Source organism: Nansenia antarctica (assembly GCF_963989245.1).
Source record: "Nansenia antarctica genome assembly, chromosome: 8".
NCBI lineage: Eukaryota > Metazoa > Chordata > Actinopteri > Argentiniformes > Microstomatidae > Nansenia > Nansenia antarctica.
Window position 1 is genome coordinate 4,329,717 of NC_137678.1, and position 63,164 is coordinate 4,392,880.

At 46.2% G+C, this 63,164-nt stretch overlaps 1 pseudogene across 1 annotated transcript; it reads right to left on the minus strand.

Moving 5' to 3' along the window:
- Positions 1-17,964: 17,964 nt before the first annotated feature.
- LOC308163769 (rho-associated protein kinase 2-like) lies at positions 17,965-59,756 on the minus strand (annotated as a pseudogene). The gene is made up of 20 exons: positions 59,685-59,756; positions 59,313-59,322; positions 58,692-58,798; positions 55,822-55,989; positions 54,700-54,858; positions 53,494-53,678; positions 53,081-53,150; positions 51,780-51,883; positions 51,260-51,446; positions 49,135-49,228; positions 48,730-48,824; positions 48,186-48,377; positions 47,408-47,576; positions 43,291-43,361; positions 40,715-40,803; positions 39,771-39,849; positions 38,686-38,953; positions 36,252-36,488; positions 18,618-18,781; positions 17,965-18,108 (listed from the first exon to the last, which is right to left on the minus strand). The product of its transcript is annotated as a rho-associated protein kinase 2-like (transcript).
- Positions 59,757-63,164: the final 3,408 nt, after the last annotated feature.

The window sequence follows — 63,164 nt, forward strand, 5'->3', positions numbered from 1 at the left end:
AAAAAAAATATATAGAGAAATTAAATATCAACATTTGTTAATCTATCTAAGTATGTCTCAGAGAGACAAACCTCTGCACCTCCTACAAGCATCGTACCACCATACAGGATTACGGTCAGATTATCACGGGGAGTGGCTGCACATATGATGCAGAAGAGGTTGATTGTCATTATTAAAAAATAATAGTAATAAATATGCTAATATTTTTAAATTGATATACATTATATACTGTATCATAAATACACTTTATACACATTATATACTGTATCATAAATACAATTGTATTTGTTCCATGTTCCATGAAAATCCGTTGAGGATTACAGACATAATCAAATGTAGGCTACTGCAAGTACTTTGCTGCGATAGCTATAGCGAGACCTACTGTTAAGTTTATCATTCATAACTGTCTGTACATAGACATATAATATCCTATCACTACTGCGTATGTAACTGGGGTAAAACCTGTTATAGAAATAGCTTTATACGAGGTAGATTTAGAACATGTCAGGATACTGGGTGGTAGAACGCACTTATCTCGGAAAAGTCATGAAAGGAGGGTCCTGAAATTTGATCGACTTCAAAGGTAGAATGTATTTTTACTCACTAGGTCAAATGACCCCACCCATGGCTGTTCTAGTGTTAATGACCCCACCCATGGCCGTTCTAGTGTTAATGACCCCACCCATGGCTGTTCTAGTGTTAATGACCCCACCCATGGCTGTTCTAGTGTTAATGACCCCACCCATGGCTGTTCTAGTGTTAATGACCACACCCATGGCTGTTCTAGTGTTAATGACCACACCCATGGCTGTTCTAGTGTTAATGACCCCACCCATGCCTGTTCTAGTGTTAATGACCCCATCTGTGACTTCTAGTGTTAATGACCCCACCCATGGCTGTTCTAGTGTTAATGACAACACCCACGGCTGTTCTAGTGTTAATGACCCCATCCGTGACTTCTAGTGTTAATGACCCCACCCGTGGCTGTTCTAGTGTTAATGACCCCACCCATGGCTGTTCTAGTGTTAATGACCCCACCCATGGCTGTTCTAGTGTTAATGACCCCACCCATGGCTGTTCTAGTGTTAATGACCCCACCCATGGCTGTTCTAGTGTTATTGACCCCACCCATGGCTGTTATAGTGTTAACAACCCCACCCATGGCTGTTCTAGTGTTAATGACCCCACCCATGGCTGTTCTAGTGTTAATGACCCAACCCATGGCTGTTCTAGTGTTAATGACCCAACCCATGGCTGTTCTAGTGTTAATGACCCCACCCGTGGCTGTTCTAGTGTTAATGACCCCACCCCTGGCTGTTCTAGTGTTAATGACCCCACCCATGGCTGTTCGGGTGTTAATAATCTCGTTCAAAGCTCTGAATAATTGTGTGACAGTAGAGAGCAGTAGAGGGAAGTAGAGAGCAGTAGAGAGCAGTAGAGGAGAGAGCCGTGGAGGACAGTAGAGGGCAGTAGAGGGCAGTAGAGGGCAGTAGAGAGCAGTAGAGAGCAGCAGAGGGCAGCAGGGGGCAGTAGAGAGCAGTAGGGGGCAGTAGAGGACAGTAGAGAGCAGTAGAGGGCAGTAGAGAGCAGTAGAGGGCAGTAGAGAGCAGTAGAGGGCAGTAGAGGGCAGTAGAGGGCAGTAGAGTGCAGTAGAGTGCAGTAGAGGGCAGTAGAGGGCAGTAGAGTGCAGTAGAGTGCAGTAGAGAGCAGTAGAGAACAGCAGGGGGCAGTAGAGAGCAGTAGAGAGCAGCAGGGGGCAGTAGAGAGCAGTAGAGAGCAGCAGGGGGCAGTAGAGAGCAGTAGAGAGCAGTAGGGGGCAGTAGAGAGCAGTAGAGGGCAGTAGAGAGCAGTAGAGTGCAGTTGCTATTCCTAAAATGGATTTTCTATCACATTTCTCTCGTCTGTTTTTATTATGTTTTATTCCCCAATTTTGTAAACTGATTCACTTACTTTAGACAAATGTAGTAAGTCACTTTGGATAAAAGTGTTTACATGTGGCTGTCCTGTAGTCCAGGACTGGGTTAGATTGGGGATAAAGTGTTTACATGTGGCTGTCCTGTAGTCCAGGACTGGGTTAGATTGGGGAACTAGCCCTGATATATCAACCCCACACAGCGGGAGAGAGCAGGACTGTCAGACGATGCAGGTACTGACTGACTTACACTGCACTGGCAGCATTGGTTTTACAACAGTGCAATGACACTCACCAATAACAAAGACTTACCATCCATCTCACTGTCTTTCATCTCCACTCTTCCTCTGTCTTCTTGATTCACCATCACTCCCTCCTCCCTCCTTTGGTCTCCTCCATCCTCTTCTTTCACCATCACACCATTCTCCTCTCCATCCTCTTCCTCCAGCTTCACTGCCACCATCTCTGGACCCCACTGTGGGCTTTTCACCATCACTCCCTCCTCCCTCCTTTGGCCTCCTCCATCCTCTTCTTTCACCATCACACCATTCTCCTCTCCATCGGCTTCCTCCAGCTTCACTGCCACCATCTCTGGACCCCACTGTGGGCTTTTCAGGGCTGGAGAACCACGGCCAGATCTGGGGGACTCGGTGCATTCTGGTTCATACATGGTTACCATGGTTACATGAGCTGAAGAGGACCTGCGGCTGGAAACACTGGAGGCAGAAACAACGCAGGTCGATTAGACATGACAGACAAACAGTTCACTGAACTCCCATCTAGACTGACAGGACACGTCCTGCAAATGCAATAATAATATTACTGATTGCATTTGCTGTAATTTAAGGGTCTGGAAAGTAAACATTAAATGGTTCAAAATGTATTTTGTGTCCAGGAAAAATGTTAACACATAATAAACTATGAAAATAATCTTCTAGTTAGGCTCTACTTCCTGGTCAGACAGTTCTGAGGCTGTGTGGGCGTGGCCTTTGCACGCTTGACTGGCAGCTATCTTCCAAGCCAGCTTGCTGCCTTATCATACATGACATTCATCTGTTAGACGTGCTTATAGTTCTGCCCTTTCACTACCAACTGTTTAATTACCTACTGTTTAATTACCTACTGCCCTTTAATTACCTACTGTTTAATTACCAACTGTTTAATTACCTACTGCCCTTTAACTACCAACTGTTTAATTACCAACTGCCCTTTAATAACTGTTAAGCTGCTGTTGAAATGTGTAAATACTGAGCTAATACAATTACAAATGGACTTATGCACCGGCAGTATGATTATAGTCATGCACCTGCAGTATGACTCATCATATCAATTCAATGACCACCATTAGCATACTGTACACCTGGCACCCTATGGTGAATTATTGAACAGGATACTTGTGGACAGGATCCACAGCATGTGTTAGCGTTAGCAGCACGTGTTAGGGTTAGCAGCACGTGTTAGGGTTAGCAGCACGTGTTAGGGTTAGCAGCACGTGTTAGCGTTAGCAGCACGTGTTAGCGTTAGCAGCACGTGTTAGCGTTAGCAGCACGTGTTAGCGTTAGCAGCACGTGTTAGCGTTAGCAGCACGTGTTAGCGTTAGCAGCACGTGTTAGCGTTAGCAGCACGTGTTAGCGTTAGCAGCACGTGTTAGAGTTAGCAGCACGTGTTAGAGTTAGCAGCACGTGTTAGGGGTTAGCAGCACGTGTTAGCGTTAGCAGCACGTGTTAGCGTTAGCAGCACGTGTTAGCGTTAGCAGCACGTGTTAGCGTTAGCAGCACGTGTTAGCGTTAGCAGCACGTGTTAGCGTTAGCAGCACGTGTTAGCGTTAGCAGCACGTGTTAGCGTTAGCAGCACGTGTTAGCGTTAGCAGCACGTGTTAGCGTTAGCAGCACGTGTTAGCGTTAGCAGCACGTGTTAGCGTTAGCAGCATGTGTTAGCGTTAGCAGCATGTGTTAGCGTTAGCAGCATGTGTTAGGGGTTAGCAGCATGTTAGGGTTAGCAGCATGTGTTAGGGGTTAGCATCATGTGTTAGCATTAGCAGCATGTGTTAGCGTTAGCAGCACGCGTTAGCAGCATGTGTGACTTACTGATCAGTTGTAGCACAACGGTCATGGTCTGGTCTTCTAATTCGCTGCTGTATTTTCACAATATCCGCCGTGTTTAGTTTCTTCCCACACTGGACGTAGCACTGGCGCATGTCCTCGTGACCACAACTATGTTTCCTTTGCTCAGAGGTTTGCCCTGCCGCTGTCCTTCTCTGCTGCTCCTGTAATCCAATCACTGAGCTGCTCTTGTGACCACCTGACTCAGGATGTGATTGGTCAGCTCTAGCGCGGCCTGTGGTTGGCCTTTGCTGAGAGGAATTCCTACCATAGCACTCTTCGATCTTGACCTCCTGACCTCCAGTCTTGACCTCTGAACTGCCGTTACTGTCACTATCCATGTCATTACTGTCACTATCCATGTCATTCGCTGCTTCAGAGAGGTGACACCCTGACGCAGATCTGCTGAGCATCTCATCTTTGGCCTTTTGGTTTTTGATAAAGTCCCGTAGAAAGCTGTCCCACGGTGTGTCGTACTCTTCTTTAATGTTGGGAGAGTGATGGTCCCTGTGGGTGGGAGGTGGTGGTGGTGGTGGTGGCTGGAGCCTAATAAGATTGTCCTTCCGGTGGTTCTGTCCTTCTGCCTCTGCATCAGGGGACCCAAGGTGTGTCCTCTGGCTCTCTGACACTGAGTAAGCAGAAGCCTCCATCTCTCTGCCCAGATGGACAGTTCACAGTGCAGGGAATCCTACCAACACAGATGATCAAAATATTAAAACAGAGTGAGGAAATGTAATCAAAACATTGAACATTTCTTTTTCCAGAATTGGAAAACAGTAGCCAAGCTACAGTTAGGTCCATTTGGACTCTGACAGAACTGTTGTCATTTTAGTTGTTTACCAAAACATATTCAAGTTATAGAATGAATATGGCCTTAAAGTGCAGACTGTCAAACACCCTCTTTAATTTGAGGGTATCCAGATCCAAGTTGGAGGAATGGTTTAGATGTTACAGCTCTTTAATACGTGGCACCCTCCTTTTCAAGGGACCATAAGCAACTGGCCCAATGACGTGACGTGATGTCCAAACCCCTTTATTAAGTTAAAATAAGGAAAATGTTTATAAAAAAACATTTATTTAATCTATTAATCTCTGTTTATTAAATGTGACACAGCCCAATGAAAAGGGCTACCTGTAGGCGAAATCATTTTTCAGTTTTTTACATGTGCTTAAACTACAGATTGTAAGCTTTCAAATGATGCATCATACATTGAAATCGGAAACAAATTGAAGACGACATGAGTATTTGAAAGTTGCTACACCGGAAATCACTAAGCACAGAAAATCCCCATCAAAGATAATGAATCCCCATCAAACAACAAGAAACGAAGTCATTGTGTTATAGATTACACTTATTTAATGAACGTAAAACTGTTCGGAAAAATAACGAGTGGGTACTTCACATCTTCGAGTTGAATGTTAGCTAAAAAAAAAAAATCTGAAAAAAAAAAAAAAAACTTTAAAGACGAATTTGACGTCTTTCTCATTTCCGAGAGGTGTCCAGAAACACCAGGAGCAGTCACAAATGATATGAAAATGTTTTGAGGGTGTAGCATAGCCTAGTGTTACTGACATGCTGGACATACCCTCACTGCCTTACAAAGGTCAGGAGCTATTAGACTCTTTACTCACAACATGTCATACCGGATAACTGGCATGGGGAAATGTTAGAAATGAAATAAAACCTAAAACCTCTCTAACCCTAACCCATATATTTCAATATAACAAACAACATGACGTCATAATAATATGATTGTTATGCTTTGAAGCATTCTGTCCTAAACTGGCAGTCAGCCAATGAGTTCTCAGACTATTTATCAAACAAAGGAACAGTTACAACTTACAAGAGCAGCTGCTGCTGGTGGTGAGGGGCTGGCTGAGGTGAAGAGAGCCTCACCCCCTGGCTCCACTCCCCTATTTGTAAACAATGATGTGTAAATACAGTTTCAAATAATATCCCATCACCTTTACTGTAGAAAAGCCCAAAAGCCCAAGGTGTGATAAAAGGGAAAAGAGCTGGTTTACATAAATAAAGGCTATGTACACTATCTACTATACTATACTACTATACAATAAAACACTGTGCTGTACTCTATGCTATGCTATAAATATCCTTTTCCGATATCTGAACCTTATGTACACAAGGGTTGTCATATTGCACATAGTATTGTTGCTTCATGTGACTGATGTCACTTCAGGTTATAGGTCAGGGGGTTGGGCTCAGAACACAAGAAGCCATTTTGAGATGACCACATGGCTTTAACAAAGGGTCGTAAACCCTACCCTCCCCTCCCCTAGCCCCCATAGTCAGGAGGGTCCTTATAGCAAAAGGCAAACTATACAGTTTATACGGTTTATGTGTGCATGTGTGCCAAAATCTACTACAATGGTGCTACGTGTGGACACGGGATTTCTAGACGTTATTTGCGTTGATGGCCTTCCATAGTGGAGAAGCGCCATCAGTACCTCCGTGTGCTCGTCCAGACCAGGCGACACGGACATAAACTGATAACAAGTTCCGCCAACATTCTATAGTGTTATATATATATATATATATATATATATATATATATATATATATATAACAACATTGTATAGTGACAGAATAGCCTATCTCTGCAGACAGAAGTGGTCAGTAGTAACATGTTAGACAGTGAGGCAGCGAGCTGAGACAAAGGATTCTAGTTCTACTGACCTTCGACACTCAGAGTCCTTGTTCACTGTGGAGATGTTTTCATACGCAGTAAAGGAAACCAAATACAGAGATGTAACTATCTATGGATGTGACTAATGTTTGCCCTCTGTCACAGTTGTAAACTTAATAATCACTCGTAAGGTCTTCAGCACGGTGTGTGTTTACTGACTCCGCCATCTTAGATCGACTTCTCGTTCCCTGGTATCGCGGGAATATACCTCGTCGTCTTCTTCTTCTTTTGGTTTTAACGGCAGCGTGCGTCCTTGATGCTGCATTACTGCCCTCTGCTGGAGGCAGTTACCTCCTACAATGTCCGTTCTGTCATATAATTAGAATATCATCAAAAAGTTGATTTATTTCAGTAATTCCATTCAAAAAGTGAAACTTGTATAATGTATACATTCATTCCACATAGACTGATATATTTCAAGTGTTTATTGCTTTTAATTTTGATGAGTATTACTGACAACTAATGAAAACCCCAAATTTAGTATCTCAGACAATTAGAATATTGTGAAAAGGTTCAATATTGAAGACCCCTGGTGCCACACTCTAATCAGCTAATTAACTCAAAATACCTGCAAACGCCTTTAAATGGTCCCTCAGTCCAGTTCTGTAGGCTACACAATCATGGGGAAGACTGCTGACCTGACAGTTGTCCAAAAGACGACCATTGACACCTTGCACAAGGAGGGCAAGACACAAAAGGTCATTGCTAAAGAGGCTGGCTGTTCACAGAGCTCTGTGTCCAAGCAAATTAATAGAGAGGCGAAGGGAAGGAAAAGATGTGGTAGAAAACAGTATAGAGACAGAGACAGATCAGAGATGATCCGTGAGATGCTGTCTGAGTCTCCCTCCTGGTCCCAGGTGGGTATGGAGATGCCCCCCCAGGCGGGGCGGCCCACCCAGGAGGTCCAGAGTGAGGCCACCTCCTGCCTGGTCCAGGACTGGTCCTGTCTGCTCTGGGTCCTGGTCGCGTTCTGCCTGGTCGCGTTCTGCCTGGTCCACTTCAGAACCAACAGGAGCCGTAGAGGGGATGAACACAACCAGGTAACTGATGGAGGAGAGGAGAGGAGGAGGGAGAGAGAGAGAGAGAGAGGAGGGAGAGAGAGAGAGGGGGAGGAGGGAGAGAGAGGAGAAAGTTAGAGAGAGAGGAGGGAGAGGAGGGAGATAGAGAAAGAGGAGGGATAGGGAGAGAGAGAGAGAGGAAGGAGAGAGAGAGTGAGAGGAGGGAGATAGAGAGAGAGGGGAGGGAGAGAGAGGGGGATAGATAGGGAGAGAGAGGAGGGCGAGAGAGAGGGAGGAGAGAAAGAGAGAGAGAGAGAGAGAGAGAGAGAGAGAGAGAGAGAGAGAGAGAGAGAGAGAGAGAGAGGGGTAAGACCCAGCAGTAACAATTCACTGATGACATTCAGAACGTCCAATTGACCTCTGACCCCCCCCACCCCCCCTCCCCCAGCCTGGCCCCTCCCCCATGCCCTCCGACATGCACAGCAGCTACGACGAGAGAGACTTCTCCGATGACTACGATGACTACTCCAACATGCACAACAGCTACGACGAGAGAGACTTCTCCGATGACTACTCTGACAGGTCTCTGTGACATCACCGGTGACATCATCATCAACAGACAGTAGTGTGCGTTTACGCTGGTATATTTTTGAAACACCACCAAACTTGCAGTTGATATGAAATAAAACTGTTTTCTTTGCTCATAATCATCACCTCGTGGGCTTGTCTTCTGCTGTGATCTGTTGGTGCTCTGGGTTGCTAGGCAACGGCAGACAGGATGTCAGAGGTTCTCATCTGGTATAAAACTTCTCATCTTTAAAAAAAGTTAAAGTTCCGGAAGAAACTTGGGGCTGGAAACTTGGGCTGGAGTGTTGGTAGTGTTGAACGTTTACAGACAGACGCACATACACACATACACACATACACACATACACACACACGCACACACATACACACACACACACACACACACACACATACACACATACACACACACACACACACATACACACATACACACATACACACACACACACACATACACACATACACACACACACACACACACACATACACACATACACACATACACACACATACACACATACACACACACACACACATACACACATACACACATACACACATACACACACACACACACACACACACACACACACACACACATACACACTTACACACACATACACACACACGTTCCTACTCTCCCTGTAAGTTCAGACACACACACACACACACACACACACACACACACACACACACACACGCTCCTACTCTCTCTGTTAGTTCCATGCTTGTAACACCACTAGTGGGGGCCTGGGGGAGGCATGGGGCGAGGGGGGGGGGGGGGGGGGAGGTAGGAGGGAGGAGGGAGGGGACCCAGGGGTTGGAAGATCTTGCTGACCTGCATTGTACGACAGGATATACAGGCAGAATATACATTGGGGGAAAGTATTAAACGTTTGAAATCAATAATATCTTCATTGCAGCTATTCACATGCAATTTAGGCCAGACATTGGTATTAACTCAATAAAACTCCACAGCTAATATTACCAAATATTTTGGGGGGGGATTCAAACAACAACAAAATGCGATGGGGCTGGAGAAATGTAACCACTCTCAGATTCAGAGACGGAGCTATGGATGTAATAACCGACCATCCATGAGATCAACATGATAGTTTTAACCATGTTTTGAAATTATACAGTGCTTGTTAACAATGACATTGTTTATAACAAGTAAAACAATAATTTTCTAACCCAATTATTACAATTTTATTTTGGCTTCTGTTGAAGTCAATTCATGAGGCATTAGATTATTATTCTAAGTTATATTCCTCAATGACTATACTGTATATCATTAATTTTAGTTAATTAATGAATTAAGTTGAGTCCCACAATGGATGTACCAATCCCAGACTGCCTCTTTAAAGCTGAGCTAAAATATCTTCATGTCTTGTTGCTCGACGTACAGTTACTCCTGGGGATCCAAATCTGACATCATGATGACATCATTGCTTCCATTCTTTTCATCAGGCTGAGCTGTTCAACACAGAAATAAAATAACATGACCCCAACCACAGTCTGTTAGACCCCAGCCCCCCCAACCACAGCCTGTTAGACCCCAGCCCCCCCCAACCACAGTCTGTTAGACCCCAGCCACCCCAACCACAGTCTGTTAGACCCTAGCCCCCCCCAACCACAGTCTGTTAGACCCCAGCCACCCCAACCACAGTCTGTTAGACCCCAGCCACCCCAACCACAGCCTGTTAGACCCCAGCCACCCCAACCACAGTCTGTTAGACCCCAGCCACCCCAACCACAGTCTGTTAGACCCCAGCCACCCCAACCACAGTCTGTTAGACCCCAGCCACCCCAACCACAGTCTGTTAGACCCCAGCCACCCCAACCACAGTCTGTTAGACCCCAGCCACCCCAACCACAGTCTGTTAGACCCCAGCCACCCCAACCACAGTCTGTTAGACCCCAGCCCCCCCAACCACAGCTTGTTAGACCCTAGCCCCCCCAGCCACAGTCTGTTAGACCCCAGCCACCCCAACCACAGTCTGTTAGACCCCAGCCACCCCAACCACAGTCTGTTAGACCCCAGCCACCCCAACCACAGTCTGTTAGACCCCAGCCCCCCCCAACCACAGTCTGTTAGACCCCAGCCACCCCAACCACAGTCTGTTAGACCCCAGCCACCCCAACCACAGCCTGTTAGACCCCAGCCACCCCAACCACAGTCTGTTAGACCCCAGCCCCCCCAACCACAGTCTGTTAGACCCCAGCCACCCCAACCACAGTCTGTTAGACCCCAGCCACCCCAACCACAGTCTGTTAGACCCCAGCCACCCCAACCACAGTCTGTTAGACCCCAGCCACCCCAACCACAGTCTGTTAGACCCCAGCCACCCCAACCACAGTCTGTTAGACCCCAGCCACCCCAACCACAGTCTGTTAGACCCCAGCCCCCCCAACCACAGCTTGTTAGACCCCAGCCCCCCCAGCCACAGTCTGTTAGACCCCAGCCACCCCAACCACAGTCTGTTAGACCCCAGCCACCCCAACCACAGTCTGTTAGACTCCAGCCACCCCAACCACAGTCTGTTAGACCCCAGCCACCCCAACCACAGCCTGTTAGACCCCAGCCCCCCCAACCACAGTCTGTTAGACCACAGCCACCCCAACCACAGTCTGTTAGACCCCAGCCACCCCAACCACAGTCTGTTAGACCCCAGCCACCCCAACCACAGTCTGTTAGACCCCAGCCCCCCCAACCACAGCCTGTTAGACCCCAGCCTCCCCAACCACAGTCTGTTAGACCCCAGCCCCCCCAGCCACAGTCTGTTAGACCCCAGCCCCCCCAACCACAGCCTGTTAGACCCCAGCCACCCCAACCACAGCCTGTTAGACCCCAGCCCCCCCAACCACAGTCTGTTAGACCCCAGCCACTCCAACCACAGCCTGTTAGACCCCAGCCACCCCAACCACAGTCTGTTAGACCCCAACCACAGTCTGTTAGACCCCAGCCACCCCAACCACAGTCTGTTAGACCCCAGCCACCCCAACCACAGTCTGTTAGACCCCAGCCACCCCAACCACAGTCTGTTAGACCCCAGCCACCCCAACCACAGTCTGTTAGACCCCAGCCACCGCAACCACAGTCTGTTAGACCCCAGCCCCCCCCCAACCACAGTCTGTTAGACCCCAGCCACCCCAACCACAGCCTGTTAGACCCCAGCCACCCCAACCACAGTCTGTTAGACCCCAACCACAGTCTGTTAGACCCCAGCCACCCCAACCACAGTCTGTTAGACCCCAACCACAGTCTGTTAGACCCCAGCCACCCCAACCACAGTCTGTTAGACCCCAACCACAGTCTGTTAGACCCCAGCCACCCCAACCACAGTCTGTTAGACCCCAGCCACCCCAACCACAGTCTGTTAGACCCCAGCCACCCCAACCACAGTCTGTTAGACCCCAGCCACCCCAACCACAGTCTGTTAGACCCCAGCCACCCCAACCACAGTCTGTTACACCCCAGCCCCCCCCAACCACAGTCTGTTAGACCCCAGCCACCCCAACCACAGCCTGTTAGACCCCAGCCACCCCAACCACAGTCTGTTAGACCCCAGCCCCCCCAACCACAGTCTGTTTGAACCAATGCCGTCCAAAAGACGAAGCCTCTTCCGGAGCCTCAGGGCCAAAACTCAGAGGCTAACAAACAGCTTCTTCCCCCAGGTGATCAGGCTCATTAACAAGCCCACTGTAATCAACTGACTATCTCCCCCTAGCTCACCCCTTGTGCATGGACTACAGCAACCCTAAGCTCAAGCCACCTTACCACTGTGAACTCGATTATCACTAGCGTGATAATACAGCGTAACCTGTTTTGTCTTACTTGCATTAATGCCACCTTATCTTGTACGATGCCTATTATGTTTTGCCTCCTATGGCCTGTACAACCGACACTTTGATCTTGAATTATGCTTGATTATGATTAATAATGAATATAAAAAGTCATATTATTATTAATAACCCAAGGTCACTTTACAAGGGAATGGGACAAACAGAACAGAGCCAGAGAGACAAACACACAAAACAAGAAACAGTGAAACAGCGACTACAGGTTGAATGCAATGGTGAACAGGTGGGTTTTAAGGCAACCTGGTCTCACACGGCAGACTCCAAACGTCGAATTCCGACGTGTAGCTCGCAGGGGTGCGCCTGCTATGTGCGCCTGTCGGGGCTTCTCTCTGGATTATTCCATTTTTAATTGCACTTGCATTAATTAGTTAGGCCACATTTAGGGTTAGGGTTAAGGTTAGGGTTAGGGTTAGGGTTAGGGTTAGGGTTAAGGTTAGGGTTAGGGTTAGGGTTAGGGTTAAGGTTAGGGTTAAGGTTAGGGTTAGGGTTAGGGTAACCCTAACCCTCTCCGTTGGTTGTATCTCAAAATGTGGCCTAACTAATTAATGCAAATGCAATTCAAAATGGAATAATCCCGAGAGAAGCCCCGACAGGCGCACATAACAGGCGCACCCCTGCGCTTTCAAACGATCTCACGTCGGAATTCGACGTTTGGATGCGATGGAAAACGTAGAATTCTGACGTCTGCCGTGTGAGACCAGGCTGTTTAAGGGCAGTTTGGAATATGTCCAGGGTTGGAGAGTCACGGATAGCCTTGGGTAGAGAGTTCCAGAGGTTCGGGGACATATCGCCCTATGTCTTGTGCTGCAGTGCAATGTCAGGATCCGAAGCCTAATAATTTCACTCTGTTACACTTGTGTAATGTGATGTAATAAATAAACTTGAAACTTGTTCCTAATAAAGTGTCTGGTGAGTGTATATAGTGAGTGTAATATATATATATATATTCAGTATATAATGAGTGTAATACTGTACCTACACAATGCAGATCAGCGGTATGGAAGCCAAGACCCCCCCCCCTCCCTACCTCCCTCCCTCCCTCCCCCCCTCCCTCCCTACCCCCCCCCCCCCCCCCAGTGAGACACACATCAATGCCCTCTCTCTCCCTGGGTGAAGACAGCGTCAGCAGATCTACAGGCAGCCAGCAGTTCCATCTCAACATCTCTTTAACAAGGAGCCCCGCCGATCAATCACCGATCAATACCTATCTGTGTCCTCAGTAGGCTGTGTGTGTGTGTGTGTGTGTGTGTGTGTGTGTGTCTCCTCCTCCTTTCCTCCTCTCATCTCTGCTCCTCCTACACACACACACACACACACACTCACACACACTCACACACACACACACACACACACACACACGCACACTCACGCACACTCACACTTTTGATTTAAACATATTTCCATTGTGGATATTCACATTCAATTTAGACCAGACATTGGTATCAACTCAATAAAACTACACAGCAGGCGCGGATCTATGGGTGGGCCTGGGCCTAGGCCCACCCAGATTGACAGCTGGCCCACCCAGTCAGATTCATAAAAATACATATTTTTTAATAATAAAATATTTTTAAAGTTTAATTTTCACTAACTAACTGTAATGTGAATAGTTTTGTCTTGCGACCGTCATTGCCACCGGCTTGTGAAGAACTGGTAGGACTACACCGTCGGATCTGTCAGCCATGGAGGAACCAGCCACTCAACCAAAGCTGGTAACATTCCCTACTACCACTGTAATAGATGGGAAATCGCGCTCCTTCAGTAGAAATTGGTACGAGAAGTTCAAGTGGATGGAATAGTAAAGAAAGAGACGCTATTTTTTGTAAAGTGTGTCGACATTTCCCAGAGGCGCACACGGAGTTCACTTTTATAAGAGATGGATACAAAAATTGGAAACGTCTCCGGCAGGCCTGTGACAAACACGAGTCTAGCAAGCCGCATGCTGTTGCCCTCACCAAGTTGGATGGGCAAAGCCATGGACCCCAAAGCCGTGGGACAGTGTTAAATCAAATGCACGGTGATGCCGTTTCATTCATAGAGCGAAACCGGCAACACGTTAAAGTTGTGTTAGACATTGCTATGTTGTGTGCCAAGTTGGAAATTCCACTTAGAGGTCACAGAGAAACGGAAGAGGCGCTCAATAAAGGTAATTTCTTGGAGCTATTCAAGTTCATGTCAAAATATGATCCAGAAATTGAAAATAGACTGAAGGAACTGCCTCGAAATGCCACGCTCCTAAGCCATCACATTCAGGATGAGCTGCTTGAGGCTGCAGCCTCACTGCTAATTCGAAAGATAAAGTCTGAACTGCATGAGCAATCCACATATTATGCCATACTTGCGGATGAGTATAAAGATCTATCCAAGCGCGAGCTAGTTGCTGTCTGTATTCGATTCATTCATGGAGGGGTAATTAAAGAACGAGCAGTAGGCTTTGTGGAAACTGCGGAATTGTCTGCTCAAGGAATATCACAGAGGATCCTAGTGTGTATTCGTTCATTTATTTGTTCATACATTCATTTATGTACCTATATATTTATTGTTAATTCTGTCAGACTTGGTCCTCCATAGTTGATGGTTATTGGTTAATTCATTGAATTGCGTGCGCTTGAATGCCTTGCGTGTGTGTATTATAATAACTTGTTTGGCTGTCCGTTGCATTGGGTAGACAGGTACTTTATTTATTTTCCGTTCGTTTCATGGTCTGCATAGTGATCTCCTCCAGTCCCTGCGAATATTTTGCGTGTGTGCATGCGTGTTGGTCGTACCCAAATGTTTCGAGCACCCACGGGCAGAAACATAAATCGGCGCCTATGATCGCGAGCCCGGTTGTGTTCCATCCATCTGGCTGCTCATACATAGGTCTAAAACGTGCGGTGATGAGTTTCACTCAGGCCCACCCAGATTTTTCCAGGCCTACCCATCAGCCACTTTCTGTATCCGCCACTGCTACACAGATAAAGAAATTGTAACATTCCATGTGCAATGAAGTGGAATGACACAGGAAAAAAACACTAAACCAGCTTATGCCACTAATGACTTTTCCTACCTGTGCTAATTACAATCAGCTGGGTTTGTGCATGTTGGCGGGTAAGTACGTCCACTCTTTGAAAAACGGTTTCCCACCTCTGAATGCAAGTAAACAAAACATTCAATGTCACCAAGCTTTTCTGCAAGAAACATCTCATGACGGGTAGAGGCAAAGAGCTCTACCAAGACCTTCGCAAAACAAGATTGATGAGCAGTATAGCAATGACATTGTAATGACACTGTAATGACCAACTCCTGAATGTTCCCATAAGCACCGTTGGGGCCATTATCCGCAAGTGGAAGGAACATCACTTCACCATCAACCGGACACCCACAGGACCTCCACGCAAGATTTCTGACCGGTCCGTTAGAAAGTTAACACTAGAACAGCCGTGCCTATTTTACCTACTAGTAGAGCCGCCTTGGGGGTCAAATAGACCCACTTTTTAGAATGTAAATCTGCTATTAAAACACAGAGATCACTAGAGGGCACTTCTTTTTTTAACCTACACAGAAAAACTGCAAAACAGCTTTATACTATCTTATCCTGAAGTGATTTTGAAAATGTAAGGATACTGGGTGGTAGAACGCACATATCTTGGAAAGTCATGAAAGGAGGGTCCTGAAATTTGATCAAGTGGAAAGATAGAATTTTTTCTCTGCTGTTTTGAACTCACAGGGGTCACCGTTCTCTTCTCGTGTTAATCAGAAGAGTAGCCCAAGAGCCAAGGACCACTCCAGCAGAGCTCCAGAAAGACCTGGAAGCAGCGGGTACAGTTGTCACAAAGAAAACAATAGGCAATGCTCACCTACAAATCCCTCCATGCCTGTGCCCCCCAGTACCTGACTGACCTTCTCTGCCAACATAACCCATCCCAGAACCTGCGGTCCTCAGACATGGGTCTGCTCTCCACCCCCCGCACCAACCTACGAACCTTCGGGGACAGAGCCTTCAGTGTGGCAGCTCCCACCCTCTGGAACTCTCTGCCCACAGTGATCCGCAACGCCCCCTACCCTGGACACCTTCAAGTCAGCCCTCAAAACCCACCTGTTCACCAAGGCCTTACGCCCCTAGTTTAGTTTTTTCGCTCTCGCTGTCTCTGTGTTTTCCGTTTTGTCTGTCTTTGTCTAGACTTTCTTTCTGTAAAGTCTGCGACGCGTCCTTGGGTTTGTGAAAGGCTAGATATAATAAGATATTATTATTATTATTATTAATAATAATAATAATTCATTACTGAAGAAAAAGGAAAGTTGAAGGTTGTTTTCTTTGTTTTCTATAGAACAATTGGAAAAGCCTGTAGATTACTGGGAGAATGTAGTCTGGTCAAACGAGACAGACATTGACCTTCTCTGCAACAATACAATGCGCCATGTTTGGAGGAGAATGGATCTGCATATGATCCTATAACTACCATGCCTACAGTGAAGGTCGGAGGTGGAAACATCATGGTATGGGGCTGTTTCCTTCACATGGTACTGGTGGAATCCAAATGATCAAAGAGAAGATGAATGGAGCCATGTACCAGGAAATTCTTGGGAAGAATCTGTTGCCATCCTTCAGGATGATGAAGATGACAACGATCCAAAACATACTGCAGAGGACTCTCAAATGGTTCCACAGGAAGAAAATAGAGGTGTTGGAGTTAAATCCAATAGAACATTTGTGGAAGGAACCGAAGATCAAGATTCACCAGCGGTCCCCACAAAATCTTCCGGATTTAAAGACTGTCTGTGTTAAAGAATGAGCCAAAATCCCATCTGATCACTGTGAGAGATGTGTTTTTCCATACAGGAATCGTCTTGAAGCTGTCATTGGAAACAAAGGCTTCTCCTCCGAGTATTAAATACATTTCAGTTACTGCGTTCAATACTTTGTTCCTGTGCCATACCACTTTATTGCACATAACGTTTTTCTATGGATTGGAGTTTTCCAATTTGGTTAGCTGTGGAGTTTTATTGAGTTAATACCAATGTCTGGCCTAAATTGCATGTGAATAGCTGCAATGAAGATATTATTGATTTCAAACGTTGAATACTTTCCCCCAATGTATATTCTGCCTGTATATCCTGTCGTACAATGCAGGTCAGCAAGATCTTCCAACCCCTGGGTCCCCTCCCTCCTCCTTCCTACCTCCCCCCCCCCCCCCCCCCCCCTCGCCCCATGCCTCCCCCAGGCCCCCACTAGTGGTGTTACAAGCATGGAACTAACAGAGAGAGTAGGAGCGTGTGTGTATGTGTGTGTGTGTGTGTGTGTGTGTGTGTGTGTGAACTTACAGGGAGAGTAGGAACGTGTGTGTGTGTATGTGTGTGTAAGTGTGTATGTGTGTGTGTGTGTGTATGTGTGTGTGTGTATGTGTGTATGTGTGTATGTGTGTGTGTGTGTGTGTGTATATGTGTGTATGTGTGTGTGTGAGTATGTGTGTATGTGTGTGTGTATGTGTGTATGTGTGTGTGTGTGTGTATGTGTGTGTATGTGCGTCTGTCTGTAAACGTTCAACACTACCAACACTCCAGCCCCAAGTTTCTTCCAGAACTTTATTTTTTGTTGTTGTTTTATACCAGATGAGAACCTCTGACATCCTGTCTGCCGTTGCCTAGCAACCCAGAGCACCAACAGATCACAGCAGAAGACAAGCCCACGAGGTGATGATTATGAGCAAAGAAAACAGTTTTATTTCATATCAACTGCAAGTTTGGTGGTGTTTCAAAAATATACCAGCGTAAACGCACACTACTGTCTGTTGATGATGATGTCACCGGTGATGTCACAGAGACCTGTCAGAGTAGTCATCGGAGAAGTCTCTCTCGTCGTAGCTGTTGTGCATGTTGGAGTAGTCATCGTAGTCATCGGAGAAGTCTCTCTCGTCGTAGCTGCTGTGCATGTCGGAGGGCATGGGGGAGGGGCCAGGCTGGGGGAGGGGGGGTGGGGGGGGTCAGAGGTCAATTGGACGTTCTGAATGTCATCAGTGAATTGTTTCTGCTGGGTCTTACCCCTCTCTCTCTCTCTCTCTCTCTTTCTCTCCTTCCTCTTTCTCGCCCTCCTCTCTCTCCCTAGCTATCCCCCTGTCTCTCCCTCCCCTGTCTCTCTATCTCCCTCCTCTCACTTTCTCTCTCCCTCCTCTCTCTCTCTCTCCCCCTCCCTCCTCTCTCTCTCCCTCCTCTCTCTCTCCCTCCTCTCTCTCTATCTCCCTCCTCTCTCTCTCTCTCCCTATCCCTCCTCTCTCTCTATCTCCCTCTCTCTCCCTCCTCTCTCTCTCCCTCCTCTCTCTCTCTCTCCCTATCCCTCCTCTCTCTCTATCTCCCTCCTCTCCCTCCTCTCTCTCTAACTTCCTCCTCTCTCTCCCTCCTCCCCCTCTCTCTCTCTCCCTCCTCTCTCTCTCTCTCTCTCCCTCCTCCTCTCCTCTCCTCCATCAGTTACCTGGTTGTGTTCATCCCCTCTACGGCTCCTGTTGGTTCTGAAGTGGACCAGGCAGAACGCGAACAGGCAGAACGCAACCAGGACCCAGAGCAGACAGGACCAGTCCTGGACCAGCCAGGAGGTGGCCTCACTCTGGACATCCTGGGCGGGCCGCGAGTTTAGTCCTGGACGAGACAGGAAACAGGTTCAACTCTATATTCAACTGAAATCTATACAGTAGAGGCTCAATTGACATTAAAACAAAAATCTTTTGAATTCACGATTGAAGCATTTAGAACCATATCCCCCATCACCAAAAGACACACCTGTACAGTTTCAACCTGAGGAATAACCATCTGAACCTTTATATACACCTGTACAGTTTCAACCTGAGGAATAACCATCTGAACCTTTATATACACCACAAACAACTGTCTGGTTTTGTAGTTGAGTTTCATAAATACCTGCTGTATCTGAATCAGTCTGGAATTTCAGTTTCAAGAGGTATCTGTCTCCAAGTGGTTGATTTTGCGCCATTGTTTTCTAAAATAACATCCTTGTCGACTTCACCATGCAAAGTAAACATTGGAAATGATTTGGAATGTTCTACTTTTGCCAGTTGCCTTTCAAAAGATGCATTCTGTTGGAAACCATACACATTCTAATGATAGGCCAACATTCTGAATTCTGATACATCTGATACATCTGACATCACATTGTTCACCCTTGATGCCTTGCCACTAGGTGGATGTTTGACACAGATGTTGTGCATTGGCTAAATCAAGTGATGTTGTTTGAACCCTTTACACCACTACATTCACTTGTCTGCTTTATGCCTGAAGAAGGTCAATGACCGAAAGCTCGCAATAAAACAATATTTTTGCACAGTGTTTGAGTGTGCGGATGCTGTTATTTTATAACACATTGTTTACTCAAATGCATTCTAACATGTTCACATCTTGTATTAAAAGGCTGATATACTAAATGCTCTGTTGTACAACATGGCACAGCTTCAACAGTCATGTCAATACCTTGTGAATTCAGTACATGGTATTAGGTGTGTTCTTGATTCTGCTCATGATGTAGCAACCAAATGATTGAGTCATCAGTCATGATTGAGAATCTTTGAAAAATCTCCTTTCACCAAATTAAAGAGAGATACCTCAAATAGAGTAGGATTTCTATCTCTCTCTCTCAGTGTGTGCGTGCGTGCGTGCGTGTGTGTGTGTGTGTGTGTGTGTGTGTGTGTGTGTGCGTGCGTGCGTGCGTGCGTGTGTGTAATAAACAGAGATAGGTATATCTGTTGGGTGGTGGGGTGGGGTGGGGCAGGTGAGAGAGGTGTATGCTGGGATGCTGGTAATAAAACAAGGTGAGAAAGGAGAGGGGTGTGTGGAGGAGAGGTATAGTACAGTATGAAGGGGGAGGAAGGAAGGCGTCGATAGGGCTGTGTAATGACACGTTTGGGCCAGAGCTTTAATTCTCTGTGTATTACCCACCAGGTGCCTGATAGGGGTATAAAAACAGGGGAAGGCCCCCGAGCCACACAGCCCTACATCTCCATAGGCCATAATAACACAGTGCACCCATCAAAACAGCAGATAAACGCAGGGTACTTATTAAAGCTGCCAGCAGTGATAAGCCTTAGTGTGGTATGCTCTGCTCTCCCCCCCCTCCTCGAGTATTCTGTGTGAGGTTACTTAGCAACAATAGCATTCCACGCATCCAGCTGACCCTGAACAGCTGATCTTACCAAGACTTACCAACCAGCCAGAAAACACTGCTCCCTTTCCTCTCTCTTTCCCACAGGTGGAGAGGACAGCTCTATCCTATCAATTGTTCGAAAAGGAGTAGGAAGAAGCCTGTCCTACCCCTGTTTATACTTAACAATTATGCTTACATTATATAATCCAATGAATTAATACATATATTTCAGTATCATCCGTTCTAATACTTTTTCATTCTTAATATTGATACAACACAAAATAAATAAATAAACATAATTTTCTATTCTTAATACTGAAACAACACAAAATAAATAAATAAAAACATCAGTATCCACAATGTAATACAGAAGAAAAAGACACAGAAAACCACACCTTCGTTTCCAGAAGATTAACAACCTTCCCTTTCCTAATTTTGGTATTTAACAAAAATAATTTTTCTTTTTTCAAATAGAGCAATATTTCTGCTTTCCTTCATATTTTCCTCTAGCCCATTCCATGGTAACTCTGTAGAATGATATGCACCTGCTCCTGAGATAATAATGTGAGCATATCCCTTATCCCTCTCTATAAATAATTTGTTAATGTTACCTGGGAGTTCTTGAGTCTTTGCTTTATACATTAACTGTGCCAATTTAAATTTGAATAAGTCCATGAGCTTTAAGGCATTTGACATTAGGAACAAGTTATTTGTGTGATCACGATATCCGACCTTATGTGCAATTCTCATAGCTTTTTTCTGTAGTGTAATCAATGGGTTTAAAGTGCTTTTAAATGCATTTCCCCATATTTATGTAAAATGTAAATTTATGTAAACCAGCTCTTTTCCCTTCTTGTTTTTATTCCTAGCACCAGGGGAGCACCCCCTCCCAAATTTCGTTGTTTGGTACCTGTACTATATCAATGACAATAAAGACCATTCATTCATATCTCCACACAGTAACTCAAATAGAGTAAGACAAGACAACAATATAGAGTATACAACATCCTCTGTTCCAGAATATGTTTTGCCCTGCACAATACTGCAATACTCCTTGTTACTTTGGATCTAACGTATCTTATATGAGATTTCCAACATAATTTACTGTCTAATATAGGAGTGGGCTTAAAGGGCAGACTCTCTGCTTTAGGTTAAGGGTATTCACATCCAAATTGAAGGAAGGGTTTATGAATTATAGCTCTTTTATATATAATAACCAAAAGTAATTGGACAAATGACTCAAAAGCTGTTTCATGGGCCAGTGTGGGCTATTTATTCCTTCATTATTTCTTTATCAATTAAGCAGGTAAAAGGTCTGAGTTGATTCCAAGTGTGGCATTTGCATTTGGAAGCTGTTGCTGTATACGCACAACATGCAGTCAACAGAGCTCTCAATGCAAGTGAAACAGGCCATCCTTAGGCTGTATAAACAAAACAAAAATCCATCAGAGAGATAGTGGGAACATTAATAGTGGCCAAATTAACTGTTCGGTACATTCTGAGAAAAAAATAACGCACTGGTGAGCTCGGCACCACAAAAAGGTCTGGACGTCCATGGAAGACAAGAGTGGTGGATGATCACAGGATCCTTTACATGGTAAAGAAAAACCCCATCACAACATCCAGCCAAGTGAAGAACAGTCTCCAGGAGGTAGGCATATCATTATCCATGTGTACCATAAAAGAAAGACTTCACACAAGCAAATACAGAGGGTTCACCACAAGGTGCAAGCCATTCATAAGCCTCAAGAATAGAAAGGCCAGATTAGACTTTGACAAAAAACATCTAAAAAAGCCAGCCCTGTTCTGGAACAGCATTCTTTGGACCGATGGAACTAAGATCAACCTGTACCAGAATGATGGGAAGAAAAAAGTATGGAGAAGGCTTGGAACGGCTCATGATCCGACACATACCACATCATCTGTGAAAAAACGTGGAGGCAGTGTGATGACATGGACATGCATGGCTTCCAATGGCACTGGGTCACTAGTGTTTATTGATGATGTGACAGAAGACAGAAGCAGACAGATGAATTCTGAAGTGTTTAGGGATATTCTGTCTGCTCAGATTCAGACAAATTCAGCAAAGTTGATTGGATGGTGCTTCACAATACAGATGGACAATGACCCAAAACATAGTGTGTAAGCAACCCAGGACCTTTTTAAGGCAAAGAAGTGGAATATTGGCCAGAGCAATGGCCAGTCAATCACCTGATCTCAACCCAATCAAGCATGCATTTCACTTGCTGAAGACAAAACTAAAGGCAGAAAGACCCACGAACAAACAACAACTGAAGACTGCTGCAGTAAAGGCCTGACAAAGCATCACAAAGGTGGAAACCCAGCATTTGGTGATGTCCATGTGTTCCAGACTTCAGGCAGTCATTGCCTGCAAAGGATTCTCGACAAAGTATTAAAAATGAACATTTTATTTATGATTATGTTAATTTGTCCAATTACTTTTGAGCTCCTGAAAATAGGGGACTGTGTATAAAAATGGTTGCAATTCCTAAACGTTTCATACAATATTTTTGTTCAACCCCTTGAATTAAAGCTGAAAGCCTGCACTTCAATTACATCTTGATTGTTTCATTTTAAATCCTTTGTGGTGGCATACAGAGCCAAGATTATGGAAATTGTGTCACTGTCCAAATACTCCCAGACCTAACTGTATTTAAATAAATGAATGTCAATGACCCCAGGTGTGGGACTTTATTAGGTCAAACAGGTTTGAGGGGTCAGGCAAAGGACTTGGTGGAGTCAGGCAAGGGTCAGGCGATCATCGTTATAATCCATGGAGCAGGGCAGGAACCGTGGTGCAAGGTGCTGGGCTGGAGGTGTCCATGGTGCTGAGCGCCCACTGATGAGCTAAATAAAACATTCTATTTCTGATGAGTCAACAGCACTAGGGCTCCTTCACAAAACCCTTACTGGAATCTTCATACACTCTGTGAATTAGTCTTTACTTTCTGATGAGTCAACAGCACTAACCCCATCCAGTGCGACATGTAGATAGCATATATTTAGAATATGTAAAATGCAAACACCAGAAATGCAAGAAAGTTTATGAGGTATACCAAATGGTAAAGTTTTATTTGTTTATTTTATTTGTTTGTTTATTTATTCATAATGACAGATGTTCAGTGTCCAGTGTAGTGTAGTGTTCAGTGTTGTGTCCAGTGTCCAGGTTCCAAAAGCTTGGTCAAAAGGACGCAAGGGTAAAAAACCTGTGCACTGTGCATCCAGGAAAATTCCCCTGCAGCCCTCTAGTCGTAGAGCGACTACTTACCAGTTTGCCCACCAGTGCAAAGCTGCGGCCCCCACAACCCCCACGAGGGACCCCACACGCCCGACCCGCCCCACCACCGGCACACCCGGCCCAGCCCGCCAAGCTCAGACTATCATAGCCCTGCACGAGGCTAGCTGGGTCAGGTGCCCCAGCGGCAGAACAGACCAAGCACGCAGGCCGGCCCAGGGAGCCCAGCGCGCGGCAGGCAAGCAGGGGCGAAAAACCTGTACACAGCGCCTCCAGGAAAAGTGCCACTAGACCTTAGGGGTCTAGCCGGTGTGTATCTTATGAGTGATAAATCATTGCTGTTTGCACTTTATCGCCAATGCTCTTTTAACATTGTCTCTATGGTCTTTCAGCTTCCTTTTTTCTTCTTAGCTCAAATTTTCGACCATGTAATGGTCAAACAGCTGCTTCTCACTGTTGAGACAAAATGTTATAAAGAAGTGATTAATAAATAATTTAAGAAACTCACATGCATCAGTGGTTGCAAACTGTCATGGAAATTGTATTAGCACTCTCCAGCTTACCTCAAGTCATACTGTGGTCCAAATGTATACATTTCCATGGCTTTCTTATTGGAAACACAGTCCACAGATAATTAAAAAAACAAGAATTAGACATAAATAGACATAAATAGGGGGGATATAAATAAAAATAGAATAGAAATACATTAACTGTACATAGCTCATAACTGTATATAATTATCTTTGTTTTGTCACTATTTGCACTTCTGGTTATATGCCAAACTGCATTTTGTTGTTGGTACTTGTACTCAGCAATGACAATAAAGTTGAATTATCACCTTCAATAACACATCCTGGTACAACTCCCTCACTGTCAAACACAAAACCAAACTCTCCCGTATAGTCAATCAGGCAAGTAAAATCATCGGCTCACCTCAAACTCCCCTGTCTGAAATCTACAACCGGTCACTAATCAGGAAAGCCACACAAATCACACAGGACCCCTCTCACCCCCTCCACCAATCATTTCAGCCACTTCCATCAGGCCGCCGTTATAGAACTCCACTGGCCCGGAAAAACACAGATAAAAAATCATTCATTCCCACTGCAACCACCGCCCTGAACATTTTAAAATATGAAGCACACTGTTTTTCTTTTAAACCACAACATTGTAGCATTTTAGCTTTTAAATCATAATACCGTTTTTCTTACTATTATTTTTAAATAACTAGACTTTTTAAATAGGCACTACATTTTCTAAACACTGCTATATCTGTCTGTTTTTATTGTATGTATGTGACCTATGTGTGTTTTTAATGTGGATACCGTATTCATGAACTGCACAAAGCCTGTCAAAGGAGAATTTCTGTCACTCTGTGACAGACAATAAAGCAATCTTGAATCTTGAATCTAATCTCATATCTGATAACGCTAAACCACATAGGATTACCCAGTTAGCCAAGCCTGATTTATGAACAAAACTACGTGCGAAACAGCCAAATGCGTAACACATCCAACAACCTAAATAATAAATACATACTGTATATGAAAACTATAACGTTCATTAATCATATACATATATGTATAACCATAGGTGAAAGTGGGCCGGAACGGTCCGGTGCTGCGTTCCGGCAAGACTTTCTGTGCCGGAACGCCGTTGGGGGAAGAGATGCAGCTGCCTGTCAATCAAAATCCGATTGCTGCAGAGTGCAGAAGCAATCACGATTCACGATCCATAATTTCCAACAAGGAAACACATGGCTGACGTTATGTTTCGTTGCGTCTATTTTAATACCTTTGAAAAGGACATGTTAACCCGCTTTACAGTAGAGTACCCGACGGGACGCGACGTGGTTGGGTGGGCAGCACTGGGCACTGAGACAGTCCGACCGGGATTACAGTCGCGCCGTATGGAAGCATAAAGTGGACTTTATTCAAATGTTAATGCAATTTGAGATTGCATTTGTATGTTCCACTTTTGCATGCATTCTTTCAGACAATATTCAAATTCAAATGCAATTCTAATGATTTGCATTTTCATTTTCATGTACCTGATGTGCACATTCGCTGTCAATATTAAAATGATAATGCAAAGCCATTTGACATTTAATTTTCAAAGTCATGCGCTGCTTTGTAGCTGACAAAATTCAAAAGTTCATTCTAATGTGAAAATTACTATGCAATCCCAAAATAGCATATTCATTTGCCACTTTTGCCTGCGTTATTTGAGTCAATATTCAATTGTAATGCAATAATGTGATACGCAATTGCATTTACATGTTCTAGTAAACACATCCGCTTTGTAGCTGACAAAATTCACATTTTCATTCTAATGTGAAAATGACTATGCAATCCCAAAATAGCATATTCATTTGCCACTTTTGCCTGCGTTATTTGAGTCAATATTCAAATTGTAATGCAATAATGTGATTAGCAATTGCATTTATATGTTCTAGGAAACACATCCGCTCATTAGAATTGCATTTGAATTTGAATATTGTCTGAAAGAATGCATGCAAAAGTGGAACATGCAAATGCAATCTCAAATTGCATTAACATTTGAATTTAGTCCACTATATGCTTCCATAAGCAAGCCGTGTTGCCAGATTGGGCTACTTTTGGTCACACTGGACGGGTGGATTCGGCAGCTTTTAGACTGGTTGGGCTGGAAATTGTCAATTCCATCTGGCAACCCTGGTAGCAAAATATGTGCATACGTATCTGGTAGCCTACTGGTACTTTCAAATCGCATCGTATTATTATTATTATTATTATTAATAATAATAATTACAATTTACAATACAAATACAACAATTGGGGGTCCCTCAAAGAAAATGTGGGCGCACTGCGCGCGCACAACATCAATCTCCAAGGCTTGATTCTGACCCAGGAAAAACCCTGGTATGTACTGTATAACATGATAGCCATCTATGCACTGTATATAAGATGATGACCAAGGGTCTTTCTGCTGCTGACCAAGGGGTTGAGTTCACTTGATGAGGCCCAATTTTGTTTTAGACTCTGTAGGCTACTGTATTTGTTTATTAAGACTTAAGATATATTATCTGAATTTCTCTTGTTTTATCAAATGTTCCAATTATTTTCATTTCTTGTGCTGGTTTAAAATTGCAGGAAACTAGCACAAATAATTGTGTGGGAGAGAGGGGCCGCCGCTACCAAAACGTGCACCATTTTGGGTCGCTCCACCACCAAAAACTCTCACTCCAAACTTTTGGTGAAACATGGCAGCCCTAAAGTGTTTCTAATTTCGACACCAACACCACGATGTGTGTGTTCAGGGATGCATGAAGCTGGGGGCAGGAGGAGAACAATATGAAACGATGAAGGTTGGGGTAGTAGCCTATAGTTCCTGTAAGAAACTCAAACCACTTTCACCCCTGTGTATAACTATATGTTCATTAATCATATTTCGAAATTCTCACCTGAGCTGTATTTGCCATTGTCCTTTAAAATCTCGCGGTCCTCTAAAGTCCTTTAAAATCTCGAGGTTTCTCGCGGTGACTTATGTGATGACGCGCTCGAACCAAATATGGTCTTCATGCGTCCGGGTGTCGACACCCTGCGGATGCAGCTGGACCCTTCTCTCTTAAGGCCCAGACCAAAGTGATTTACTCGTTAGGGCTTCAATGAGTCAGGTGAATATAATACCAGTGTTGAACTATATATTCTGAAGTAACTCCAAGCCTTCTAAAGTATCCAACAGCGGTGGCTGTTGTGTCTGGTGTTAAAAACCATGGGTTCCTCTAAACAGATGTCCAATGATGTCAGAATCAAGATAGTTCACTTTTAGGTAGGCTCCATAGGTATTGAAAAGGTCTCCCTCCCCTGACGTGGTGGAGGCCTTAACAACCTTCTATCAAGGTGCTATCTATTCAATTAGCCTACCTGACTATATAATGGCTCTCTTGCACTGTTTGTATGTATTTACTACGGCCGAAACCGTTGTCCTATTAAACATTTTCTTTTGCATCTGGAACCTGAGTGTGCGGCTTCTATTTCTTTCAAAAGGCTAATCCTAAAGCCTATAGGCGATCACTTTGCATACTGGTGCACGTTAGCATAGGCTCCTGCTAGATTGTAGTGCAGGTTTGGATGAATTGGGATTGACATACCAACAAATATATGAAACACTCCTGATCAGAGCTGTTTATCGGGTCCGGACAGGTGGATCAGCTGTAGGCCTTGGGTCATTTACAACATTCACAATGTTTTTTTTCCTAGCTCAAAGCTAACTAGATATCAGGCAAAGACAGCAACACACGGTTTAACTAATCACCATGCCTTACTAGCCTAAAGTAGTTACCTTCATTTAGACACTGACATTCTAGTGCCGTTGCAAGTGGCCCCATAAGTTTACAAACTCACTCATGTAAAAAGACACCACACAATGATCCAAACACCTTTTCAATGTTTAATGGGTTATCACTGAGCTCTATTGTAGCAATATCAAACATGCGGTCTGGATGTAAGCGCCTTTAGATACAAAGTGGACAAGGCAGTATAAATAATACAATGTGCACTGTATGTCATCATGGAAAATATATACTGTGTATATTTATTTATATATGTATAAAACGTGCTTTTCAGAAACTTCTTGGATAAAGGAGGGCACTACAAAGCACACCACTACTCTCCACCTGTAACATATGAGCTAGATACACACCACGTGCCCAAGAGGAATTCTTTACAAAAATATCAGAGCATGACATTCAAAAAGCATTACATGTTACCGTTCACTGCTTCAGCTTGTGGGAGATATTTGCAGATTTTTAAAACGTTCTTTTTAACAAAAACATTTGTAAACTTTACCCTCTTGTTACCAGGAATAATATTTAAAAATACACATTCTTACTACAGGTGGATTTACCAAAGGCATGAAGGCAACAGCACTTACATAGTTACCTTAAAGGGATGGTTCAGCCTATTTTCATGTTTGGGTGAATATCCTCACAGACCAGTAGTGAAATAATCTCTGGTATTGCGTTCTCTGCTGTGCTACTCCCAGCAAAAGCTAATAGTCAACAGCGGTTTCTCAGATAGACAGGATTCCAAGGTACCGAACATTAGCATGGTCTGATTTGAGCCAAAATGCTGTCAGAGAAACTGCCTCCTGAGCAACGACTCCAGGCGGATGTGGCAGGGGGTTCAGCAGATGACAAACTTCAGAGCAAACAGGCTCACAGCCGCAGAGGACGACCCCCTGCTGGCGGGAAAGCTGAACACCTTCTACGCCCGGTTCGACGAGGGGCGAACGGAGGTAACCACAACACAGACACCACTCTCTCCAGCTCTCAGCAGCCTCACCCTCACAGAGCACGAGGTGAGACGCGTACTGAAGGCGGTGGACCCCAGGAAAGCCTCGGGGCCGGATGGCGTCCTGGGACGGGTGCTGAGAGACTGCGCCGACCAGCTGGCCGGGGTTTTCACCAACATCTTTAACCAGTCCCTGTCCCAGGCCACCGTCCCACCCTGCCTGAAAACCTCAACTATCATCCCAGTCCCGAAGAAAAGCACGGTGAGCTGCCTAAACGACTACCGCCCGGTGGCACTCACACCAATCATCATGAAGTGCTTCGAGAAACTAGTCCGGGCCCACATACTCACACGCCTCCCGCCCAACCTGGATCCATACCAGTTCGCCTACAGAGCCCACAGGTCCACAGAGGACGCCATAGCGACGACTCTCCACGCCACTCTATCCCACCTGGAGAGGGGAAACAGCTACGCGAGACTGCTCTTCGTGGACTTCAGCTCCGCCTTTAACACCATCCTTCCAGACAGGCTAGTGACCAAACTACTAGACCTGGGTCTATCACACTCTATATGTGCGTGGATCAAGGACTTCCTGACCAACCGCCCCCAGAGGGTGCGGGTGGGCCCCCACACCTCCACAGCCCTCAGCCTCAGCACTGGGTCACCCCAGGGCTGCGTGCTAAGCCCCATCCTCTACAACCTCTACACCCACGACTTCACCCCCATCCACCCCAGCAACTACATCGTAAAGTTTGCAGACGACACCACCGTGGTGGGATGTATCTCGGGGGGGGACGAGGCGGCGTACAGGGATGAGGTAGAGCAATTGAGCAAGCTGTGCAAGGTAAACAACCTGCTGCTAAACAAGTCAAAGACCCAGGAACTCATCGTAGACTACAGGAGGAAAAAGTCCGAGATCCTGCCCCTGCTCATCGACGGAGAGAGCGTAGAGATGGTCTCAAACCTCCGTTTCCTGGGACACATCATACGGGATGACCTGGCCTGGAAGGACAACACTAAAGGCACCATCAAGAGGGCACAACAGCGGCTATACACCCTGAGATGCCTCAAGAAACAACACAGCAAGCAGGAGATGCTGGTGGCCTTCTACCACGGCGCAGTGGAGAGCATCCTCACCTTCGGCATCTCCAACTGGTACCACAGCTGCACGGCAGCGGAGAGAAACGATCTACAGAGAGTCGTGAGAACAGCACAGGGGATCACCGGCGCCACCCTCCCCTCTCTGGAGAAGCTGTACGAAACACGCTGTCTCAGGAGGGCCTCCAAGATCTCCAAGGACCCGACCCACCCTGGGCACGAACACTTTGTCAAGCTGCCCTCGAACAGGAGGTACAGGACCCCGGCCGCTAAGACAAACAGACTGAAGAACTGCTTCTACCACAGGGCCGTCAAGGCCCTGAACACAGAAAAGGCCTAAGTTCTAGGCCCAGGACAAGTCCGGACGGATTGTAATGGCAGCTAGTGCTGAGGCACAAACATGTACATTTTCAAGCCTGCAAACTGTGACACTTTAAAAAAAAATGTGAAAAAAAATACTTTCTTGTGCAATATGACAACCCTAGTTGACTATCTGTGCAGTATAGTACAGTGGATTGTGTACATAGCCTCTATTGATGTAAACCAGCTCTTTATCTTCTTGTGATTTTATGCATCTATGCTTTTTCCAAAATGTGTTTCTTTTTCCTTTCTTAAACACCAGGGGAGCCTCCCCTCCTAAATTTCGTTGTTTGGTACCTGTACTGTAACAATGACAAATAAAGTCTATCTATCTTAAACTATGTTTAGTAGCATGTTATGCTTAAAAATGATTTATTGAAGTAACTATTTTATTTTCAATAGTATGCACAGTCTCTATAATCTATTTGCTGAGAACTGGAACAAATGTCAAAAAGCATGTGCAGGGTTGTCTAGTATATAGTGGCTACTAAACATTGTTTGAATATCACATTTCTGATGAGATTTATAGCAGGTAATTCAGACAAAGCTAAATTCCTTGGAATCCCATCTATTGGAGAGGCCACTGCTTTCCCGTTAGCTTTTGCTGGGGTTAGGGTTAGGCTAGCTACCAACGGAACAGTGGAGAAAACTGGCCTATGAGGATAATTCAGGGTAAGATGATATTTCACCTCAACATGAAGGCTACGCCATACGTTTAAGGGCAAAACGAAACGCATGAAAGGTCCAAATCTACTTCAACATGTTTTAAGTCATTCAATGCTTGTGTTCTATCATTGGTTTGCCCAGACGTAAATTCATACCATAAAGGAGTCAAGCTGTTCTATTGGTTCCCCCTCTTGCATTCAAGCTGGCTGTAGTAAACATACTTCCCTCTAATAACCATCATGCTGTGTGGTAAGTAAATACAAGTTATTGCCAGAGTGAAGAGCTATCAGACCTATATGAGCAACTTCCCCTGGTGACACATACCAGTGTACAGTACTATTCTTCTCTTGTGGGTGTAGTGTTCTGTACTAGATACTTCAGATGCATTGTAATCATTCACTGTATAATACCAAAAATAAAACTATTCACCTTGGCCACAAGCATTCAGGATGGCAGAGGAGCTCAATCCTCTCCACTTTTGCCAGTCCGGTTCTTCTGGTAAGTGTAAAAGGTAAGTGCTTCAGTCCTCCTCGCCCCCCTGCCATTATGAGAGCTCTGTGTTCTGTGGCGAGGGAACTTCAGGAGCCTCCAGGCCCAATATCAAACCCTAGACACCCTCCTTCACCTTAAGGAGTCTGGGGAGAGGGTGCATCACATAAGCACAGACTACAGGTACATGAGCTGGTTGGCACGTCATCTGTCGATGGACTAGCAGTGTTGAATGACTGGCATAACTCACATTTCGACACAGGACAAAAAGACTACGACTCTAAAAAGGCAGAAGCGGGATAGAGAGAGAAGTCCTCTGGGAGAAGCGTGAAGGAGGATCCTATGTGTGCATTCGTTTTTTGGGATATGCTGAGTGGAACATTGTTTATCATCAGTCCTTTTTGATTGTGTGACAGGAGGAAGCACCCACCACCTTGAAGCTGCACCACACCTCCCCAGTAAGGTTAACTGGAAAAAACAGACAGAGATGAGGGAAGAGTTAGTTTCTCCATAGTGTCAAATAAGTGTCCCAAAGTGCATAACACAGTCCTACATGTCAGAATACCAGTCATAAGGCAGGGCTTGACATTAAGCTTTTTCAGGTACTTGTCCTTCGGACAAGTGAACTTATCTTTTACTTGTCCGAGAGCTCAAGTTACTTGTCCAAATATGACGATGCGCGTGTGTGTGTGTCTCTCTACTAACACATTACAACCCAGTAATACCTTATATTACAATTCCAACAATTACTGTGGATCTACGTGCACGCCAGAGAACGTGATCCTGCCAGCATTAATGTTTTGATTCAAAGGCATGATGCCAGATTCTCTAGGCATGACAACATGTCCGCACTCCCCTACTCAGTGGACATAGATTGTTTGACAAGGCAGCTACATTGACAAGGCAGCTACATTGACAAGGCAGCATACATTGACAAGGCAGCTACATTGACAAGGCAGCAGACATTGACAAGGCAGCATACATTGACAAGGCAGCAGACATTGACAAGGCAGCATACATTGACAAGGCAGCTACATTGACATGGCAGCTACATTGACAAGGCAGCATACATTGACAAGGCAGCATACATTGACAAGGCAGCTACATTGACAAGGCAGCTGACATTGACAAGGCAGCAGACATTGACAAGGCAGCATACATTGACAAGGCAGCTACATTGACAAGGCAGCTACATTGACAAGGCAGCTACATTGACATGGCAGCTATATTGACAAGGCAGCTACAATGACAAGGCAGCATAGATTGACAAGGCAGCTACATTGACATGTCAGCATACATTGACAGGGCAGCTACATTGACAAGGCAGCATACATTGACATGATAGCTACATTGACAAGGCAGCATACATTGACATGATAGCTACATTGACAAGGCAGCACACATTGACAAGGCAGCAGATATTGACAAGGCAGCATACATTGACATGGCAGCTACATTGACAAGGCAGCTACATAGGTCATTAATACATGTATTACTTTTTCGATCAGACATTATTTTTTTGCGGATATTATTAATACATTGATTTATTTATTTTTCTCTTTGTTTTGACGTGTCTGTCGGACAACTGCAGGAGGAAGTCCACTTGTCCGAACATAAAATATACTTGTCCCGGACAAGTGGACAAGTCTTAATGTCAAGCCCTGCATAAGGGTAATAAAAGTGTATGACAACTAAACGCATTACCTCTTAGAGTTACACCAAGACAAGACGGTACATATTTGAAGGCTAATTCAGCATTTAGATGGGGTTCAGAATGAAATGGAGGATTAACAATTCGGTTGTTAAGTCTGACGTCAAACGTGACGTTTTGCAATTTCCGGGTCCAAACCAGAAATTCCCTGCACCAGAGTACCAGTGTACTACAGCGGTAGAATGACAGTTCAATAGTTTTTTAGACTGGGATCTATTCATAAAACAAGGGACACAGCAGCACTTTCCGTTTTTCCCCATATTTGTCAGCGTCTTTGAGCCTCGGAAAAGCGCTATATAAATATAATGAATTATTATTATTACTGGCATTTCGAAGAGAGCGCCTCAGCCAACTTTGGACGTCACGACTTAACCGAATAACACATTTCCTGCATGTTAAGCAGAAGGTTAGCCAGGAGTCATTGGTGGGAGGCACACATCTGACTTGGGAGACGAGTCAGAGAACATGATCACTGAGCTACAAATCACCTTTCATTATCGACAACTAGCCATTAAGTCATACCGACTGAAGCAGAATAGGCTAGGTGCACGATCTCCACTACTTCCTGAAAGGCACCTTGCATGAACATATCCTTTTTCACTCTATTGGTTTAATTGATTAATCAGCTGTGCACTGTGTGTTCCAACAGTTTACCGCACAGCTGATTAATCAATTAACCCAATAGAGTGAGACAGGATATGTTCATGCAAGGTGCCTTTCAGGAAGTAGTGGAGATCGTGCACCTAGCCTATAGCAGATGTGCTCAGGTCGATCTTCTCGAACACCAAAATTGCCTGTTCCGCCTCATGCGACTGCCTCTCCACAGACAACCAAGAAACAGACTACTTCCACAAATCCGTACAAACACAGGCGCACTCACAGCCATCCAGAACCACGCCTCACAACCAGCCCTGGGTGTTGAATTATTTATTGCAAAACGTCACAGTAAATACAAACCATATTATGAACATTCTCTTTTACATAAAAAAATGACTAGTCAAAGTGAAACACACGCGCACATGCACAGACACATACACATGCACAGTAGACACTCACACACGGACAGAATAGGGTCATGAAAGTCGTGATTTGTGTCCACTGTTGGGAGTCCTATGTCATGGTGGGGGGCTGAGGTCAGAGGGACAGAGGTCCCAGGGGGGTCAGGAGGAGGCTGATATGAAAGACGTATAGCATTATTATTATTATTATTATTATTATTATTTCAGTACAGACATTGACCTTGTGATGCACACGCACGTGTGCGCAATTGCTGCGCTACTTCTAACTCGCGCCGTCTTTCACACTTTTTATGTATCTCCAGTGAGGAATGCAGCACACTCTTAAAGGAGAGGTTTCTCAGGGTTGCAAATAGACGGTGAGGGAATGAGAGATCAGCCAGTTAAATCCAAGTTAAATCCAAGTAGACAATCATTTCTCGGGTCCCTAATCATGTGACGCCCGACACGTTCAACATTAACGGGAACAGGACATAGTTTATCTTTAATGAACACATTTGGAATTAAATGTGAAAAAGGAGGAGCATGTGTCATGGAGGAAGTGAGAGTCTCTGATGTTGACCGTAGCATGGAGCAGGTTAGACACATGGAAGAATAGGCTCCATGCTGTCTCTATTATCCGATGTGGGACATACCATTGAGCATGTTCTCCATGCTATGGACAATAACCTGAGAAAAAAAGGAGCTTGTCATGTAGCATGGGGATATTGTTCAAATATCTAATTTGGAATGGAGCATGGAGGAATAAAGACCATGATATGCTATATCCATCCACAGAATACTGAATAACCAAATACTACATTGAATTTAGATTACACCCTTTTTCACCGGTCCCAAGAGGTCTGACTTTCAGAGTTGAGGTCAATTCAAATTCAATTCATGTGAAGTGAAGCATTTCTCTTGAAATGAATTCAAATGTTAAGCAGATGTGGTTCCAGTCCTACCTTTCCTACAGGAAACAGTTTGTCACCAGTTCCTCCCCAGCCCCAGTCAACCAAGGCATGCCTCAAGCCTCTGTGCTTGGACCCCTCCTCTTCACTATCTACATGCTTCCCCTCTCGGCCAGATCATCCGCCACCAGGGCCTAAACTTCCACTGCAATGCCGATGACACGCAAATGTATCTCAGCACGACACCATCCTCTCAGCTCCCCCTTCAATGTTGTCAACTGCCTGCTTGAAATAAAAACATGGATGTCATCTAACCTACTCAAACTCAACAGTAAGAAAACAGAGCTCATGGTTGTGGCACCCAAGGCGCTGCTCCGGAAGGTTGGTGACTTTCTCCTCCAGGTCGACGGCTGCTCCATCTCCCCATCCCTCAAAGTCCGCAACCTAGGTGTCATCCTTGACTGCACCTTCTCCTTCCAGTCACACATCAGATCCATCACCAAATCTGCCTTCTTCCACCTCAAAAACATTGCCAGACTCCGATCGTCCAACTCTGTAGCCGAAACCCTCGTCCACGCCTTCGTCACCTCCCGCCTGGACTATTGCAACGGAGTCCTGTTTGGGGTACCCAGCAAAGCCCTGGACAGGCTCCAGTTTGTGCAGAACTCAGCTGCCAGGGTAGAGCAGTACATTACCCCACCCTCATCCACCTCCACTGGTCCCGGTCAAGTCACGCATCCTTTACAAAATCCTCCTCCTCACCTACAAATCCCTCCATGCTCACGCCCCCTAGTATCTGTCTGACCTTCTCCGCCAATATACCCCATCCTGGTACCTGCAGTCCTCAGACATGGGTCTGCTCTCCACCCCCCCGCACCAACCTACGAACCTTTGGGGACAGACCCTTCTGGCAGCACCCACCCTTTGGAACTCTCTCCCCACAGTGATCCGCAATGCCCAACCCCCCCCCCCCCACCACCCTGGACACCTTCAAATCTGCCCTCAAAACCCATCTGTTCACCTTTGGCCCCTAGTTTAGTTTTTGGCATTGTGTTCTGTTTTTGACTGTCTTTCTGTCAATGTGTTCCTTGAAAGGTGCTATATAAATCCAAGATATTATTATTATTATTATGATGAAATGCATTGTGGGTAAAGTGTTATTTGGAGTAGCTCAGCCCCGGCCCTTGTCCTCCACGTGTCTCTGTCACTGACCTGGTCTTGTTGGGAGGCAGCAGCTGTCTGCTGGGCCGTCTCTGGGACTGGCTGGGCTGGAGCTTCATGGAGGCACGGGGGGAGGAGCGCTGTGAGAAGTGCTCAGGGGCGGGCGGCTTCTTGGGGATCTTCTTGACCAGCCGGCTGACCCACTTCTGCTGCTCCTCTTGTGTCAGGGCCAGCAGGAGCAGGTTCTTGGCAGTAGACACGTCATAGTTCACTGCAGGGAGAGAGAAGGACCAAAGGGACAATCTGTACGATTTCAAGTGGTTGGATGGTGAATTTTAAAGGAATGCATGTCGTTTTTTTGCATGTCGCTGTCCTCTTTGGCCACACTGAAAATGTTAAAATATACATATGCTGCGTTTGCTAATAGCAACAAACGTGTAGATCTTTCTAAACAAACAAAACGTTAAATGGCTAACAGTAGCTAAAAGCTGTTGTTCCTAATTATGTGGACATCTGTGGGCATTAAAACGTAGCAAGCCCTGAGTGTGTCTGATCACCTACAGGTCGCCATGACAGGAATGATGTGAGGGGAAATGGGATGACTTGAAACTCCAAGGTTAGCTTAACACTCGAACAGCCGTGCCGATTTTACCTACTATTAGAGCCGCCTCCCTCTTTACAATGGTAATCTGCTACTTACCTGCAAACTGCGACACTTTAAATGAATGTGCAATAACACTATGTGCAATATGACAACCCTAGTCGTTTTATCTGTACAGTATAGTATAGTGGATAGTGTACATAGCCTTTATTTATGTAAACTAGCTCCTTTCTCTTCTTGTTTTTTTTTTTTTTTTTTTCTCTTTCCTAGCACCAGGGGAGCCACCCCTCCCAAATGTCGTTGTTTGGTACCTGTACTATAGCAATGACAATAAAGACCATTCATTCATTCATTACACACAAAGACCACTAGAGGGCACTTCTTGTAAATTAGCCTGCCTTCTACACAGAAAAACTGGAAAATAGCTTTATACTAGCTTATCCTGATGTGATTTCGAAAATGTAAGCACTTATATCTAGGAAATGAAAGGACGGTCCTGAAATGTGATCGAGTGCAAAGGTATAAAAAATGTTTTACTCACAGGGTCACCATGACCCCACCGTGGCTGTTCTAGTGTTGATAGAACTGAAGCAGTGTGACCAGAGATGTTGTCACTAATACAAGTCTTGTGTGAGAACAAGGCATACTTGAATCATGTATTCTATCTGATTACAATGTGGGTAAAGGAGGCGGGTAGGGAACGCATCAAATGGCAGGTGTAGACATTCAACAGGGGTGCAAACTGGTGATGGCCCAAAAAGGTGACACATTTTCTTTTTGCGGCTAACCTTAGGGGGGGAATAGCGCTAGCACTAATGGTGTTAAATAGATATCGCTAGCACTAACAGTGGTCTAACAATGATGCATGTGTAAGTAGCGGCAGCCCTCACCGAATTACTTCGAAAACAGTTTACCGTGACTGTGTTCTCTATGCTGTCTGGAATTGTACCTAGCTCCCTGAAACTAAACGTTATTTCAACAGCAGCAGAGTTTAGCAGACAGGGAGATTAGTTAGCTCGCGCATCATGTGACTTGGATGACACTTACACCCCCCCCCCCCCCCTCAATTTCTTTTTTTGCAGATCTACACAATTAACATGGATTACATATTTTGAGATAAAAACAGCTAATTTAGCAGAAAGGTGACAAGTTTGCACCCCTGTTCAAGTTTATGAATGGAATGTATTCTGATCATTATGATCAGATGACAGAAGAGCGACGTGCAAAAGGAGCCAGACAGAGTCAAACTTAAACATTGCCTGGACCTGTTCTCAGTCATATTTACTTTCTCTTGTCAAAGATGCAAGAAATACAAATTGGCCCCCAACAGTGAGGTATACAGCCTTGGATTCAGTCCAATGGCTTTTGATCACTGTAAGCGGTTGTTAAGTATAACCGCATTCACTATAACCAAAGGAGACGAACTGCTACAGTCGACTAACGTTTATACTCCTTCATCCTTGAGGAGTGGCGCAGGTTTGTCATTTCTACCGACAGAAGGATCTCTCTTTCCAAACTTCCTTCACTGCTCTTGACTTCGCCTAGTGGCGGCCTGCGGTATCTGCCAGCAACATTCAGGCTACAAGTCTTCTTTGGCCAGCAGAAACTATTCCCCAGAACATAATCATTTGGAGACTGGGTAGGTCCCATCAATCTCTCGATTGAGATTCTGGGGTATTAATAAGTAAACGCTGAGGACGGGAAGTTGTCAGCAAGTTTCCACGCCCCCCAAATGTTTATCTGAGCTGCTCGTGATGCCCGCCCCCGCCCCCCCCCCCCTCCCCCCTCCCCCCCCCCCCCCCCCCCCAATTGACATTGGCCTAACCAAAGTTCTGCCCACCAACTAACCCCACCACCCCCCACTTACCTCTGCAGGGCGCGATGATCTCCTCCTTCTTGTCCATGTGGTCTTTATGACACTTGATATGGCAGCGCCGGCACTCCAGGGCAGGCGGGGGCTTGAACATGTTCCAGAGGGGCTTGGTGCAGGCCTCGCAGTTGGTGGGGAAGTGGTAGAGCGTGGGAATGAACTCGTGACCCTTGTGGCAGATGTAGCCCGACTTCTCGCCGATGGTCAGCGGCTCCACTGGGAACTCGGGCTCTTTTTTGCTCTCGCCTTCGTTGGCGTAGAGGATCTGGAGAGGGAGAGGGTTAGGGTTAGAGGATCTGGAGAGGGAGAGGGTTAGGGTTAGAGGATCTGGAGAGGGAGAGGGTTAGGGTTAGAGGATCTGGAGAGGGAGAGGGTTAGGGTTAGAGGGTTAGGGTTAGAGGGTTAGGGTTAGAGGGTTAGGGTTAGAGGATCTGCAGAGGGAGAGGGTCACCATCACTGTTCTGTGGCTGTGTGGGCTGAGATGTAGCATGTAGCACCAACCATAGACGGGCTACAATAACTGATGCTTGCCTGGTTCATGTGAACAGTAATACTACTGGGGCGACTAGGTAAACGCGCTGCTCTCATGAAACATGTGGTTCTTCACAGGTCTGCTGGCCTGATGAACGTGAGCAGTTACTGTGTTGCTCCCCTGACACAGAGCAGTGGACGGGTACATATGAGCAATGTATTTATTATGACACATAACCGAGACCCCTGACTGTTGTTCCAGACATGAACTGGATCCTAAGTATACATTTTGGACCTGGGACCAGTTGTTCAAAACTTTTAATCTGCTATCCAGGACCAGATCGATTATCGGCTGATTTCCCCTATAAAACTAAAAATCAGCCAGGTAGATCTGATCACACAAATCCTCCCACACAGATCACGTTGTGGTGAAAGTAAATAGAACTGGGTGTAAAACAGAGTCTGTAAACAGCAAAACCAAATCTATACGTTATATATATATAGGCTATTGTCATTCTAGCACTAATCAAATGAGCTATAATGCATTATCAATGAAAAATAACAAATAAGATGCAGAGAGACAGACTGAGGGTGAGGGTGACAGGAATGACCTGGAATATCCTGGGGATCTCTTTGGCGTCAGCGCGGTACACGTCTGTCTGGGTGACAGGCCGCACATGGAACAGTTTGCTGCAAGAAGATAAAAACGTTTAAATAAAATGTGTTTAAAAATGTGGGTTAGGGTTGAACATAGCTTTTTTTATGGATTGGAATGTAGCAATTTCTTAAGCCGAGTTAATAACCAATGACTGGTCTAAATTACAAACATTCTAATGAATAACTTGATTCTAATGAATTGTTGATGTGTTGAATACTTATTTCCCGCACTGTACACCAGCCATTTGCTTAAGTTAAAAAAGTTAAACTGTACACACAATTGGTTCTTCTTCTTTCAATTGGTTCTCCTTTATGTAAATGCTTCAGTTAAGTCCCCAAACAAATCTGTCGCTTCTTATGCTACACCATGCAAACCACATTCCAAACAAATATTTTGCACAAAAGTGTTCAACATGGATGTAAATCAGAACGAGTTTGTCCCAGCTGTGTGTGTGTGTGTGTGTGTGTGAGTGTGTGTGTGTGTGTGTGTGTGTGTGTGTGTGTGTGTGTGTGTGTGTGTGTGTGTGTGTGAGTGTGTGTGTGTGTGTGTGTGTGTGAGTGTGTGAGTGTGTGAGTGTGTGTGTGTGTGTGTGTGTGTGTGTGTGTGTGTGTGTGTGAGTGTGTGTGTGTGTGTGTGTGTGTGTGTGTGTGTGTGCGTGTGTGTGTGTGTGTGTGTGTGTGTGTGTGTGTGTGTGTGTGTGTGTGTGTGCTTGTGAACTAGAGAATTAGCGAATTGGCCGAATCTCCATTCAGATAAACAAAACTGAAATTGAGTGGCTGTTTCTCTACTTTGCAGGTTGTTGCTGTAATGCTCTTCAAGTTAACGTATCAAAATACATCTTTACAAGGTCCTTTGAAGACCCTTTTAATGGGCTTCCACACAGAACACGTTACTCACTCAATATCCAGCACCATGTAGGGGTTGGACAGCTCTTTGTCTTGCTCACTGTTATAAAAAAGAATCTTCTTGCTGCTCACTACCACATACTGTAAAAAGACAAGAAAATACAATTCACTCAGAAATATGTTTCTCAGACATTTTCAGATCTCAAGTTACACATCAACAGAAGCCATTTACACTGTCAAGTAGCGATGTAACGATACACTCAACTCACGATTCGATACAATTCCCGCTACGATTTCTTTTACAAAATTAGATTGCAGACAAATTATGACTGAAAAAGATTTTAATAAATGTATTTCTCAGACAAAAACTACAAAATACTGTATTTTCTTAAAGAATCCCTTTTTATTCCTGAGGTAGGGTATAACGTTTCTCACTAGCTGCAGACACAGGCCAGGGAGCGCTCCTTCTGCAGAGCGCACTGTGCTCGCCCCATACTGGCTCTCTGGGTTTTGCCTTTTGGGTGGTTTGGTAACCCTAGATGATCTTTGTGACATTTTACACATGACATTTCACATATGTACACAAACACCCAAAAGTATAAAAGCACCACTTGTAAAACACCACTAGAACATGCTCACTCGTAATGCCGCTTCTCTCTTCAAATCGCCGCAGCTCTCCTCGAGCTTCGTACTCTGAGTAATAAACCCTATATGGGTAGAAGGCGGAATTTCTTCCATAGCACATATAGTTTAGGAATTACGGTAATGAGAATGTGTGCTTTTAACAGATTTTTAAGGGTTAAAAGAGTATTGCGATTGTTTTTTTAATTTCACCGATTTGAAACGTCTCAAATTTGTAGCGATATTAAACTGTCTGGCGATGCATCGTTCCATCCCATCCATTTATCATCATGTGTAGAATTGTATGGAATGTGTGTAGGGGCTTTAAAATGTTAACTCTTTTGTGGGGGAGGACACCCAGACTACAGTGAAAAAAATAAATAGCTTCCGCAAATGTGAAACTCCCGCCAGGCCTGTGGCAGCGGACCTGAAACAGCTTTATAGGTTTCAGGTAAACACGGCTGATGTTTAAATCAGCATTTTCATTAAAGCCATTTTTTCCAGAAAATGAAATGGATAAAATAATTAATCAGTTATAATAATATATATACCGTATTTTCCGGACTATAAGTCGCGCTTTTTTCCATAGTTTGGCTGGTCCTGCGACTTATATACAGGGGTGCACATAACTTTTTGAGGCCAGTGCTCAGAGGAGCACCTAGGGATGCTGCTTGGTGCTCCCCGAGCTCGCGAGTCACGACCCGTCCCACAGGATGGATGAAAAAGGGATACATGGATAACTTATATTAGCAAAACGACATTTATTCATAAATAAAGATGAACGAACAAATGATTGTGTGCAAAACAAAAGAAACAAATGCAAAATCAAATGACTGCTCTTTAAGCATGAAAGTCTGTCAGACTCCTTTAAACACAATGAAATCAACTGATCTCTTTAAGCACTGCTCTGTTCTGTAAACACTGAAATCAACTTTTCAACAAAAAGTTACAGCCTAAGCATTTATTTATACTACAAGCTTAATCGTCATCATCACTGCTCTCTTGACTGCTGTAAATTATCACTGTCCTCAATTTCAACCATGGTAGAGGATGTTTTTTTTGTGATCAACTTTTTTCTTTTTTGTTTTTGTGCGCAAAAGCGCCCTCATGCGGCTGATCTGCCGCGCAGCATGCATTTTGGCGACGCATGCGCACTGGCGCACCAGTTATGTGCACCCCTGCTTATATATCAATATACTGTATATAATTTCATACTGACTGACATGAACCAAGGAGTAAACATTACCGTCTACAGCCGACAGAGGGCGCTCTGGGCTTGTGACAACTATATGCTGCTCCTATACCACTGAAGAAATGAAACATTAGCTTGTTGAAGCTAAGCAAACGGTAGCTTGGTGAACTTGCTTACTGGTAACTTGCTTGTTGGACTCGCTGGCTTGTTATGTTCATTTAGCATATTCAGCCTCCCAGGTATGTTCTTTATGCTATTGTGTAGCTGAATAACTGTTAATGTGGCTTGTTATGTTAACATACCGGACTTCTATTCAGCCTGTTGTTCTCTGTGCTATTGTGTAGTTTAATAAACTTGCCTTTCCAGATTAAATGTCTGTTCTTGGTCTTGGATTTTGTGAAATATATTTCTAAATAAATGCGACTTATAGTCCAGTGCGACTTATATGTTTTTTTTCTCTTAATGTCGCATTTTTTGACTGATGCGACTTATACTCGACTTATACTCGACTTAAATACGGTATTATACTAATTAATCACAATAAAAGTCGACATGGCCTAATTTAGTGGGTTCCTTCCAAGTGTACATGGGACACCCAGTACCCTGGGTGTCATTGTGATGCGATCTTTCTAAACCACCACCTGTTGTTGTGAGGGGGGAACCCTCTCCAGAAGGAACATCTTCTCACAGATCTCCGGGGGGTTTGGCTCAGCACGTTAACTAACGGTCAGTTACAAGTATTTTGTGTGTTAAATGTGAACTCCTAAAACAAAGTGTTAGTGAATATGGAACTGTGTCAAACATGTTCTATGTACCTTTCTCTCCCATCCAAACTTCTTGGTGTTGTTCCTGACAGGCAGTGACAGCCATCCCTCCAGCCTGGTTTCTAGGAGGAAAAAGAGCAACACATTTAAACAGCAGGGTAACATTGGACAATATGCAGGGCAGTACCTGAATGGGGGGGGGGGGGGTTGTCTTGTCTTTGAGCTGGGGAGAGGTGAAAGAAAAGATCAATGAATGAACCATAGCAATTGTCCAAATGAGCCACAGTTAGACAGCATGATCCAGAGTTAGCAACACCACTAATGAAAATAGCCCTCAAATATCTGTTATTTTTATGTAACGGTTTGACAATCTTTAAATTCCTGTGGAAATCCCATGTTCTCCTGTTACTGATGTGACAAACGCACAGATTAGCCGTAAATGCTGTGGAAGAGCCATGTTCAGATAGGGGACTACCTGCCTCTCTAACCTCTAGACTACCTGCCTCTCTAACCTCTAGGCTACCTGCCTCTCTAACCTCTAGACTACCTGCCTCTCTAACCTCTAGACTCCCTGCCTCTCTAACCTCTAGACTCCCTGCCTCTTTAACCTCTAGACTCCCTGCCTCTTTAACCTCTAGGCTACCTGCCTCTCTAACCTCTAGACCACCTGCCTCTCTAACCTCTAGACTACCTGCCTCTCTAACCTCTAGACTACCTGCCTCTCTAACCTCTAGACTCCCTGCCTCTTTAACCTCTAGGCTACCTGCCTCTCTAACCTCTAGGCTACCTGCCTCTCTAACCTCTAGACTACCTGCCTCTCTAACCTCTAGACTACCTGCCTCTCTAACCTCTAGACTACCTGCCTCTCTAACCTCTAGACTACCTGCCTCTCTAACCTCTAGACTACCTGCCTCTCTAACCTCTAGACTACCTGCCTCTCTAACCTCTAGGCTACCTGCCTCTCTAACCTCTAGACTACCTGCCTCTCTAACCTCTAGACTACCTGCCTCTCTAACCTCTAGACTACCTGTCTCTCTAACCTCTAGACTACCTGCCTCTCTAACCTCTAGACTACCTGCCTCTCTAACCTCTAGACTACCTGCCTCTCTAACCTCTAGACTAGCTCTCTAACCTCTAGACTACCTGCCTCTCTAACCTCTAGACTACCTGCCTCTCTAACCTCTAGACTACCTGTCTCTCTAACCTCTAGACTACCTGCCTCTCTAACCTCTAGACTACCTGCCTCTGTAACCTCTAGACTAGCTCTCTAACCTCTAGACTACCTGCCTCTCTAACCTCTAGACTAGCTCTCTAACCTCTAGACTACCTGCCTCTCTAACCTCTAGACTACCTCTCTAACCTCTAGGCTACCTGCCTCTCTAACCTCTAGGCTACCTGCCTCTCTAACCTCTAGACTACTTGCCTCTCTAACCTCTAGACTACCTGCCTCTCTAACCTCTAACCTCTAGACTACTTGCCTCTCTAACCTCTAGACTACCTGCCTCTCTAACCTCTAGGCTACCTGCCTCTCTAACCTCTAGACTACCTGCCTCTCTAACCTCTAGGCTACCTGCCTCTCTAACCTCTAGACTACCTGCCTCTCTAACCTCTAGGCTACCTGCCTCTCTAACCTCTAGACTACCTGCCTCTCTAACCTCTAGGCTACCTCTCTAACCTCTAGGCTACCTCCCTCTCTAACCTCTAGGCTACCTGCCTCTCTAACCTCTAGACTACCTGCCTCTCTAACCTCTAGGCTACCTGCCTCTCTAACCTCTAGACTACCTGCCTCTCTAACCTCTAGGCTACCTACCTCTCTAACCTCTAGACTACCTGCCTCTCTAACCTCTAGGCTACCTGCCTCTCTAACCTCTAGACTACCTGCCTCTCTAACCTCTAGGCTACCTCTCTAACCTCTAGGCTACCTCCCTCTCTAACCTCTAGGCTACCTCTCTAACCTCTAGACTACCTGCCTCTCTAACCTCTAGACTACCTGCCTCTCTAACCTCTAGACTACTTGCCTCTCTAACCTCTAGGCTACCTGCCTCTCTAACCTCTAGGCTACCTCCCTCTCTAACCTCTAGGCTACCTCTCTAACCTCTAGACTACCTGCCTCTCTAAACTCTAGGCTACCTCTTTAACCTCTAGGCTACCTGCCTCTCTAACCTCTAGGCTACCTCTCTAACCTCTAGACTACTTGCCTCTCTAACCTCTAGACTACCTGCCTCTCTAACCTCTAGACTACCTGCCTCTCTAACCTCTAGGCTACCTGCCTCTCTAACCTCTAGACCACCTGCCTCTCTAACCTCTAGACTACCTGCCTCTCTAACCTCTAGACTACTTGCCTCTCTAACCTCTAGACTACCTGCCTCTCTAACCTCTAGACTACCTGCCTCTCTAACCTCTAGACCACCTGCCTCTCTAACCTCTAGACGACCTGCCTCTCTAACCTCTAGGCTACCTGCCTCTCTAACCTCTAGGCTACCTGCCTCTCTAACCTCTAGACTACCTGCCTCTCTAACCTCTAGACCACCTGCCTCTCTAACCTCTAGACTACCTGCCTCTCTAACCTCTAGGCTACCTGCCTCTCTAACCTCTAGGCTACCTGCCTCTCTAACCTCTAGACTACCTGCCTCTCTAACCTCTAGGCTACCTGCCTCTCTAACCTCTAGACTACCTGCCTCTCTAACCTCTAGGCTACCTGCCTCTCTAACCTCTAGACTACCTGCCTCTCTAACCTCTAGGCTACCTCTCTAACCTCTAGGCTACCTCCCTCTCTAACCTCTAGGCTACCTGCCTCTCTAACCTCTAGACTACCTGCCTCTCTAACCTCTAGGCTACCTGCCTCTCTAACCTCTAGACTACCTGCCTCTCTAACCTCTAGGCTACCTGCCTCTCTAACCTCTAGACTACCTGCCTCTCTAACCTCTAGGCTACCTGCCTCTCTAACCTCTAGACTACCTGCCTCTCTAACCTCTAGGCTACCTACCTCTCTAACCTCTAGACTACCTGCCTCTCTAACCTCTAGGCTACCTGCCTCTCTAACCTCTAGACTACCTGCCTCTCTAACCTCTAGGCTACCTCTCTAACCTCTAGGCTACCTCCCTCTCTAACCTCTAGGCTACCTCTCTAACCTCTAGACTACCTGCCTCTCTAACCTCTAGACTACCTGCCTCTCTAACCTCTAGACTACTTGCCTCTCTAACCTCTAGGCTACCTGCCTCTCTAACCTCTAGGCTACCTCTCTAACCTCTAGGCTACCTCCCTCTCTAACCTCTAGGCTACCTCTCTAACCTCTAGACTACCTGCCTCTCTAACCTCTAGGCTACCTCTCTAACCTCTAGGCTACCTGCCTCTCTAACCTCTAGGCTACCTCTCTAACCTCTAGACTACTTGCCTCTCTAACCTCTAGACTACCTGCCTCTCTAACCTCTAGACTACCTGCCTCTCTAACCTCTAGGCTACCTGCCTCTCTAACCTCTAGACCACCTGCCTCTCTAACCTCTAGACTACCTGCCTCTCTAACCTCTAGACTACTTGCCTCTCTAACCTCTAGACTACCTGCCTCTCTAACCTCTAGACTACCTGCCTCTCTAACCTCTAGACCACCTGCCTCTCTAACCTCTAGACGACCTGCCTCTCTAACCTCTAGGCTACCTGCCTCTCTAACCTCTAGGCTACCTGCCTCTCTAACCTCTAGACTACCTGCCTCTCTAACCTCTAGACCACCTGCCTCTCTAACCTCTAGGCTACCTGCCTCTCTAACCTCTAGACTACCTGCCTCTCTAACCTCTAGACCACCTGCCTCTCTAACCTCTAGACTACCTGCCTCTCTAACCTCTAGGCTACCTGCCTCTCTAACCTCTAGGCTACCTGCCTCTCTAACCTCTAGGCTACCTCTCTAACCTCTAGGCTACCTCTCTAACCTCTAGGCTACCTCTCTAACCTCTAGACTACCTGCCTCTCTAACCTCTAGACTACCTGCCTCTCTAACCTCTAGACTACCTGCCTCTCTAACCCCTAGACTACCTCTCTAACCTCTAGGCTACCTCTCTAACCTCTAGGCTACCTCTCTAACCTCTAGGCTACCTGCCTCTCTAACCTCTAGACTACCTCTCTAACCTCTAGGCTACCTCTCTAACCTCTAGGCTACCACGGCCACAGACATTACCTGCGTAGACGTCGTCCATGTCGAGGTCAGGCCCGCTGCTGATGCTCGCCGCCTCTAAGGAGTGGACGCTGACGGAGTTGAGGAGGCCGCGCAGCTGTTCGATGTCGCTGTCCTTGCTGTCCAGGGCCATCTGCAGCTCGATGCGCAGCTGACTCTCGTCTGCAATTTGCTGCAGACAGAAAGACGGACGTAAAGGACATTCTTTTAGTCATCCATAGTTTTTCCGTCTGCGGCCCCTGTTGACGTTGTTTGTCGGCATGTTATTGATCGCTGGCACGTCGACGGCCGCTGTTGTTGAAACGGTTAGGGTCAGGTGTCGTTGGTTGTGTTGATGACCACATTGCATACCGTCGACCTCCCTCGGAACTTGACGATGCTGTTATTGAAGTGGTTGTGGTTGACGGTTAGTGTGTGGTCGTGGTTGTGTTACTGTTAGTGTAAGGTTGTGGTTGTGACAGTTAGTGTGAGGTGGTGGTTGTGGTTGTGACAGTTGTGGTTTAGCCCTTAGTGTAAGGTTGTGGTTGTGACAGTTAGTGTGAGGTGGTGGTTGTGGTTGTGACAGTTGTAGTTTAGCCCTTAGTGTAAGGTTGTGGTTGTGACAGTTAGTGTGAGGTGGTGGTTGTGGTTCTGACAGTTGTAGTTTAGCCCTTAGTGTAATGTGGTGGTTAGGGTTAGGTTGAGGTTTTGGGTGTAGTTTAGCCCTGAGTGTAAGGTGGTGGTTAGGGTTAGTGTAAGGTGGTGGTTAGGGTTAGGGTTGGTGTAAGGTGGTGGTGCTGACCGCCTGCATGTCGTTGATCTCCCTCTGGTACTTGATGATGGTGCTGTTAAGCTTCTCCTTCTCCGACCGCAGCTCCAGCTGCAACTTCCTGTTCTCTTTCTCCTTCCGTCGCACATCCGTGTCGTTACCACGACGACTGCCTCCGCCACGCATCTCTTTCCTGTTCATGATCTCTGCCAGCTTGTTCACAGCCTAAAACACACGTTCGTACACACACACACACACACACACACACACGTAATGACCCTATAATTAAGAGTACTGAGTGTAATGTAGAAAAAACTTTTGACTAATAAGTTAACTAATATTACAACACAGTCAGGTTAAATCAGGGAAACATGTCTAAACTATCCTTCCCTCCCAGCAGACGTACTTGGGTCTAACCCTCCCAGCAGACGTACCTGGGTCTAACCCTCCCAGCAGACGTACCTGGGTAAAAACACCCAGCAGAGACGTACCTGGGTCTAACCCTCCCAGCAGACGTACCTGGGTCTAACCCTCCCAGCAGACGTACCTGGGTCTAACCCTCCCAGCAGAGACGTACCTGGGTCTTCAGCGTTCTCTCTGACTGCAGCTGCTTCTCAAACGGGATCTTCATCTGGCTCATCTGCTGCTCGTCGTCCTTCGATGTCTGCAGCTCTGAACACAACAGACCAGACAGCCGTGCTCATGTACAGTTGTAAACAGCCCTGCTCATGTACAGTTGTAAAGTCAAGCCTTTCTTTTCAATACCACAATTGTCCATCTAGTAAAACCAGTCCGTACCCCTGTATCCCAGTACACATGACAATAGTACTTTGGAAAGAAATGCGTCACTAATTGAACTGTAGTTAACTGTGAGAGCAATCACATCGTTGCAGTTCATAGTTATGGAGATGTTCTCTTGCTATCCAAATCCGGGGCGATTAAAACCAAAAAAGGAAATAAATTGAAATAAGGAACAGTTTACCTTCATGCGTGTCCTTCAGTCTGTTGTTCAGCTCCTCCTTCTCGTTGGCGAGGTTGGCCACGTCACCAGTCAGAGTTCTGTTGGATTCCTCCAACTACATAGGAACATAATCCACCAAATACTCTTTACACTCATAAAGGGCCTTATATCATTGAAACATACAAAATGTGAAAATGTCGTTTTCCATTCTGTTCATCAGGTTTTGCCTTCTAGATCTCCAAATCTAAACTAACTCTGTGGGAACGCAGCTCAGCCCCTGTCCACTCACCCCTATCCCGAGCCCCTGTCCACTCACCCCTATCCCCTGTCCACTCACCCCTAGCCCTATCCCCTGTCCACTCACCCCTATCCCTATCCCCTGTCCACTCACCCCTATCCCTAGCCCCTGTCCACTCACCCCTATCCCTATCCCCTGTCCACTCACCCCTATCCCTAGCCACTGTCCACTCACCCCTATCCCTAGCCCCTGTCCACTCACCCCTATCCCCTGTCCACTCACCCCTATCCCTAGCCCCTGTCCACTCACCCCTATCCCTATCCCCTGTCCACTCACCCCTATCCCTATCCCCTGTCCACTCACCCCTATCCCTATCCCCTGTCCACTCACCCCTATCCCCTGTCCACTCACCCCTATCCCCTGTCCACTCACCCCTATCCCCTGTCCACTCACCCCTATCCCTATCCCCTGTCCACTCACCCCTATCCCTATCCCCTGTCCACTCACCCCTATCCCCTGTCCACTCACCCCTATCCCCTGTCCACTCACCCCTATCCTCTGTCCACTCACCCCTATCCCTATCCCCTGTCCACTCACCCCTATCCCCTGTCCACTCATCCCTATCCCCTGTCCACTCACCCCTATCCCCTGTCCACTCACCCCTATCCCCTGTCCACTCATCCCTATCCCCTGTCCACTCACCCCTATCCCCTGTCCACTCACCCCTATCCCCTGTCCACTCACCCCTATCCCTAGCCCCTGTCCACTCACCCCTATCCCTATCCCCTCTCCACTCACCCCTATCCCCTGTCCACTCACCCCTATCCCGAGCCCCTGTCCACTCACCCCTATCCCTATCCCCTGTCCACTCACCCCTATCCCTATCCCCTGTCCACTCACCGCTATCCCCTGTCCACTCACCGCTATCCCCTGTCCACTCACCCCTATCCCTATCCCCTGTCCACTCACCGCTATCCCCTGTCCACTCACCCCTATCCCTATCCCCTGTCCACTCACCCCTATCCCCTGTCCACTCACCCCTATCCCTATCCCCTGTCCACTCACCCCTATCCCTATCCCCTGTCCACTCACCCCTATCCCTAGCCCCTCTCCACTCACCCCTATCCCCTGTCCACTCACCCCCATCCCTATCCCCTGTCCACTCACCCCTATCCCTATCCCCTGTCCACTCACCCCTATCCCCTGTCCACTCACCCCTATCCCCTGTCCACTCACCCCTATCCCCTGTCCACTCACCCCTATTCCTATCCCCTGTCCACTCACCCCTATCCCTATCCCCTGTCCACTCACCCCTATCCCTAGCCCCTGTCCACTCACCCCTATCCCCTGTCCACTCACCCCCATCCCTATCCCCTGTCCACTCACCCCTATCCCTATCCCCTGTCCACTCACCCCTATCCCCTGTCCACTCACCCCTATCCCTATCCCCTGTCCACTCACCCCTATCCCTATCCCCTGTCCACTCACCCCTATCCCCTGTCCACTCACCCCTATCCCCTGTCCACTCACCCCTATCCCCTGTCCACTCACCCCTATCCCTATCCCCTGTCCACTCACCCCTATCCCCTGTCCACTCACCCCTATCCCCTGTCCACTCACCCCTATCCCCTGTCCACTCACCCCTATCCCCTGTCCACTCACCCCTATCCCCTGTCCACTCACCCCTATCCCTATCCCCTGTCCACTCATCCCTATCCCCTGTCCACTCACCCCTATCCCCTGTCCACTCACCCCTATCCCCTGTCCACTCACCCCTATCCCTATCCCCTGTCCACTCACCCCTATCCCTATCCCCTGTCCACTCACCCCTATCCCTAGCCCCTGTCCACTCACCCCTATCCCTATCCCCTGTCCACTCACCCCCATCCCTAGCGCCTGTCCACTCACCGAGCCGATGGTGACGTCCTTGTCGCCCAGCTCCTGCCTGTGTCGGGCCATCATCTCCTTCAGCTCCAGCTCCTTCATGATCTTCTCCTTCTCCAGGTCAGAGTACTGCTCCTCCGCGATGGACCGGGCCAGCTGCTCCGAGTCCGCCTTGGTCAGCGTGATCTCCAGCTGGGCCGCCAGGGAGTCCCTGTGGGGGTCAAGTGGGTCATCATGGGCCAATCAGATCAGTTGGGGGGATTGGGGGGGATTAAGCTATATACATGTTACGGTACATGTGGGAAAACTAGGGTTAGGGTTAGGTGCTAGGGTGACTTGGTATATGCTGGCATGTCTAACCTTAACCCTAACCCTAGCACCCTAGCACATAACCCTAACGCTAGTTTTCCCACATATACTATAACATACATATCTTAAGTTTTGCAGTTTGGGGACTATTCCATTATGTCCATTGCAGTACGCATACTACATCGAGCTGACGTAAAGAAAGAGAAAACAAACAACAACTCAACCCCAGACCCACCTCTCCTCCTGCAGCTCCTGGAGTGACTGCTGCATGTCCTTGTACAGCTTGTTCTTCTCCTCACACTCCTCCTTCAGCTCGCGCACCTGCGTCTTATACAGCGTCTGTAACACCACAACCAGGACAACTATCACCTGCGTCTTATACAGCGTCTGCAACACCACAACCAGGACAACTATCACCTGCGTCTTATACAGTGTCTACAACACCACAACCAGGACAACTATCACCTGCGTCTTATACAGCGTCTGCAACACCACAACCAGGACAACTATCACCTGCGTCTTATACAGCGTCTGCAACACCACAACCAGGACAACTATCACCTGCGTCTTATACAGCGTCTGCAACACCACAACCAGGACAACTATCACCTGCGTCTTATACAGCGTCTGCAACACCACGACCAGGACAACTATCACCTGCGTCTTATACAGCGTCTGCAACACTACAACCAGGACAACTATCACCTGCGTCTTATACAGCGTCTGCAACACCACAACCAGGACAACTATCACCTGCGTCTTATACAGCGTCTGCAACACCACGACCAGGACAACTATCACCTGCGTCTTATACAGTGTCTGCAACACCACGACCAGGACAACTATCACCTGCGTCTTATACAGCGTCTGCAACACCACGACCAGGACAACTATCACCTGCGTCTTATACAGCGTCTGCAACACCACGACCAGGACAACTATCACCTGCGTCTTATACAGTGTCTGCAACACCACGACCAGGACAACTATCAACACACTTACACACTCTCAATAATGTAAAACAAAGCACATTAACACAACATTACTGGCTGAATGCAGAAGCACAGACTCCACATAGACGTTGTGCTGTCTTTACGTTCTTGTTCATATGAGCCATTACAATGTTTAAAGTGTTTAAAGTGAAGTTAGCATTTAAAGGCTCATTCTGGGAGTTGTTCTGCTGCTCAATTGCAATTCATGACAAAAGAATATCACTTTTAAATGCCTAATGAGGGTAGTACAACTAGTACAACCTTATTATAACACAAAATAAAAACCCAATGTCTTGATTAAAACTATAATTCCAGTACCATGTCCTTGCATCCAAAAGCTCTGATTATGAATTCAAGAGTGTCTCGGTCCAATTGTATGTATACCCCCCAAAAAAGTGGGTTGGCAAGCCATGTGGCTGACAAACTAATTAAGGATTAAACTTGAACTTCAGTTCATGATTTGAATTGAAGACAATTCCACATTTCTGAATCAAACACAACCCCTGAAAGGACAAACATGATGATGTAAGGAGAGCAGACGTACAGAGAAGTACTGCTCAGTCTCCAGCTGGTCCTGGAGCTCCTTCATCTGGCCGTCAGAGTCCTGCCTCTCTCTGCACACAAACACAGAGAAACCTTCATTCTTCACTGTTCCATCAGTCATGACTGGAGAACTCTGTGTGTGTGTGTGTGTGTGTGTGTGTGTGTGTGTGTGTGTGTGTGTGTGTCCTGTAATCCCCAACAAAGCATTCAACACAAAGGGTTGAAATACATAAGACATAGAAACACAGACATCTGAGGTTGGAATTCAAATCGTAGCGAATAATTGAATAACTGATTCATTTCTACCCAGTACAGGCAGAGATGGGAACATGTGACAGGGTCTGGTGAAACAGGCCACGGGGGAGGTCATAGGTGTTCCCAGGTGGGATTAGAACTCATGACCCCACTACTTACTTGCGCAGTTCCTGATTCTGTTTCTCCAGACTGCGTTTCATGTCCAACAGGTGGTTGGCCTCCTGCTTCAGCTGTTTCTCTGAGGTCCGCAGGGTGTTGAGCTGCTGGTTCTGGGCCTTCAGGTCGTTCTGGGTCAGACTTCGCTTCTGGATCTCCTGCTCGATCCTCAGGGTCAGGTTCTTCACCTGGAGAAAGGGGAAATGTTTAATGAATGACAGGGATGGTCCAAAAGTCATTCTGCAGAGGTATCATCGATGGGTAGGAGTGGCTCGCTTTTTATGACACTGTATAGCTTTTAAGTTAGGTGGATCACTAAGGTAACGCTAACAAACACTTGTTATTGTTTCTGCTATGGAAATTCCGCTAGGTAGCAAAACCTTTTATAGAACCTCCCTCCTTCACCTGTCTGTGGAGGACTATGCACTTTTACCAATGGACATTAAAACCAAACAGTTTACAAGTTAAAACAGACTGATTCTTCCATGGCTTTTAGACATAAGGCTCTCTCATAAAATGAAGACAACAGAGGTGAAAGTTGGCAGTTCAGTTAAGTTCTTTTTTGACTACGCCGTCTAAAGCTGCCCGTAGGCAAATCCATAACTGTATCTCTGCCTCGCGCTTCCATGATCTGGTACATTCAGGACAGACCAGACAGATGAATGTGATCAGAGGAGATCAGAGGAGATCGTTCACATAAAGCTGTGAGAAGGTTCATAGCTACTCTGCTCTTTATGGACCAAAATGAAAACGTCAAATCTTGTGTAGTTGTTAATGTTCCATCATGGCAGATTAGGTGGCTGCATCTGTACCAGTTAGTATTAACACACACGCACACTCACAGACACAGACACAGACACAGACACAGACACAGACACAGACACAGACACAGACACAGACACAGACACAGACACAGACACACACACACACACACACACACACACACACACACACCCCCACACACACCCCCCCCCACACACACACACACACACACACACACCCCCCCCCACACACACACACAGACAGACACAGACACACACACACCCCCACACCCCCCCCCCCCCCCCCCCCCCCCACACACACACACACACACACACACACACACCCCCATACACACACACAGACAGACAGACAGACAGACAGACAGACACACACACACACACACACACACACACACACACACACACACACACACACACACACACACACCTCTTCAGTGAGCCTCTCCTTGTGGCGGCGGAGTTCCTCCAGCTTCTGCAGGGCCTGTTTGTAGTCGCAGTCCAGCATGCTGCTGCGTTTCTCCAGCTCCAGCATGCGGTTCTCCACCTGCGCCTTGGACGCCCGCTCCTCCTGCAACTTGCTCCACCTCTGAGGGGAGGGAGGGAGGGAGAGAGGAGGGGTGAGGGAGAGAGGGATGAGGGGTGAGGGAGAGAGGGGAGGGGAGGGAGAGAGGGGGGTGAGGGAGAGAGGGAGGGGAGGGAGAGAGGGATGAGGGGTGAGGGGTGAGGGAGCGGTGAGGGAGGAGGGGTGAGGGAGAGAGGGAGGGGAGGGAGAGAGGGATGGGGGGTGAGGGAGGGGAGGGAGAGAGGGATGAGGGATGAGGGGTGAGGGAGGGGAGGGAGAGAGGGAGGGGAGGGAGAGAGGGATGAGGGGTGAGGGAGAGAGGGAGAAGAGGGGTGAGGGAGAGAGGGAGGGGAGGGATGAGGGGTGAAGGGTGAGGGAGCGGTGAGGGAGAGAGGGGGGTGAGGGAGAGAGGGAGGGGGTGAGCTGGCTATTAGAAAGTCAATTAGTAGCATTTATCAATTTTACAGATTGTCATGACAGATTTAAATCCACATATAGAAGATCTGACAACAGCAGCAACAAAAACAACAAAAGCCTAAAGAGACGGCTCCTTCAACCTACGGTGGAAGAGGTTATGTAAGCATGTGGGGGGGGGGGCCTGACTGAGCAGAGTTACCACTAACGTCCCTCATAGAGATGGGGCAGTGCCAAGTGGGCTGGAGAGAGAGGGTAAAGGGTAACTACACTTATATAGCGCCTTTATCCAAAGCGCTTTACAAACGGCCTCTCATTCACCCATTCACACACACATTCACACAAAAAACCAATGGCGGAGGTAGGCAAGCTGCCATGCAAGGCGCCAGCCCCCGCTCACTAGGAGCAATTTGGGGTTCAGTGTCTTGCCCAAGGACACTTCGGGGCTCAAAACCGCCCGATCTGCCTGCCGACCTTGCGATCATTAGATGGCAGCTCTACCTCCTGCGCCAACGGCCACCCAGAGGGGAAGAAGGAAAAATCAAATGGGGTTGGAAGCAGGGCAGAGCATACCCTTCATGACCTCCGACCTTCGCGCCCTCGATGACTCGGAGATCTTGCTCTTGTCAGGCGAGCCGGTGCCTTGGTGGCCTTGTGGGCCGCCTCCTCCTGCTCCACACGCCCCCCTGCTGCAGCACCTTCAGCTTGTAGGGTCATGTCGATCTCCTTGTTGTTCTTCTCCTGCAGGGGGCAGACGGAGAGAGAGAAGAGAGAGGGTGAACAAAAAGAAAGGTGTTGGGGGGGGTGGGGGGGGAAGAAGGACGGGGAACAAAAGACGGTAAGAACGAGAGAGGGTACGAGCGGTGGAAAAAAGAGGAACGAAACGTGTCCGACGCGAGGGAAAGGAGGAGCGAGAGGATAAGATGACGTTTAAAGGAGGCGAGACAAGATGCAACAGTAAGGTAGAAGAGTACAAAAGGGGGGTTAACACTAGAACAGACGTGCCTTTTTATCTACTAAAAGAGCCGCCACTGTGGTCAACAAGTGGCACTGTGGCACACAAGTCATGAAAGGAGGGTCCTAAAATTTGATTGAGTGCAAAGATAGAACATTTTACTTTTCTCACAGGGGTCAAATGACCCCTCATGGCTGATTAAGTGTTGTTCAGCATCGTTTGAGTAAACAATGACTGAGTCAGTCCGTCTAGACCATCGTTTCTCAACGGGGGCGTTCAGACAACATCGGGGGGCGCTGGAACAGATATTTTTAAAAGGGGGGCGTTGAGGTGTTCTTGGGGGTCATTAAGTATTTTTCTCATGAAAAACAGCTGTCAGCAGTCTTATTACGGGTACGTTCGTAAATGCACGAACGGTCATTTCGCTCGGACAAACCGTGTTTTCAGTCAGAGCACCCATCTCTGTTTGTGGGCTCAAAAGTGAGTGTCATCAAGAAGATGAAGCTAAAAACTCAGCTAGCAAAGGCAGAGCTTTTGATCGTTTCCAATGTGTCTGGGTAAGCTGCATTATAGAAGGATCTTGACAGTTCATGTACAGTGCAGAAATTGCAATACTATGCTAGTCTACAATAGAAAGAAACCCGGTTCATCCCATCTGTAACGTATTGTTGACCATGGATGCACCATAGCTAATGCTAGCACAAGCCAACTTTCAATGCCCAACTTCTATGAGTGTTTTCATTGTAGGCTATGCTTGAGTGACATAAGTTTCAGTTTGTGGGCTCATTGTAATTGTTGGCTATAAGCCAGAGAGAACATTTCTTATTTTAGTTTTGATAGTCCATGTCCCCGCCGGTGACGTAAGCCTGTCGTGCCAAATACTCCCTCCCCGCGTATACACACTACCCTCTGCGCTTACGCATTCACTTTGTTCGCTTCCTTTCAATACAGCTTATTTAATTTAGTTACAATTAGTGCTAATACCATACCACCATACCAGAACATCACAGCAGGAACAATCTCAAAAAAGCGATCGTAGTCCGGAAAGGGCTCTCTCGCTTACCAATAATCGAACCTAGAGAAATCAGCTACGAATGTCCCCTCCCCTCGCAGGTTCATCACAGTATATTACATAAATGTATTACTGTTAAGTGTTGTTGTGGATGTTATCCCTAGTGCCATTCTGAGGTTAGCATTGCGATGTGTTCGTCTTAACGTTCACAAACTAAAATATACGATCGCTTTTTGTGATATGTTGGTCCTCTTGTGATGTCCTGGAAACGAACACATAAGCACTCCGAACAGCTGCAGCGTCTTTTGTTGTTATAGGAAACCACTACTCTGCTTGCGATTGATCAGCTGTCAGCAGTGTTATTACGGGTACGTTCGTAAATGCACGAACGGTCAGTTCGCTCGGACAAAACCGTGTTTTCAGTCAGAGCGCCCATCTCTGAGCGCTCCCAGAGCGCAGAGCTCTGAACTTTGGAACTTTGTTAAGGTTTGATATGTTTTGATATGAGAAATTCGAACTAAGTGGTCAGTTTATGAAAATAATACCGTAGAATACTAATAAATATTTAAATAAATAGCCCCCTAGCGTTTGCCGCCATATTGTGACACCACCGCCCCAAAGTCCAATAAAAAATGAATAAATATTAGCATCATAAAACAGCAATTTGGCGAAATGCAACACCAGCACACTTAAAAAACTAACAATGTTAGTTGTAATGTACAGTTTTGTAGCCTACTGTTTGTTCTGCACCGGACGTGTTCCTAGCAGTCTGTTTGTATTCTCTGATCTTGTCTAAGTTTGTTCAACACTCAGAAACAGCATTTTTCCCCGCGGTGGCGTAGCGGTCTAAGCACTAGCCACTAGTGCAAGCTGCCCACCGGGGACTGGGATCGAATCCCGGTCTCGCCAGACCCGGATATGGCCGAGGCACACAGGGAGCGGCATATTGAGCGGCCGCTCCAGAGGGCGGTATAGGACTATTTCCGGACAAGGATCCGTCGCGCAACAGCGCCCCCGGGGTGCCGGAATAACGGTGCTGGGCTCGAGGAGCCAGTCAGCTAGTCTGCCTGGCGATCTCCTCTGGGGCTGCCGGCCACGGGGTCGTGCGGCGGATCCTACGCAATAGGCAGGGGATAATTGGATGCTAGGTTGGGTTCAATTGGATACCAAATTGGGTGAAAAAGGGATAAAATCTGGAAAAATATGATATTCCAACTGCCCAGTTAAATCAAATCTATTATTTGGCATTCATTGACATGCTTTTTAAATGATATAAGACAGAATATTAGTCAACGTTAATATTCAGGGAAGAAAATAAGCCTACTTTTTTTTGATGGGGGGCGGTAAGAGACCTGGATAATGGACAGGGGGGCGCTGGCCCAAAAAAGGTTGAGAACCACTGGTCAAGACGAAGGCATCTGCTAAATGACTAAAGGCTGAACGGAAAGGAAAATAAAAATCATCCATGTGGTTTACCTTCTCCAGGTCAGTCAGCTTCTCCTGGAGTTGCCGCTTCTCCGTCTCCGCCTTGGACAGAACCTGTCTCACCTGCCGCACCTCCTCCTCCAGGCCAGAGATACGCACTGCAGAGAGAGAGAGACCGGAGAGAGACAGGTGACATCATCACCTGGATTTTTTGATCAGATCGCAGAGCGTCTGGTTGCTCGTGGTTGACTAGCTACAGAGGCTGGTTCTGAGACGGTGGGACCTTTGGGGGTGACCAGGGACTCTCGTGGGGCCGTGATACAAATCTGAACCAAGAGGAGCTAAAGAGCTAAGTGCTAGTTTAACATTAGCTTGTTCAAAAAAGGCAACTGATAACTCTGATGTCATAATGGAGGCCCAAGCCATTTTCAACCAAGAAGAGGAACAGGAAGGTAGTCATCTCTACCCTGCTACCCAGGTGGGACTTCCACCCAGCCTTCATCAAACACATAAACGCTGAAATATCCAGAGAGTGTGCAATGAAGCAAAATGTATACTTGGCGGCCCACCCCACCCTGGACGAGTACAGTTTATATGACCAAGTGCACATCTTCAAGGCAACAGTCCCCATTTTTGCAAAGACCCTGAAGGACGTCGCACTAGACCGCACACCGAACACATCCTACAGGAGCAACAGAGACCATCAGACCACCACCTCACACAGACCATCATCTAGACGACCTGCTGCATCCAGAGAACACCCTGCTGCATCCGGAGGACACCCTGCTGCATCCAGAGGACAGACTGCTGCATCCAGAGAACACCCTGGTGCATCTAGAGGACACCCTGCTACATCTAGAGGACACCCTGCTGCATCTAGAGGACACCCTGCTGCATCTAGAGGACACCCTGCTACATCTAGAGGACACCCTGCTACATCTAGAGGACACCCTGCTACATCTAGAGGACAGCCTGCTGCATCTAGAGGACACCCTGCTACATCTAGAGGACACCCTGCTACATCTAGAGGACAGCCTGCTACACCCAGAGGTCTCCCGGCTGCACCAAATAGACACCCTGCTGCACCCCAGGCCAGGCCCACCCCGCCACTGCCATCCCCATACCACACATATGCGCAGGCTGTGAACAGAGGAAGCCCAAAACCTACACCTAGCAGAGCCCCACCCTACGACCTGAGCATACACCAGATGCTCAGTGAGCTCTACGCAGTCATGGTCCGGGACTAAAACCATTAGAACAAAAACAACATGGAATACAAATCTTTAACAATTTCATCCTGGAACATTCAAGGTCTGAGGTCGACTGCCTTGGGCATTAAGAGCAGAAACCCAGACTTCACGAAAGAAATTTCAAACACAGGAGTTTTTTTAATTTTATCCTACAGGAGACATGGTATAGAGGAGATGGTCCCACTGGCTGTCCCGCCAACTATAGAGAGCTGGTAGTACCATCCACCAAGCTACCTGGGATCAGACAGGGACGAGACTCGGGAGGTATCCTAATATGGCACAAATTAGAACTCTCTCACTCCATCACGCCAATCAAAACAGGAGCTTTCTACATATGGCTAGAAATAAATAAGGAACTTACCTCAACCGAGAAAAATATCCTCCTGTGTGCTACATACATCCCCCCAATTGAATCCCCATATTTTAAAGATGACATGTTCTCCATCCTAGAGGAGGAAATTAACAATTTCCAGTCCTGTGGTCACATTGTAGTCTGTGGAGACCTCAACGCCAGGACAGGACGAGAACCTGACACTCTCAGCACACAGGGTGACAAACACCTACCAGGAGGTGGTAACATCCCCTCCCCAATATGCCCCCCCAGACACAGCTACGACAAGGCAACAAACAAACATGGGTCACAACTCCTACAGCTCTGTCGTTCACTGGGACTGTACATACTGTAGTCAACGGTAGGCTTCGAGGAGACTCCTATGGTAGGTACACCTACAGCTCATCTCTGGGTAACAGTACAGTAGATTACTTCATCACTGACCTTAGCCTGGTGACTCTCAGAGCGTTCACAATCAGCCCATTAACACCCCTGTCAGACCACAGCAAAACCACAGTCTACCTGAACAGTTCAACACCCAATCATGAAGTAGTAAAACCTACCAAACTACACACTATTAAAAAATACTACAAATGGAAGGAAGGTAGTGTTGAAACATATCAAAACGCTATTAGACGACAACAAGTTCAATCACTATTAGACCAGTTCCTGAAAAAAACCTTTCAATACAACAGTGAAGGTGTAAACAAGGCAGTAGAAAACCTTAATAATATATTTGACCTTTCAGCCTCCTTATCTGACCTAAAGGCCTCAAATAGAAAATGGTTCGACAACGAGTGTCAAAACCTCAGAAAGGAACTAAGGAACCTATCAAACCAGAAACATAGAGACCCAGACAACCAGAGCACACGTCTTCACTAGGGTGAAACATTAAAACTGTATAAAAATACATTAAAGAAAAAAAGGGACCATCATGTTAGAAACCAGCTACACTCTATAGAGGAATCCATAAAAACAAACAAATTCTGGGAAAAATGGAACACTCTAAATAAACAAAAACATGAGGATCTACCCATCCAAAATGGAGATATATGGGTAAATCACTTCTCCAATCTCTTTGGTCCAATAGAGAAAAATAAACAGCAAAGACACATACAAGATAAACTACAAAGTTTAGAGTCAGCCATAAAAGACTACCAGAACCCGCTAGACTCTCCAATTACACTAAAGGAAGTACAGGACAAAATAAATTCACTCGAAACCAAGAAGGCCTGTGGTGTCGATGGCATCCTAAATGAAATGCTAAAATTCACAGACGTCAAATTCCAATTGGCTATATTAAAACTCTTCAACATTGTCCTTAGCTCTGGGATCTTCCCCAATATTTGGAACCAAGGATTGATAACGCCGCTCCACAAAAGTGGAGATAAATCTGATCCAAATAACTACCGTGGGATCCAGTGTTTCCCCTAGGTTTGCTGCCTTGGGAGGGTGGCATGGATCCTCCACCAATTAGTGTAACAGATTAGTAACAGAACAAGTTATCTCTGTAAAATCATAATATCAATTATGTGACTAGAACAAATATGATAATTTATAGACTTTATTGTTGAGCCACAAAGCCATCACTTATTTTTTATTAATTGTTTTACTGTTTTGACACTATAACAATCTTGACTTCACTATCTGTCCACTTTCTCACCTGGTTCTTCCTGCTCTTGCTCTCTCACTCTCTCTCTCTCTCTGTGTGTCATCTCCATCCTCCTCTCTCCCTCTTTGCACTGACAATCACACACAAACATATGTGACAGGGTCTGGTTAAAAAGTCTGCAAGTCTGGCAACATCATTTTCCAGTTTTTTTTACTACCTTTCATTATCTACCTGTCATCTGTCAGTGATGACATGCTGACATGTTTAAATAGCAAAAATGTTTTGCTAATTCAAGATTCATGTTTTTGTATTGCCATGTGTGTCAAACGTTTATTACATCCTATTACAAGTAATGAAGGGGGGTGCTGAGGGTGCTGCACCAGAACCATAGGTTCTCAAGGCTACTTGTGGTCTTGACTACCTGTCCACTTTCTCACCTGGTTCTTGCTGTCTCTTTGGTCTCCTGACTCCATCCTGCTCTCGCTCCTCCTCCTCTTCCTCTCAATCCTCCTCTCTCCCTCTTTTGCTGTCCACCGAAAGGCAAACATAACAACCAGAATATGTATAATCTAATAAGAGGTATAAATTGATCCATATCAATTTATAACATCATTCTAATTGTATATTGGGTTGCTGTGGGCAATGCAGTCAGATAATGTCATTTTGACTTGACTCTCACCTGAAAAACAATCTTATGTCCATCTATGGAAAAACATTTCCAATGAGTGAGGGTTTGTTCCAATGCTTCAATCCACTTTTTTATTGTATTTTATTACCATGAAGCCCAATTCTAGCAGAATAAGACATATTGTATTATTACTACTACCATCTATTATTACTAATCACCTCTGAGCTAGCTAGCTAGCTTGCTAGTTCGTTAACACTATTCACACAATGGAACTAGACACTTTCTAGTCACCATGGAACTACAATCAGACACTTTCTAGTTAAGTCACAATAATAACGAACAATTTGAACCAATGTTTTCTGTCAGAAATCCAGAAATTATATTTGCTACGGTTACGTACTTTGCTTACTTTCATCTGCTGACCTCTCTCTCTCTCTCTCTCTCTCGCTAAACAATTATTCTCCGGGCGAAGCGCGAGACTACTTGCGGACCAATGAGGTGCGTGTATGTAGGCTACTGGACCGGAGTGTGTAACATCATGACTGTAATTGGGCTAGAATGATTTCAGAAAATAATAATAATAATGATAATAATAATAATGATTATTCTTTTTTAGGTCGTGCTGAGATGAAATTTAGGGATACTCAAGCACCCCTAAAAAGCGTCTAAAATCGTCCATATCTCCAGATTCGGGTTGGGTGCG